The 72,089-nt window shown below is 43.2% G+C and overlaps 3 protein-coding genes across 3 annotated transcripts; 2 read left to right on the top strand and 1 right to left on the bottom strand.

Moving 5' to 3' along the window:
* Positions 1–35,607: 35,607 nt before the first annotated feature.
* klhl21 (kelch-like family member 21) lies at positions 35,608–51,353 on the bottom strand. Its single transcript, XM_079575259.1, has 5 exons — positions 51,227–51,353; positions 41,320–42,381; positions 39,961–40,366; positions 38,294–38,366; positions 35,608–35,932 (listed from the first exon to the last, which is right to left on the bottom strand). The coding sequence occupies exons 2-5, from the start codon at positions 42,365–42,367 to the stop codon at positions 35,609–35,611; spliced, it is 1,851 nt and encodes a 616-aa protein (XP_079431385.1). The 5' UTR covers positions 42,368–42,381; positions 51,227–51,353; the 3' UTR covers position 35,608.
* Positions 51,354–55,512: 4,159 nt separating this feature from the next.
* On the top strand, positions 55,513–56,677 carry LOC306977221 (post-GPI attachment to proteins factor 4-like; the record flags this gene model as incomplete). The annotated part of the gene is given in 2 exon segments (XM_079575431.1): positions 55,513–56,652; positions 56,654–56,677. Coding segments are annotated over 2 exon segments (1,164 nt in total).
* A 7,173-nt stretch (positions 56,678–63,850) lies between these two features.
* Positions 63,851–65,026, top strand: LOC306976951 (post-GPI attachment to proteins factor 4-like; the record flags this gene model as incomplete). The annotated part of the gene is made up of 1 exon (XM_079575089.1): positions 63,851–65,026. One exon carries the CDS (start codon positions 63,851–63,853, stop codon positions 65,024–65,026), a length of 1,176 nt encoding a protein of 391 aa, XP_079431215.1.
* Between the last annotated feature and the right edge of the window lie 7,063 nt (positions 65,027–72,089).

The following is a 72,089-nucleotide window of genomic DNA, read 5'->3' as shown; positions in this document are numbered from 1 at the left end:
GCGCGGCCAGTGGGGGCGTGCAGTGTCCAGTCTGCAACAAGACCTTCAAGAGCAAGTACTACCTCAAAGTCCACAACAGGTGCTTTTGAAATCTATTTCACTCTAGTTTTTAATGTTGAAAGTGTGAGTGAATGGGAAGCTGCAGCCTCAGAGGCGTAAGAGGCCCTTCAAACCCCACATTTGGTAGTCTACCGTAAATGCTCTAATATAGTCCGGGGCCTTTATTTACTCCAGGGCATCAGGACCAGACCTTTATTGGAACCAGGCCACAGTTAGAGACAGGCCTTTATTTCTATTTGAGCAAAACGGACGACCAGGAAAATGAAGAAAAACGAGATTTGTGTCCATTTGCACCTAAAATATTAGGTTCATTTATTAATGAACATTTCAAACCCTCTCCCAGCGGCTGGAACATTGACGCCTTTTATTTTGTCGGGACAACAGGAAGTGTTTCGTTGCTGTTAGCGGAGCTTTGACATCAGTGTCACTGCAGGTTTCTGTTTCGTTTTTACCGTGGACCGGATTATTTGTTGTTATCTTGTGTAAAAGGCGAGTTTAGACGGAGCGTTTGTGTTTGTGATCGATCATGAGACTGACCCGAGAGAAGACGAGACGCTCGCGCTGATGGGAGGAGTTATTTTGAGGCGTGGGACTGACCTGCACACGGAGCAGCTGGACGTGCTTTGAAGACGCGATGGAGACTTTATTAAAACCCTGGAGGGTCACACACCCCTGTCGGAGACCCGGCCTCTGTCGGAGACCCGGCCTCTGTCGGAGACCCGGCCCCTGTTAGACCCGGCCCCTGTCGGAGACCCGGCCCCTGTTAGACCCGGCCCCTGTCGGAGACCCGGCCCCTGTCGGAGACCCGGCCTCTGTCGGAGACCCGGCCCCTGTTAGACCCGGCCCCTGTTTAGACCCGGCCCCTGTCAGAGACCCGGCCTCTGTCGGAGACCCGGCCCCTGTCGGAGACCCGGCCCCTGTCGGAGACCCGGCCCCTGTCGGAGACCCGGCCCCTGTCGGAGACCCGGCCCCTGTCGGAGACCCGGCCTCTGTCGGAGACCCGGCCCCTGTTAGACCCGGCCCCTGTTTAGACCCGGCCCCTGTCAGAGACCCGGCCTCTGTCGGAGACCCGGCCCCTGTCGGAGACCCGGCCTCTGTCGGAGACCCGGCCCCTGTTAGACCCGGCCTCTGTCGGAGACCCGGCCCCTGTCGGAGACCCGGCCTCTGTCGGAGACCCGGCCCCTGTTAGACCCGGCCCCTGTCGGAGACCCGGCCCCTGTTAGACCCGGCCCCTGTCGGAGACCCGGCCCCTGTTAGACCCGGCCCCTGTTAGACCCGGCCCCTGTCGGAGACCCGGCCTCTGTCGGAGACCCGGCCCCTGTCGGAGACCCGGCCCCTGTTAGACCCGGCCCCTGTCGGAGACCCGGCCCCTGTCGGAGACCCGGCCCCTGTCGGAGACCCGGCCCCTGTCGGAGACCCGGCCCCTGTTAGACCCGGCCCCTGTTAGACCCGGCCCCTGTCATAGACCCGGCCTCTGTCGGAGACCCGGCCCCTGTTAGACCCGGCCCCTGTCGGAGACCCGGCCCCTGTTAGACCCGGCCCCTGTCGGAGACCCGGCCCCTGTCGGAGACCCGGCCCCTGTTAGACCCGGCCCCTGTCATAGACCCGGCCCCTGTCGGAGACCCGGCCCCTGTTAGACCCGGCCTCTGTTAGACCCGGCCCCTGTCGGAGACCCGGCCCCTGTCGGAGACCCGGCCCCTGTTAGACCCGGCCTCTGTCGGAGACCCGGCCCCTGTCGGAGACCCGGCCCCTGTCGGAGACCCGGCCCCTGTCGGAGACCCGGCCCCTGTCGGAGACCCGGCCCCTGTTAGACCCGGCCCCTGTTAGACCCGGCCCCTGTCGGAGACCCGGCCCCTGTTAGACCCGGCCCCTGTCATAGACCCGGCCTCTGTCGGAGACCCGGCCCCTGTCGGAGACCCGGCCTCTGTCGGAGACCCGGCCTCTAAAGGAATACAGGCCAGTATTAAAGAATTTACGGTAATCTCCTCCACTGAAAAGCATTAGGGTTTGGAACCTCACGATGCGATACACGTCACATGGCTCATGATGACGATCTCAAAATTGGTGGAGTTCACGGTGTAGAATGTGATGATGTCATAATGTCAGGTGGAGGGCGGGGCCAATACAACTCTATGGGAGAGATGCAGTTTTTGTAAGAAATCTCCAAAACGAACAATGACAAATGTCTTTCCTCATCAGTGTCTGATCGTGATCGGATTCACAAACCTGTGATGTTACTTTTATGTCTGAAAGTCTTTTCTATTGGACAACATCACGCTCATGTTTTCACCACAGAACATACTTGTACATGAGTTCACATGTGCCGACAGAGGAGATCATGAACTTTGTGACAGTTTTTGTTTCATGTGGATTCCTCCAGTAATGACTGAAATATGAGCCGAAAAACAAAGACATAATTAAATACATGCGTTTCATCAGTTACTGCAGTTTCCATAGTTACCGTCAGCTGCTCCACCTCCGTTTGAAACTATAGGCTCTGAACGCTGCCTATACTACGACATGCTGCCATATTCAATATATTGCACATAAGAACCTAAAAAAAGTGTATTTTTACATCACTCCAGCTCCATTTCACACAAGGACTCACAGTCCCGTCTCCAAAAGGATTACATCAACTACAAGTGTTTGTTGGTTTATGACACAAACAATAATCTGTGGAGCTCATGAGTCCCAAACACTTCGAGTCAAGTGATGGAAAAAAACAGCACATTTTATGCATCGATTTTTCGGAAAATAAAAATATTCTGAGTTTAAAAGCACGACGCTCTGTGGAAACTACCAACCAGTGTTAATGTTGACATATTTTAATTTAGTCTTAGTCTTTTGACAAAAATGTAATTCGATTTTAGTCTAGTTTTAGTCGACTAAATTTAAGACTAATTGAGTGGACTTTGCATTGATAATATTGATTCTAATCATATTTAATGTTGTTCCTCTGCTTCATGTTTCTGCTCCACATGAACAAAGCTCAGAGCTGATCCTTTAAACATGATCTGAGGCTCTTTCAGACGCTCAATACAAGTTTGGATGATTTTAGTCTCTCCTTTTCATTTTTATTTAGTCTGATTTTAGTCGACTCAAACATCTGGACATTTTAGTCACAGTTTTAGTCTCATGAGGAACTTTTCATTTAGTTTTAGTCCAATTTTAGTCACAAAAATATCACTTTGACTAAAATTAAGACTAAATATTTAAGTCGACGAAATTAACACTGGTTCCAACGATCGGGGGATATTTTACGAAAGAAGAAAGAAAATACTAAGTGCTTGAAAACACAGCAAATTATTTTATTACTTTTCAGTTAAAAACATTTTGGAAAAATCTTCAATTTAACATTGCGTGTTTTATGTTCATATAATAACTGAAGTGGTGATAAATGGATGTTGTGTTTGTCTGTCAGGCGACACACGGGGGAGAAGCCTTTTGTCTGTGGGAAATGTGGGAAAAGATACTTCAGAAAAGAGAATCTCCTGGAGCACGAAGCTAAAAACTGTGCCGTCACTCCACAGGTGAGGAAGACTCTCAGCTGTAAAACTGTTTCATGTGTCACAATTATCAAGATTATGAATTAAAAAAAAGTGATATCAAGTTAAATGATGAAGTGATTGATGGACATGACTGCTGTGAGTCACATGACAGGCGTATTCAATCAAACATTAATGTGTTTTGTTGATAAAATCTTATCTATGGAACTTATTCTAAAGTAAACTCGTAAAGTAAATGAGTGTATTTTCTTCCCGTGTGTCTTGTTGACAGACTCACACCTGCCCCACATGTTCTGAGACGTTTCCTCGGAAGTCGCAGCTGACCACACACATGGTCACTCACACCGGAGACATGCCCAACAAGGTAAAGCTACCAAACACAAGCACCAGAGCCCTGAAGATACATTATTCTAACATTTACTCTCTTTTGTTTCGTTTTGCAGTGTCCGGTCTGTTCAGAGCAGTTCATGCTGAAGAAACACCTGACGCACCACCTGACCAAGCTCCACGGTTTCCCTAAGCCACACCCCGTAAGTGTGACTAACTCACGTTACCAGAGGTGGAAAGAGGAGCCAATATATTCACTTAAAGGGGCTAGATGCAAGTCAGCCATTTATACTCACTACTGCCACCTCAGGTCATACGTGTAACTGCACCTTATGAGGACCCACAGGTGTGACCATAGACTGTAGATATAAATGGACGTCTCCTCCTCACTCCCCGTTTACCAGAATGACCACGGTCGAGGGGGAAATCATGGAGGATTTACAGACTCCTCCTCCCCAGCTCTGATGAAGCATGTTCCTAAAAAGGACATAAGGGCGGGATCTTCACCGTAGACTCCGCCCTTGTGTGACGTGTAGCTCGCGCTGCTCCAATGCTAACAGTCCGACCCTCATTAAGGACCAGGTTTCTAAAATTCTTCTCACGAAAACCAGCCTGGTTTCTTAAACTGTGACTCAGCGTTACCTCAGGAGGAAGATCAGCCGAGTCTAGTGTTGAACAAACAGAAACCAGGCGTTAAAGTTGTTTTTAAGGTGTCTAAACTCCAATGCTTTTTAATGGGGGCCTAGTGGCGATATGGAGGTACTACAGCAATGGCGGCCTCCAGGGTCGTGGGCATAAAACAGAGCAGCCAGCGCCCAGTGGGTGTAACGCATAATCTAAATCCTCTGGAAAGTTCCTAATAGAACATTAATGTTGAATTGAACCAGAGAAGTCCCAGAGTGACGTCCACGTAACACTGGAGAAGTCATGTGACCACAAGGGAATAACATCACACCCCATAACATCACACCCCATAACATCACACCCCATAACATCACACCCCATAACATCACACCCCATAACATCACACCCCATAACATCACACCCCATAACATCACACCCCATAACATCACACCCCATAACACCACACCCCATAACACCACACCCCATAACATCACACCCCATAACATCACACCCCATAACATCACACCCCATAACATCACACCCCATAACATCACACCCCATAACATCACACCCCATAACATCACACCCCATAACATCACACCCCATAACATCACCCCCCATAACATCACCCCCCATAACATCACACCCCATAACATCACCCCCCATAACATCACACCCCATAACATCACCCCCCATAACATCACCCCCCATAACATCACACCCCATAACACCACACCCCATAACATCACCCCCCATAACATCACACCCCATAACATCACACCCCATAACATCACACCCCATAACATCACACCCCATAACATCACACCCCATAACATCACCCCCATAACATCACCCCCCATAACATCACACCCCATAACATCACCCCCCATAACATCACACCCCATAACATCACTATCATCATAACATCACACCCCATAACATCACACCCCATAACATCACACCCCCATAACATCACCCCCCATAACATCACACCCCATAACATCACCCCCCATAACATCACCCCCCATAACATCACACCCCATAACATCACACCCCATAACATCACCCCCCATAACATCACACCCCATAACATCACTATCATCATAACATCACACCCCATAACATCACCCCCCATAACATCACACCCCATAACATCACTATCATCATAACATCACACCCCATAACATCACCCCCCATAACATCACCCCCCATAACATCACACCCCATAACATCACCCCCCATAACATCACACCCCATAACATCACACCCCATAACATCACACCCCATAACATCACACCCCATAACACCACACCCCATAACATCACACCCCATAACATCACACCCCATAACATCACACCCCATAACACCACACCCCATAACATCACACCCCATAACATCACACCCCATAACATCACACCCCATAACATCACACCCCATAACATCACACCCCATAACATCACACCCCATAACACCACACCCCATAACATCACACCCCATAACATCACACCCCATAACATCACACCCCATAACATCACACCCCATAACATCACACCCCATAACACCACACCCCATAACATCACACCCCATAACATCACACCCCATAACATCACACCCCATAACACCACACCCCATAACATCACACCCCATAACATCACACCCCATAACATCACCCCCCATAACATCACACCCCATAACATCACACCCCATAACATCACACCCATAACATCACTATCATCATAACATCACACCCCATAACATCACACCCCATAACATCACACCCCATAACATCACACCCCATAACATCACACCCCATAACACCACACCCCATAACATCACACCCCATAACATCACACCCCATAACATCACACCCCATAACATCACCCCCCATAACATCACACCCCATAACATCACCCCCCATAACACCACACCCCATAACATCACACCCATAACATCACACCCCATAACATCACACTCCATAACATCACACCCCATAACATCACACCCCATAACATCACACCCCATAACATCACACCCCATAACATCGCTATCATCATAACATCACACCCCATAACATCGCTATCATCATAACATCACACCCCATAACACCACACCCCATAACATCACACCCCATAACATCACACCCCATAACATCACACCCCATAACATCACACCCCATAACATCACACCCCATAACATCACACCCCATAACATCACCCCCCATAACATCACACCCCATAACATCACCCCCCATAACATCACCCCCCATAACATCACACCCCATAACATCACCCCCCATAACATCACCCCCCATAACATCACCCCATAACATCACCCCCATAACATCACCCCCATAACATCACACCCCATAACATCACCCCCCATAACATCACACCCCATAACATCACACCCCATAACATCACACCCCATAACATCACACCCCATAACATCACACCCCCATAACATCACACCCCATAACATCACACCCCATAACATCACACCCATAACATCACACCCCATAACATCACCCCCCATAACATCACACCCCATAACATCACCCCCCATAACATCACACCCCATAACATCACACCCCATAACATCACACCCCATAACATCACACCCCATAACATCACACCCCATAACATCACACCCCATAACATCACACCCCATAACATCACACCCATAACATCACACCCCATAACATCACCCCCCATAACATCACACCCCATAACATCACCCCCCATAACATCACACCCCATAACATCACACCCCATAACATCACACCCCATAACATCACACCCCATAACATCACACCCCATAACATCACACCCCATAACACCACACCCCATAACATCACACCCCATAACATCACACCCCATAACATCACACCCCATAACATCACACCCCATAACATCACACCCCATAACACCACACCCCATAACATCACACCCCATAACATCACACCCCATAACATCACACCCCATAACATCACACCCATAACATCACACCCCATAACATCACACCCCATAACATCACCCCCCATAACATCACCCCCATAACATCACCCCCCATAACATCACACCCCATAACATCACACCCCATAACATCACACCCCATAACATCACACCCCATAACATCACCCCCCATAACATCACCCCCCATAACATCACTATCATCATAACATCACCCCCCATAACATCACACCCCATAACATCACACCCCATAACATCACACCCCATAACATCACACCCCATAACATCACACCCCATAACATCACACCCCATAACACCACACCCCATAACATCACTATCATCATAACATCACACCCCATAACATCACACCCAATAACATCACACCCCATAACATCACACCCCATAACATCACTATCATCATAACATCACACCCCATAACATCACACCCCATAACATCACACCCCATAACATCACTATCATCATAACATCACACCCCATAACATCACACCCCATAACATCACACCCCATAACATCACACCCCATAACACCACACCCAATAACATCACACCCCATAACACCGCACCCCATAACATCACACCCCATAACATCACACCCCATAACACCACACCCCATAACATCACACCCCATAACACCACACCCCATAACATCACACCCCATAACACCACACCCCATAACATCACACCCCATAACATCACACCCCATAACATCACACCCCATAACACCACACCCCATAACATCACACCCCATAACACCACACCCCATAACACCACACCCCATAACATCACACCCCATAACATCACACCCCATAACATCACACCCCATAACATCACACCCCATAACATCACACCCCATAACATCACCCCCCATAACATCACACCCCATAACATCACACCCCATAACATCACTATCATCATAACATCACACCCCATAACATCACACCCCATAACATCACACCCCATAACATCACTATCATCATAACATCACACCCCATAACATCACACCCCATAACATCACACCCCATAACATCACACCCCATAACATCACCCCCCATAACATCACACCCCATAACATCACACCCCATAACACCACACCCCATAACACCACACCCATAACACCACACCCCATAACATCACACCCCATAACACCACACCCCATAACATCACACCCCATAACATCACACCCCATAACATCACACCCCATAACACCACACCCCATAACATCACACCCCATAACATCACACCCCATAACATCACACCCAATAACATCACACCCCATAACATCACACCCCATAACATCACACCCCATAACATCACACCCATAACATCACACCCCATAACATCACACCCCATAACATCATCCAAAATGGTGGTTTGCCAAACGAGCTAAAAGTGAGAAAGTCTGTTCAACCCATGTAACGATGGTCATCATTAAATAACATGGTGTTGTGCCTTTAAGAACACATTAATTATAGTCTCAAACACTGTCATTTCACTGGAGTAGAAGTAAAAAGTCGTGATCTTTATCCAAGGAACATGTTGTACTTGAAGTAGTTGCAAATACCACTCGAGTAATGAGGAATTACTCAATGAAAGATTCAGAATGATGTTTTAATGTTGGCGCAGTATGTCGTCCTGGAGCTGTGGAGGCAATTTAATGTTTTAAATCTTTAATGTTTTAAATACCTGCCATGTAGAGCATAAATTCCAGAGTATGTCAAAAAACAAAGTAAGTCTCTAGCCCATTCCTGCGCGGAGTTATGAATTTTTAAAGAATAACCAGAATGCTCATTCTAGCCACTAGAGGGCATTACATTAAAAAAAAAAGGATAGAGTTCCACACGTGTCCAGCAGAGGGCACTGACATAATAAGAGCACCAAGTGAATGAATAATGACACTGTACTTTCAGGAGCTTGTGACACAGGCTTGTAAAGTGCAATACAAGTGTGAGCCGTTGTCATTAATGAAGCTACAGTCAAGTTGGGGCTTTGACCAAATCACAGCTTATTATTATTTATTTATTGGAAACATTTCTCTATTATATGTGGCCCGCGAGCCAACATGAGTTTGACACCCCTGTTTTAAATAAATAATTATAGGTCAATGATTGACCAAAAATAATGTTCACACACAGGGCATTGCTTCCCTTGTGCTGTAACAGATCCATCATTGTATAAAAAGAGTCAGAGGCACCAGCTGCTGCCGACGTTCACCAAAACATCAGCCGACATTTCACCAAAACATCAGCCGACATTTCACCAAAACATCAGCCGACATTTCACCAAAACATCAGCCCGATGTTGAGTAAAGCAGCGATCGCTCATATACGTTATTTACAACAGAATTCACCATCAAATCAGATTAAAGAAATGATTTAAGGTTTTTTGTTTAGATTAACTCAGGTATGTTGTAAAACAATGTTACTCAAATACAAGTAAAAAAGTACTGTGTTAAAACTACTCTAAATACAGCTACTTCAGGATGTTTCTCTAATGCATGTACTTCAACCATCCATATGGGCTTTACACAGGAGAGGAACTATAAAGCTACATGAACTGATTACATGTGTTTGTATCTTTACATTTTCTGATTACATTAGTTTGTATCTTTACATTAGTTTGTATCTTACATTTTCTGGTTACATGTGTTTGTATCTTTACATGTGTTTGTATCTTACATTTTCTCTGATTACATGTGTTTGTATCTTACATTTTCTCTGATTACATGTGTTTGTATCTTACATTTGCTGGTTACATTAGTTTGTATCTTTACATTTTCTCTGGTTACATTAGTTTGTATCTTTACATTTTTTCTGATTACATTAGTTTGTGTCTTTACATTTTCTGATTACATTAGTTTGTATCTTTACATTTTCTGATTACATTAGTTTGTATCTTTACATTTTCTCTGGTTACATTAGTTTGTATCTTTACATTTTCTGATTACATTAGTTTGTATCTTTACATTTTCTGGTTACATTTGTTTGTATCTTTACATTTTCTCTGATTACATTAGTTTGTATCTTTACATTTTCTCTGATTACATTAGTTTGTATCTTTACATTTTCTCTGATTACATTTGTTTGTATCTTTACATGTTTTGTTTGTATCTTACATTTTCTGGTTACATTAGTTTGTATCTTTACATTTTTTGTTTGTATCTTACATTAGTTTGTATCTTTACATTTTTTGTTTGTATCTTACATTTGTTTGTATCTTTACATGTTTTGTTTGTATCTTACATTTGTTTGTATCTTTACATGTTTTGTTTGTATCTTACATTTGTTTGTATCTTTACATTTTTTGTTTGTATCTTTACATCTGCAGTGCCCCGAGTGCGATAAATCCTTCATGACGAGGTCTGAGCTTCGCATCCACGACTCGTCCAAACACAAAGGGGAGAAGCCGTTCGTGTGCGAGGAGTGCGGCCACCGGGCGTCCAGCAGGAACGGCCTGAAGATGCACATCAGAGCCCTGCACAGGTACCAGAACCTCACAGGTACCAGGACTCCACAGGTACCAGAGCTTCACAGGTACCAGAACTCACAGGTACCAGAACTCACAGGTACCAGAACTCACAGGTACCAGAGCTTCACAGGTACCAGAGCTTCACAGGTACCAGAGCTCCACAGGTACCAGAGCTTCACAGGTACCAGAGCTTCACAGGTACCAGAGCTCCACAGGTACCAGAGCTTCACAGGTACCAGGACTCCACAGGTACCAGAACTTCAGAGGTACCAGAGCTGCACAGGTATCAGAGCTCCACAGGTACCAGAGCTTCACAGGTATCAGAGCTTCACAGGTACCAGAGCTCCACAGGTACCAGAGCTTCACAGGTACCAGAGCTTCACAGGTACCAGAACCTCACAGGTACCAGAGCTCCACAGGTACCAGAACCTCACAGGTACCAGAGCTCCACAGGTACCAGAACTCACAGGTACCAGAGCTCCACAGGTACCAGAGCTTCACAGGTACCAGGACTCCACAGGTACCAGAACTTCAGAGGTACCAGAGCTGCACAGGTATCAGAGCTCCACAGGTACCAGAGCTTCACAGGTATCAGAGCTTCACAGGTACCAGAGCTCCACAGGTACCAGAGCTCCACAGGTACCAGAGCTTCACAAGTACCAGAGCTTCACAGGTACCAGAGCTTCACAGGTACCAGAGCTTCACAGGTACCAGAACCTCACAGGTACCAGAGCTCCACAGGTACCAGAACCTCACAGGTACCAGAGCTTCACATGTACCAGAGCTTCACAGGTACCAGAGCTCCACAGGTACCAGAACTTCACAGGTACTAGAGCTCCACAGGTACCAGAGCTTCACAGGTACCAGAGCTCCACAGGTACCAGAGCTCCACAGGTAACAGAGCTCCACAGGTACCAGAACTCACAGGTACCAGAGCTCCACAGGTACCAGAGCTTCACAGGTACCAGAACCTCACAGGTACCAGAGCTCCACAGGTACCAGAACTCACAGGTACCAGAGCTTCACAGGTACCAGAGCTTCACAGGTACCAGAGCTTCACAAGTACCAGAACCTCACAGGTACCAGAGCTCCACAGGTACCAGAACTCACAGGTACCAGAGCTTCACAGGTACCAGAGCTCCACAGGTACCAGAGCTCCACAGGTAACAGAGCTCCACAGGTACCAGAACTCACAGGTACCAGAGCTCCACAGGTACCAGAGCTTCACAGGTACCAGAGCTCCACAGGTACCAGAGCTCCACAGGTAACAGAGCTCCACAGGTACCAGAACTCACAGGTACCAGAGCTCCACAGGTACCAGAGCTTCACAGGTACCAGGACTTCACAGGTACTAGAGCTCCACAGGTACTAGAGCTTCACAGGTACCAGAACCTCACAGGTACCAGAGCTCCACAGGTACCAGAGCTTCACAGGTACCAGAACCTCACAGGTACCAGAGCTTCACAGGTACTAGAGCTTCACAGGTACCAGAGCTTCACAGGTACCAGAGCTTCACAGGTACCAGAGCTTCACAGGTACCAGAGCTTCACAGGTACCAGAGCTCCACAGGTACCAGAGCTTCACAGGTACCAGAGCTTCACAGGTACTAGAGCTTCACAGGTACCAGAGCTCCACAGGTACCAGAGCTTCACAGGTACTAGAGCTTCACAGGTACCAGAGCTTCACAGGTACCAGAGCTTCACAGGTACCAGAGCTTCACAGGTACCAGAGCTTCACAGGTACCAGAGCTCCACAGGTACCAGAGCTTCACAGGTACTAGAGCTCCACAGGTACCAGAACCTCACAGGTACCAGAGCTCCACAGGTACCAGAGCTTCACAGGTACCAGAGCTCACAGGTACCAGAGCTTCACAGGTACCAGAGCTTCACAGGTACCAGAGCTCCACAGGTACCAGAGCTTCACAGGTACCAGAGCTTCACAGGTACCAGAGCTCCACAGGTACCAGAGCTCCACAGGTACCAGAGCTCCACAGGTACCAGAACCTCACAGGTAACAGAGCTTCACAGGTACCAGAGCTTCACAGGTACCAGAGCTCCACAGGTACCAGAGCTCCACAGGTACCAGAACCTCACAGGTACCAGAGCTTCACAGGTACCAGAGCTTCACAGGTACCAGAGCTCCACAGGTACCAGAACTTCACAGGTACCAGAGCTCCACAGGTACCAGAGCTTCACAGGTACCAGAGCTCCACAGGTACCAGAGCTCCACAGGTACCAGAGCTCCACAGGTACCAGAGCTCCACAGGTACCAGAACTTCACAGGTACCAGAACTCCACAGGTACCAGAGCTTCACAGGTACCAGAGCTTCACAGGTACCAGAACCTCACAGGTACCAGAGCTTCACAGGTACCAGAACCTCACAGGTACCAGAGCTTCACAGGTACCAGAACCTCACAGGTACCAGAGCTTCACAGGTACCAGGACTTCACAGGTACCAGAGCTTCACAGGTACCAGAGCTTCACAGGTACCAGAACCTCACAGGTACCAGAACCTCACAGGTACCAGAGCTTCACAGGTACCAGAACCTCACAGGTACCAGAACCTCACAGGTACCAGAGCTTCACAGGTACCAGAACCTCACAGGTACCAGAACCTCACAGGTACCAGAGCTCCACAGGTACCAGAGCTTCACAGGTACCAGAGCTTCACAGGTACCAGAGCTTCACAGGTACCAGAGCTTCACAGGTACCAGAACCTCACAGGTACCAGAGCTCCACAGGTACCAGAGCTTCACAGGTACCAGAGCTTCACAGGTACCAGAGCTTCACAGGTACCAGAGCTTCACAGGTACCAGAACTCACAGGTACCAGAACCTCACAGGTACCAGAGCTTCACAGGTACCAGAGCTTCACAGGTACCAGAGCTTCACAGGTACCAGAGCTTCACAGGTACCAGAGCTTTACAGGTACCAGAGCTTCACAGGTACTAGAGCTTCACAGGTACCAGAGCTCCACAGGTACCAGAGCTTCACAGGTACCAGAACCTCACAGGTACCAGAGCTTCACAGGTACCAGAGCTTCACAGGTACTAGAGCTTCACAGGTACCAGAGCTCCACAGGTACCAGAGCTTCACAGGTACCAGAACCTCACAGGTACCAGAGCTTCACAGGTACCAGAGCTCCACAGGTACCAGAGCTCCACAGGTACCAGAGCTCCACAGGTACCAGAGCTTCACAGGTACCAGAGCTTCACAGGTACCAGAGCTTCACAGGTACCAGAGCTTCACAGGTACCAGAGCCCCACAGGTACCAGAGCCCCACAGGTACCAGAGCTTCACAGGTACCAGAGCTTCACAGGTACCAGAGCTTCACAGGTACCAGAGCTTCACAGGTACCAGAGCTTCACAGGTACCAGAGCTTCACAGGTACCAGAGCTCCACAGGTACCAGAACCTCACAGGTACCAGAGCTTCACAGGTACCAGAACCTCACAGGTACTAGAACTTCACAGGTACCAGAGCTCCACAGGTACTAGAACTTCACAGGTACCAGAACTTCACAGGTACCAGAGCTTCACAGGTACCAGAACTTCACAGGTACCAGAGCTCCACAGGTACCAGAGCTTCACAGGTACCAGAGCTCCACAGGTACCAGAGCTTCACAGGTACCAGAGCCCTGCACAGGTAGCAGCTGGTGGGACTCACTAACCCGAAAGGGCAAAGATTGCACGGTATGGCTAAGCTAGTTCCTCTGACCTGTAGTTGTGAGCGCTAGTACTTCCTGTCTGTGTTCTTTTCCTATAAAGATGAGCTCGGACCCCGGATAATAATCACATTTTCTAAAGATTACGTGGAGGGCGAGTTGGTGAGTTTCTGGTAGATGATCATTTACTGTGTGTTCAAATCTTAATGTAGGATGTAACGAGCTCAGAGGAGACGCCTGTGATCATAAAGGACTGATAGTTTGTCTTGAAGCTAAAGGCTAACATGCTATAAAAAAAAATGGAATAAAAATATATAGCGCTAAAAAAATTAAAGTATTAATTTATATTTGAGGCACTATTTCAAATTGTATAATGCATGAAATTAATGTTAGCCTTTAGCTTCAAGACAAACTCACTGATCCTTATGAACACGGAAACATTTACTCTGTACAGAAACTCTTTAACCTGCGGTAAGTGATCGTCTACCAGGAACTCACCGTCCACCACAGAAACACCATGATTCGAACGGGTCTAAGCTAATCTTAAAGGAAATGAATGCTAACAGGAAGTACTAGCGCCCACACCTTCAGCTCAGAGGAACTAGCATAGCCACATAGTCTCATGTAAAGCGCTTTGTGAGCATGTCTGTGAAAGGCGCTGTATAAACAAAGATCCTCTTCTTCTTCTTCTAACCGCCCTATAATTAGTTATAAGATATAAACTAGGGCCCGACCGATACATTGGGCCGATATTTGGGTATTTTGCATTATCGGCCGATAAAAAGACCATATTCTAAGTGATGGACTTCCTTGGCCTCAGGAGAAACATCGCCGTGAAAATCTGTCACAGAAACATGAGCGGTGCAGATCGGCCTTCGCAAAACCCACATCAGTCGATTTCTTTTAGTTATATTTGTATATTCTGTGTTCCTAAGATTGAACCCTGCACTATAATAATAAAGGTTTAATTATAGGCTATTAAAATGACGTCAAATATCGGCCTTATATATCGGCCTTATATATGGGCCTTATATATGGGCCTTATATATCGGCTCTCGTCCCTTCATGTCAGCGGGCCGGGCCTCATGTGAACATAATAACTCTTGTTTTCCTGTTTCCTCAGACATGACAAGCCGTTCGTCTGCTCTGAATGTGGCCACGCCTTCACGCAGAAGAACAACCTGACCATGCACATGCTGGTGCACTCCGGAGAGAGGCCCTTCCAGTGCCACCTGTGCGGCAAGACCTTCCGCACGCAAGGTCAGGACTCGTGCACCACAGGTTCATGTTCGCAGAGTCAAACCAGAGCGTCTGCTTTCTGTTCTGTGACGCAGGGACTCTGGACAAACACAACCGCACTCACACGGGGGAGCGGCCCTTCAGCTGCCACTCCTGTCAGCAGCGTTTCACCGAGAAGGGAGCCATGCTGCGCCACGTGGAGAGCAAGCACCAGGAGGGGCGGCCGCACACCTGCAACATCTGCGGGAAGACCTTCAAAGGCAGGTCACATCAGCTCCATCCAGTACACGAATACACAACTATCTATCTGTTCAATACACAAATACACAACTATCTATCTGTTCAATACAACTTCTATCTATTCAATACACAAATACACAACTTCTGTCTATTCAATACACAACTATCTATTCAATACACAACTATCTATTCAATACACAACTATCTATTCAATACACAACTATCTATTCAATAGGCTGCGTTCACGTGACATCACAACATTCTAAAGAGCCATAGTTTAACATTGAGGTGGATCAACTGACGGTAACTATGGTAACTGCAGTAACTGATAAAATGCATATTTTATGTCTTTGTTTTTTGGCTCATATCTCAGTCGTGACTGGAGGAATCCACATGAAACAAAAACTGTCACAAAGTTCATCGTCTCCTCTGTCGGCTCATATGAACTAATGTACAATTATTTTCTCTGAAAAGCATCAAAAAGTGATGACAATATGACAAAACATGACTGTGATCTTGTCCAATAGAAATGACTTTCAGACATAAAAATAATATCACAGTTTGAGAATCCGATCACGATCAAAAACTGAAGAGGAAAGACATTTGTCAATTTTCGTTTTGGAGATTTCTTCCAAAAACTGCATTTCTCCCATAGAGCTGTATTGGCCCCGCCCTCCACCTGACCTTATGACATCATCACATTCTACATCGTGAACGCCGCCTATTGGTGGGTTGCAGGTTCTAGAATATGATGATGTCATCGGACCCAACGGGGGGCAGGAGCCACTTTTTCCTATTAACAGCATTACACTTTCACAAGTCGTAGCTGAAAAGAAAATGTCTGAATTCGAAAAATGATCATTAATATCAGTCACTGGGTCCATGATCTCTCTGTACAAGACCAAAAATGTCCTCAAAAACCAAATAATTTTTCCTCTATATAACAGTATAGGCCTTTAGAACGCTGTGATGTCACCTGCAACCCAGCAATACACAACTATCTATCCAATACACAACTTCTATTCAATACAACTTCTGTCTATTCAATACAACTTCTATGCTTTGAATGAAGTCCTGAAGCGGAGAAAAGTACTACAGGTCAAATATAATGTGCTTTAATGCCATTTTCATGTCCAATATTTCTTAGCCTGATAAACCACACCCACCGGTAGACAAGTTGTTGATTGGCGGCTAAGGCCGAACCAATCACGACCGTCCCAGAGAAATGAGAAGGTTACGTCACTCGCTGCACCTCTGTGTTTTTAGTTCAATTAACGTTAACATCAGCCAAAACTAATCATGGATGAAGTAGTGAAGGATTTTGCCTCACGTTCTGCGTGTGAGTTTATATTCACTTCATATTTGTTTAATTGGACACAGCTGTCGTCACGTCCGCTTGGCTTGTTGCACGGTGTGGCTATGCTAGCTCCTCTGACCTGAAGGTGTGAGCGCCTGGACTTCCTGTCTGTTTTCTTTTCCTGGAATAATAATCATATTTTCTAAAGATTATGTTGTGGGCGGTGAGTTCCCGGTAGACGATCATTTACTGTGTTCAAATCATGAAGTTCAGATCAGAGACGCCTGTGATCATGAAGGATCGAGAGTTTGTCTTGAAGCTAAAGGCTAACATGCTATAAAAATATATATAAAGGCACTATTTCAAGTTGTGTAAAGCATTAACCGCTTAACTCCCACCTGAACCGAGCACGTTTTCTCGACGAAAACAATGATGGAAAAGTGGCAAAAATGTCACAAAAATGTCACAAGAAATTGACAAAAAATTGACCAAAAAATTACAAAAATGTGACAAAATGTGACAAAAATGTGATAAAAAATTGACAAAAAAAAGAAAAAAAAAATGTGACCAAAAAATGACAAAAATGAAAAATAAATGTGATGACGTGAGGAAAAAAGATCCTCTCGGTTCAGGCGGGATTTAAGAGGTTAAATTAGCCTTTAGCTTCAAGACAAACTCACTGATCATTATAAACATAAACGTCTCCTCTATGGAAATATTTCTACCAGGAACTCACTGGTCTGAGCTCATCTTAATGGAAATGAACACGAACAGGAAGTACTAGCGCCCACAGCTTCACCTCAGAGGAACTAGCGTAGCCACATTGTGCAACAAGCCAATCGCTAATTGGTTTATTTCACTGACAATCTGTGCGCGTTAGACCCGCCCCTTCAAACTGCTCCAATTGCTCCGTGACCAGACTGACTCCCTGCATGGAATGGACAGGGAAGAGCATGGCAGAGCCAGGCAACAGTTACACGTATACACAGTATACACGTATGACCTGAGGTGGCAGAGCCAGGCAACATATTTCTAATGCCATCCATCCATCTTCTTCCACTTGTCCGGTCATGGGGGCAGCCGTGGGAGCTGCCCAAATCACACTGCACCAGCCCCCATGGCGCCCCCTGCAGGTGGGGGGTCCACGGGAGGACGGCCTCACGAACCAACACAACGAGCAACAAGTGTCGAGTAACAAGGATGAAAATGCAACAAAGCGACAAAGAAGTGATGAAAAAGCAGTGAGACAATAAGAGACAAAAGAAACAGCAAAAGACTGATAAAAACATACCAGAAAAGCAATAATAGCACAGTTTAAAAGCGACGAAAACACGACAGAAAAAAAAGCAATGGAAAAAGTGATGGAAAAGCTACAAAAGAGCGACAAAAAATAAAACAAAAACGCAACAAAAATGTAATAAAAATGTGAAAATGACTCAGTGCAACCCACGAGTTGAGAAACATTGTTTAAAGCCGGGGATTCCCAAAACTTTCCCCAAAATCACTCAACAAACATCTGGAGACCCTTCTAAACATTTTAAATCTGGTTTAAAGCAGCACTAAGTAACGTGTTTACCTTATTAAATCCTCCCCGTCCTCCCTGTGGAGGTGATACAAGTGTTTATGGGATGATTGGAGGGTCTTTCATCGCCCCCTGGTGTCTCTGGCCAGGAAACCACAATTGCAACTTGACTGCCACCGGACCAGAGCCACCAATACACACTAATGGAATCACGAAGAAGAAGATAACAGGCTAAGCTAACTGCGCCACTTAAACAGTTTTTACAGCCAAGTTGTTGGACGTACAATATCCCAGTGTAGGATTTACTCTCACAGACAATTAATAACTTACAAAAATCGTAACTTGCTACGACACCTGCAGTTGCGCTCATGGCCTCTAGGGGCAGGAGTTACTTAGTACTGCTTTTAATGATGTTAGTTTGGATATTGTATTTTGATATTTTTGATATTTGGCTTAATTTCATTGAAATCTGCTGTTTCCAATTAAAAAATACACCAAATTGTGGCCACACCCCCTTTGCTCCGCCCAATCCCGTCAGACCTGGAAGCTCAGCAGGGAGGGGCCTGGGCGGGGCTTGGATGGGAGACCGTTTGGTAACACCAGGAAGCCTAGTGAATGTAGTGAGTGAGTGGTTGGGGTCGGAGGGGCCGATGTCAGTCTACCCCAGGGCGGCTGTGGCTACAATAGTAACTTACCACCACCGGGTATGAAGTGAATGAATAATGCAATGTTGTTGTTTTTTTTTGTTTAGTTTGTTTATTTGAGCAACAGATGCATACAGGTATAGTATACATAACATACAGAATTATTCACAACATAAGAGGTTCGTGCTGCTCAAAGGGAGGAGGAAGAAGTTAGTTATAACTGATAAGCCCCTCCCCCTCCTTTCAGACTTACACAACTTAAACTACTGCTCACGGCACAATATTTTTAATGTATAATTAGGCTTTAACCATGAGATCTATGCGGCAATTCCAGACTGAGGAATTGCCTTAGTAGCGAATTAAATCAACAAACGGCTCCTCTTAGCAAATCCCAACAGTAAAGTAATAGTTCATAACATTCTTGTGTTGCTCTTGCATAAGGTTGAAGCTGCACATTCTGGACATCACATAATGAACCCGGATTCATAACAAACTTCTCATTATCAAGGATCAAAATAACAAAGACAATTCATAGTTCAGGAACAGAAGATTCATTACAGGAGTTTTGCAGACTTTTCCAGTATTTGCTTTCTGTACATTATTTTAAATTGTACTACAGTTGAACACATTTTTAAATCCTCTTCTAATGAGTTCCAGAGGTCGACTCCACTTCCTGTAACAGACAGACTTTTTTGAGTTGTGCGGGTTAGTAGAATGTAAAGCGTCTTTGAGTGTCCAGAAAAGCGCGATATAAAACCAATGCATTATTATTATTATTAAATTCAATGTCAGCAATGTAAAAAATATTGTCTCGAAATCATCTTGCGACGCCCACAGTGTTTCATGAGTCTGTGCAGAAAAACAAGTCAAGCAATGACATTCAAGGCCACAATTGAATGACTTTTAATGCCCCACAGAAACCCCGGTGTCATCTTCAATCCAACAAGTGTTTCTGGATCAAACTACTCAATGTGTGGCCATGTGTTTGTTTATGTGTAATCATTTCTTGTCTTTTTTTGTCGACAAAATGACACAGATTAGGGTCTCTACCTCATCGCACTTTGACCCCATCACTAACTCTGTGTGCTCGGCTGCTTTTGAACAGTTTGAATCCGTTTCTCTCTCTGAGCTGTCTGAAGCTGTTAAACGGTGAAGACCCTCCGATTGCCCAACAGATGCTGTACCCTCATCGCTTCTAAAAAAGTGTATTTTGTGACATTGGGCCTTTTTGAATATTATGAATGCCTCTATGTCCTCTGGCTGTGTTCCTGGGACCTTCAAATGTGCCGTAGTCCAGCCACTCTTAAAAAAGCCCTCCCTTGATCCCAATGTTCTCGCCAATTAAAGGCCCATCTCTACGTTGCCTTTTTAGTCTAAGGTTTTTGAGAAATTGGTTTATGTCCAACTGCAGGCTCATTTGCACTCTAATGGTATTTTAGAACAATTTCAATCAGGTTTTAAATCCTCGCATAGCACGGAGACTGCACTTCTGAGAGTTTTTAATGATTTACTTTTAACTGTTGATTCCGTCGATTGTTCTTCTGCAGTTCTAGTGCTTTTAGATAGAACAGAAACCTTTTAATGCTGCCCTTAAAACACATCTGTTTGCGTTCGATTCAAGCTGAGCTGTATTATGACTCTATTGTGTGTGTTTGTCTTGCTGTTTTGTACTGTCATTTTATGTTGTGTACCTGTATGTGAAGCACTTTGGGCACCGAGTGTTGTTGTAAACGTGCTATACAAATAAAGCTGACATTTAATTTGAATTAGATTGGCCTGTTGATATAATGAGCGACAGTGTTGGATTGATTGTCATTTTTTGTCACATTTTTGTCACATTTTTTGTCACATTTTTGTCATTTTTTTGTCATTTTTTGTCACATTTTTGTCATTTTTTGTCATTTTTTTGTCATTTTTTGTCACATTTTTGTCACTTTTTTGTCATTTTTTTGTCATTTTTTGTCACATTTTTGTCATTTTTTGTCATTTTTTGTCATTTTTTTGTCATTTTTTGTCATTTTTTTGTCACATTTTTGTCACATTTTTTGTCATTTTTTTGTCACATTTTTGTCACTTTTTTGTCATTTTTTTGTAATTTTTTGTCACATTTTTTGTCATTTTTTGTCACATTTTTGTCATTTTTTGTCATTTTTTGTCATTTTTTGTCATTTTTTTGTCACATTTTTTGTCATTTTTTGTCACATTTTTGTCACATTTTTGTCATTTTTTTGTCACATTTTTTGTCATTTTTTGTCATTTTTTGTCATTTTTTGTCATTTTTTGTCATTTTTTTGTCATTTTTTTGTCACATTTTTGTCACATTTTTTGTCATTTTTTGTCATTTTTTTGTCATTTTTTTGTCACATTTTTGTCACATTTTTGTCATTTTTTGTCATTTTTTTGTCATTTTTTGTCATTTTTTTGTCATTTTTTTGTGCGCCTGTAGAAAAGATCTCCTCACACAATATACTTTATGAACTTGAATGGACATCACACAGTATAAACAGTATAAATAGTATAAATAGTATAAATAGTATAAATAGTATAAATAGTATAAATAGTATAAATGATATTCTCTGCTATGATTTGTCCAGTAATACTGATGATGTTCCTTCTGTCCACAGCTCGTGAGCAGCTCCGAGTGCACATGAACCGACACAAGGGCGAGAGGAAGTTCGAATGCAAAGACTGCGGCTACAAGTTCACACGTCAAGTACGTCTATAACGATAAATACGTCTCCATAACGATAAATATAACACGTACAGATCATTCTCACCCCGTGTCCTCCCCCAGGCCCATCTGCGCCGCCACGCCACGGTCCACAAGCGCACGGAGAACTACCACCCCAAGCAGCGCCGCTTCAGGAACGTCATCGTGGACGACCTGGACCACACCTCCGCCATCATGTCCTCCGTCCAGATCGTCCAGGCCCTGCTCAAGAAGAAGAAGACCTCCAAGAAGAAGAAGAGGAAGAAGAAGCCCAAGTCCAAAACCCTCATCACGACGGAGGAGGAGGAGGACACGGGGGACGGCTTCAGCCACTGGATCCCCGGGGGAGGAGGAGGAAGTGAGGAGCAGACGGAGAGGAAGACGCCGGTGCGAAAGGGGAAGAAGAGCCTGAAGAAGACGGAGGAACTGCAGCACGAGCCGGAGGAGACAGATTTAGGACAAGAACCGATGGAGACTGAGCTACAGGAAGGATCTGTGGAGACGAGTTCATCTCAAGGGCCAGTGGAGACAGAGGAGAGCCCTGACCTTTACCAGAGCACGGTGGACATGTCACAGATAGCGGACGATATGACGGTGAAACATGAATAACATTTAAAAGTACCAGGAAGTAAATCTGTGGAGCAGATCTTTGGACTCTCGACAACAACCCCATGGTGAGTGCGAGATGGTCTGCTCCGGAGGGACAGTCTGCTGTGACAACGTGAGATATCATGACACAAATGAAGGTTAGGGCCAAGGAAGTGGTTCACCTCTTAACTCCCGCCTGGACCCAGAGGAGCTTTTTCCTCACGGCATCACTTTTTTTTTCCAACATTTTTTGTTGGGCGTTCAACTCATTTTTGTCATTTTTTTATCACATTTTGTCATTTTTTCGTCAATTTTTTCATCACATTTTTTGTCACATTTTTGTCACATTTTTGTCATTTTTTCGTCCATTTTTTCATCACATTTTTGTCACATTTTGTCACATTTTTGTCATTTTTTTGTCACATTTTTGTCATTTTTTTGTCACATTTTTGTCATTTTTTTGTCACATTTTTGTCATTTTTTCGTCCATTTTTTCATCACATTTTTTGTCACATTTTTGTCACATTTTTGTCATTTTTTGTCACATTTTTGTCACATTTTTGTCATTTTTTGTCACATTTTTGTCACATTTTTGTCACATTTTTGTCATTTTTTTGTCACATTTTGTCACATTTTTGTCATTTTTTTGTCATTTTTTTGACATATTTTCATCAATTTTTTTGTCATTTATTTATCAATTTTTTGTGACATTTTTGTCACATTTCCATCATTGTTTTCGTCTCAGTTTTGTTGCTATTTTCTCACCTTTTTTCCAGAAGCTTTTGGATTGGGGTAAAGCCAAACTGGAGAAACTGTGCTCGGTTCAGGTGGGAGTTAAGGGGTTAACTTTAAGGATTAGGATTATTTGTATTTTTAGACAAACCAACTCATAGATCTGTACAAACTCACAGCAGACGTCCCTCCGGAGCAGACGATCCAGCACTGACTTTACCCCATTTGTGAACCAGCAGCTCGTTGTTCACATATGTTTACATTTCTCTGATTTATGAATTACTCGTCATGGTTTTATTCCAGTATCGTTCCTCCTCCTGCTGTTTCAATGATCGAGCTACAGCAACACGTCATGTGACAGAACTCAAATAAAACCTGCATCAGCTCACATGTTCTTGCTCTGTGTGAGTTGTATGAGAAGGTCACGAGCTCAGTAGTAAAATCCCTTTCCAAATATACACGATTGTAGCTTTTTCAAACATTTCAAATATCAAGAATCTAAAGCAGGGGTGCCCAAAGTAAATAGTTCTGTTGGCCCGCCAGAGAGTGACCTACTTTTGCATTGAGTGTGGTTAATACCAACCCTCTTCCATTCATTCTCCATGGTAAATATGGATGCAGTACACTTTTTGACCACCAGCGTCAAATTGGGGGCGCTGTTTCACTCCTTTCACAAAGTTAAGCAAACACTGTTGTGGTGTCTTGGTATTTATAAATTACAGAGCTTTGTAGCAGCAACTTTCACAGTTTAACAACTTTTATTGCAAAGGTTGTTACATCAACAACAGCATATGTTAAAAAGTGACTTATAAAAGAATTGATGCTGAACTGACACTTTCAAAATAATCTAATGTGGCGTTTTCTTTGAACGGATGAGGTAAAGTTACTGTAGGAGCTGTAGATGCAGGTGTTTGTTTGTTTTGCACTAAACTGCTACAATTGTTGATTTTGTTCTTCTAAAATGAGGCTTTTGCCAGAGTTACCATTTGTTTTATATAGCATGTTATTTGCATAGATAGAATCCAATGCAAATGGGGAGACGGGGAGAACATGCAAACTCCACAGAAAGGCCCAGTCCTGGTGGGAATCGAAAACATTAAAAGTAAATAAAATAAAGTAGCTTTATAATTTACAGTTATGTGTTTTTCTTGCTTGACGTCGCCGTGTTTGTCCCGCGACTCAGAGGCACTTCTTCATTTAGGCCTCGGAGACAAAACGTTTGGGCCCCCCTGATCTAAAGGCCGGATAGAGGCGGATCAGCTCTGATGTAACTTCTGATCACAGTGTGAATAATTTAAGGTAAGGGCCAAATACTTGGAAAATACAGCTTTGCTTTTTAAACTTTTCGGTTTAGAAAGTTTAGGATGAATCTTTAATTAAACATGTGTTTTCTATCCCCACAGAGCTGATTATGGAATGAGAATCTAATCTGTGTCGTGGCACTTTCTACAAGACACAGGTCACACCTTTAACTGTTTCATATTGATTAGGGCCGGGACTGTTTTTGATGAATTTTTCTCCATTTTTTCATCACATTTTTGTCACATTTTTGTCATTTTTTTGTCACATTTTTGTCATTTTTTGTCACATTTTTGTCACATTTTTGTCACATTTTTTTGTCATTTTTTTGTCATTTTTTGTCACATTTTTGTCACATTTTTGTCACATTTTTTGTCATTTTTTTGTCATTTTTTTGTCATTTTTTGTCACATTTTTGTCACATTTTTGTCACATTTTTTGTCATTTTTTTGTCACATTTTTTGTCATTTTTTTGTCACATTTTTGTCATTTTTTGTCACATTTTTGTCACATTTTTGTCATTTTTTTGTCACATTTTTGTCATTTTTTGTCACATTTTTGTCATTTTTTGTCACATTTTTGTCATTTTTTTGTCACATTTTTGTCATTTTTTTGTCACATTTTTGTCATTTTTTTGTCACATTTTTGTCACATTTTTGTCGTTTTTTTAATCCATTTTTGTCATTTTTTTGTCACATTTTTGTCACATTTTTGTCACATTTTTGTCATTTTTTTGTCACATTTTTGTCACATTTTTGTCACATTTTTGTCATTTTTTTGTCACATTTTTGTCATTTTTTGTCACATTTTTGTCATTTTTTGTCACATTTTTGTCATTTTTTTGTCACATTTTTGTCATTTTTTTGTCACATTTTTGTCATTTTTTTGTCACATTTTTGTCACATTTTTGTCGTTTTTTTAATCCATTTTTGTCATTTTTTTGTCACATTTTTGTCACATTTTTGTCACATTTTTGTCATTTTTTTGTCACATTTTTGTCACATTTTTGTCACATTTTTGTCACATTTTTGTCATTTTTTTGTCACATTTTTGTCACATTTTTGTCATTTTTTTGTCACATTTTTGTCACATTTTTGTCACATTTTTGTCATTTTTTGTCACATTTTTGTCATTTTTTGTCACATTTTTGTCACATTTTTGTCATTTTTTTGTCACATTTTTGTCATTTTTTGTCACATTTTTGTCATTTTTTTGTCACATTTTTGTCATTTTTTTGTCACATTTTTGTCATTTTTTTGTCACATTTTTGTCATGAATTCCAACTAATTAAGGACATAAGGTTTAATGTGATAAAATATGAATCAGAGCTGGGAGTGGCGGAGTGCGTGGAGAACAGTGAGAGAGTAAAAAAAAAGGTGAAAGACTTCTGTGGAGCGGAGGGAGCTGTGCAGGAGGAAGAGGAAGGAGGAGCTGACCAGTGCAGGACACCACGCTCTGAAATCATAATAATAATAATAATGCATAAGTCTTATATAGCGCTTTTCGGGGGAAGACGCTTTACAGATGGGACGAACAAACGGAGATGGCAGAGCTGCTGTAGCTGAAACAAGTGGGTTTTCATGTGTAGATTGTAGTATCATCGTATAACTGCACAAGGACATGTAAAGCACTTCACTTAGGGACAAACACAGTATAAAGCAAACAAGTATTTTACTGTCAAACTTAAATACTCACACAGTTAAGCCCAAACTTACTTAAAAAGATCCTTCTACAAAACCAAGCAGCTGCTGTGCTGTCTCTGAAGTGCTTGAAATGATCACACAGTTCTCACATTTAAGTAAAAATGTAGGAAAATACAAAGAAGCATCAAAAATATACCTCTCCGTTTCCGGGTCGTGGGGGCTGTTGGAGTTTCCCAGATCACACTGCACCAGCCCCTATGGCGCCCCCTGCAGGTGGTGGGTCCACAGAAGGACGGCCTCATGGTTCTCAGGCCTGTTGGTCTCTCATGAGGAGCTTCTGACCCGCTCTCTGTCTGACCCGTCACCTACAGCAGTGGTTCTCAACCTTTTGGAGCCGCGACCCCCATTACAACAGTTCATTAGGATCGTGACCCCCACCTGGGTCAGACCGTGGGAAAAACAGGGACATTAACCTCTTAACTCCCACCTGAACCCAGAGGATGTTTTACCTCACGTCATCACATTTTTACCATCATTTTTTTGTTGGGGATTCAACTCATTTTTGTAACTTTTTTGTAATTTTTCGTCACATTTTTGTCAATGTTTTCTCACTTTTTGTCACATTTCCATCCTTGTTTTCGTCTCAGTTTTCTTACTATTTTCACACCTTTTTTTCCAGAAGCTTTTGGATTGGGGTAAAGCCAAACTGGAGAAACTGTGCTCGGTTCAGGCGGGAGTTAAGGGGTTAACCTTTATAATTCTAAAAAAACAAAGACAAAACAATGGCTGAAATAAAATGAATCAAATTTAGAACCAATAATGGCACCCTGGTATAACAGCAACACCATCATAATAATATTAAAATACACATTTTTATCTGTTTGCTTTGGCGACCCCCAGGTTGAGAACCCCTGACCTATAGGACCTGTTTGCCCTGAGACCCTACAGGAGCACCAGACCCCCCGACCACAGAGCTCCAGGATCCTTCAGGGGCTCAAACCCTCCACCATGTTAAGCTCCAGGAGGGTCAGGCTCCACTCGTATAAAAGTTTAGATATTGTAGTGAGTATTTGTCAACAAAAACTTAAACTGCGACATAAGAAAACTTCAAATAAACACTTCAATGTTTTTCAATTTTTTTTTCAATTTTTTTTTTTTTTTTTTTTAATTTTTGGATTTTTGTCACTTTTTTGCTGGATTTTTGTCTTTTTTTTAATGGATTTTTGTCATTTTTTGATGGATTTTTGTCTTTTTTTATGTTTTTTTTGTCATTTTTTTTATGGATTTTTGTCTTTTTTTATGTTTTTTTTGTCATTTTTTTTATGGATTTTTGTCTTTTTTTGATGGATTTTTTTAAAGGCAACAAATAAACTCTTCAGACGCGCCCTGGGTTTTTGGTTTATGCAGCGTTCAGAAGAGAGCAATGTCCGAACAAACTTAAAGGTTCAAACAGAGGGTTTATTTTCCAGATTTGGAGGCAAACAGCGAGACTTCATGTAAGGCCGACTCGCTGCCTCTCCGACGTGACCCCCCCAGGTGCGTGTTGGACAATGTGCGCTACTCCCCTATATCCCCTAGGGGCGCAATAAAAGACTAACCAAGAAAAATAAAACAAAAAGTAAGCAAATTAGACTAGGGCTGTGCAATTAATCGAAATTCGATTACGATTTCGATTACAACAATAAACGATTACAAAATTAGCATAATCGCAAAAAATCGATTAAATTTTTTTTTGTTCAAATGGTTTTTTTTTCACATTTTTTTTTTTCACATTTTTTTTTTTAAATTTTTAATTTTGGGATTTTTGTCACTTTTTTGCTGGATTTTTGTCCTTTTTTTGTTGGATTTTTGTCTTTTTTTTGATGGATTTTTGTCACTTTTTTGCTGGATTTTTGTCACTTTTTTGATGGATTTTTGTCTTTTTTTGTTGGATTTTTGTCACTTTTTTGCTGGATTTTTGTCATTTTTTGCTGGATTTTTGTCATTTTTTGATGGATTTTTGTCACTTTTTTTGATGGATTTTTGTCACTTTTTTGCTGGATTTTTGTCACTTTTTTGATGGATTTTTGTCACTTTTTTTGATGGATTTTTGTCACTTTTTGCTGGATTTTTGTCACTTTTTTTGATGGATTTTTGTCTTTTTTCTGCTGGATTTTTGTCACTTTTTTGCTGGATTTTTGTCTTTTTTCTGCTGGATTTTTGTCTTTTTTTGATGGATTTTTGTCTTTTTTCTGCTGGATTTTTGTCTTTTTTTGATGGATTTTTGTCTTTTTTTTGCTGGATTTTTGTCTTTTTTTGATGGATTTTTGTCTTTTTTTGATGGATTTTTGTCTTTTTTTGATGGATTTTTGTCTTTTTTCTGCTGGATTTTTGTCTTTTTTTTGCTGGATTTTTGTCTTTTTTTTGCTGGATTTTTGTCTTTTTTTGATGGATTTTTGTCACTTTTTTGATGGATTTTTTTAAAGGCAACAAATAATCGTTTGAATAATCGTGATTTCAATTATGACAAAAATAATCGTGATTATTATTTTTTCAATAATCGAGCAGCCCTAAATTAGACTTAACTCAGCGTATTGAAGACCACATAACAAAAAAGAAAACATACTCATGTGCGACTAATAAACAAAAAGTGACATTTTAGCTTTAAATCAAAAAACTGACAAAGAGCTCCTACAGATATGATTAACTCTGTCCCGCTGTGGGTCTGCACTTCCTGCACCTCCACAGTCAGGACGTGTCACAAACTGAACACGACACGTTTTACAGTTTTACAAAACATAGCTTTATTTGTAAATGCAACAATATATAGTCTTTCCTTACAAAACGAGTCACTGCGTGTGGTTCATATTTGCTAATACTGCAGATCACAGTAGCTCCACAGTCACACAAACAAACCTGCAGACGAAGAGCCCGCCCACGGTTTCCCCCCCCCCTCATGTAAACTATTATAGTGTTTTCACAAAGAGCTGCATGAACAAAAACCACAGAACCAAACGGACCAGAAACAACAAGCAACACGTTCAAAGGGCCGACAGCGTCACCAGTTTGTCCACACACCCTTTAACAACAACTGAGATAGACTGAGCACTTCCAGTTTTAAAATAAAACCCACTTCACAAACAAACAAACAAACATCTTAAGACGACACGGCAAAAATAAATCTATAAATAAAAATATGTGTATAAAATAACTGCTATAAAAATACCTTCATGCACTGAGCCGCGGTTACAAAGAGGTGAAGCACAGATCAAACGTGGTGAATCCATCTGGAAAAGGTCTTGGCACATCTGGTAAACGTCTGTCCTTCAGGAACCCGGCGAGGCTGAACCAGGACAGCGCCTCGTGTGAGAGAGGAGGAATGTAAACAGATCACTGCCCCGGTTACTCGGAGCTCCAGGTGAGGACGACGTCGGGGGCTCGGTCACATCTCAGTTACTCAGAGCTCCAGGTGAGGACGACGGGGGCGCGGTCACATCTCAGTTACTCAGAGCTCCAGGTGAGGACGACGTCGGGGTCGGTCACATCTCAGTTACCCAGAGCTCCAGGTGAGGACGACGTCGGGGGCTCGGTCACATCTCAGTTACTCAGAGCTCCAGGTGAGGACGACGTCGGGGGCTCGGTCACATCTCAGTTACTCGGAGCTCCAGGTGAGGACGACATCGGGGGCTCGGTCACATCTCAGTTACTTAGAGCTCCAGGTGAGGACGACGACGGGGGCGCGGTCACATCTCAGTTACTCAGAGCTCCAGGTGAGGACGACGACGGGGGCACGGTCACATCTCAGTTACTCAGAGCTCCAGGTGAGGACGACGTCGGGGGCGCGGTCACATCTCAGTTACTCAGAGCTCCAGGTGAGGACGACGTCGGGGGCGCGGTCACATCTCAGTTACTCAGAGCTCCAGGTGAGGACGACGGGGGCGCGGTCACATCTCAGTTACTCAGAGCTCCAGGTGAGGACGACGTCAGGGGCTCGGTCACATCTCAGTTACTCAGAGCTCCAGGTGAGGACGACGACGGGGGCTCGGTCACATCTCAGTTACTCAGAGCTCCAGGTGAGGACGACGACGGGGGCGCGGTCACATCTCAGTTACTCAGAGCTCCAGGTGAGGACGACGGGGGCGCGGTCACATCTCAGTTACTCAGAGCTCCAGGTGAGGACGACGTCGGGGGCGCGGTCACATCTCAGTTACTCAGAGCTCCAGGTGAGGACGACGGGGGCGCGGTCACATCTCAGTTACTCAGAGCTCCAGGTGAGGACGACGGGGGCGCGGTCACATCTCAGTTACTCAGAGCTCCAGGTGAGGACGACGTCGGGGGCGCGGTCACATCTCAGTTACTCAGAGCTCCAGGTGAGGACGACGTCAGGGGCTCGGTCACATCTCAGTTACTCAGAGCTCCAGGTGAGGACGACGGGGGCGCGGTCACATCTCAGTTACTCAGAGCTCCAGGTGAGGACGACGTCGGGGCTCGGTCACATCTCAGTTACTCAGAGCTCCAGGTGAGGACGACGACGGGGCTCGGTCACATCTCAGTTACTCAGAGCTCCAGGTGAGGACGACGACGGGGGCTCGGTCACATCTCAGTTACTCAGAGCTCCAGGTGAGGACGACGGGGGCTCGGTCACATCTCAGTTACTCAGAGCTCCAGGTGAGGACGACGGGGGCTCGGTCACATCTCAGTTACTCGGAGCTCCAGGTGAGGACGACGGGGCGCGGTCACATCTCCGCTTTACGGCGCTCGTAAACAGAATCAGCTCCAGCTAAAGTGAGGAAGCTCAGGTTCAGGCTTCAGTCTCACGGAGGCGTTTCCACACTGGGAAAGGTCTTCCTTTTTAGGCGCTGCGGAGCTCGGGTTGGCACAGCTGATGCGTTACATCATTTCTGACGTGTAACAGTATTTACTCTGGGGCCTGGGCTGCATTAGGAACAAAAAGGAAGTTACAAACTTGAGATCAACACAGCACAGTCAGCCTTGTTACTTCTGAACTGTCTGGTGTCTGAAAGTTTAACTAGTGGAGTTTTGTCCCAAAGTTCAGATAATCTAACATTGCTCAGTCGCCGTTTCCCTTTCTTGCTTCATATTTCTTGAACAGTAAAGAACTGGTAGGGATTTGTTTCTGGGCACTTCTTTTCTTCTTTTCCAAATCGAGAACTTTTTAACATTTATTAGTCGACAAACAAGAACCTGCCTCTTTTCCTTAAAGCAGAACTAAGTAAATCCTGCCCCTGGAGGCCATAAGAGAGTAAAGAGTAAAGAGTAAAGTAAAGTGAGAGTAAATCCTACACTGACAGAAAAGACAAAGGGACAGAGGGATATTGTACAACACAATGGAGATACTTTTTTTCACCCAAACCTGGCTGTAAATACTGTGTAAGTGGCGCTAGCCCGCAGTTAGCTTTGCCCGTTAGCCTGCTAGCTTCTTCTTCGTGATTCTATCAGTTTGTATTGCAGGGTTGCAGGTGACATCACAGCGTTCTAAAGGCCTGTACTCTTACATAGAGGAAACATTATTTTGTTTTTGAGGAGAATATTGTTCTTGTACAGAGGGATCACGGACCCAGTGACTGATGTTAATGATCATTTTTCAAATTCATACATTTTCTTTTTAGCTACGACTTGTAATGGGAAAAACTGGCTCCTCCCCCCGTGCTGGGTCCGGTGACATCATCATATCATAGAACCTGCAGCCCAGGGGGAGATGAAAGACCCCCCCATTAACACCTGTATTACCCCCAGAAGGACTAGTATTAAGGTAAAAGTTACTTAGCACTGCTTCCATTTCTGCGACTTTATAAACCTGACTTTGCTAAAATGTTATTATAGTTTATAAGTTTGTGCGTCAATATTGGTCCAATCAACACGTAATAAAACGTGAGATTTAAGTCCTGGGAAAACGTGTTGAATATTTGACTGTTTGTTTTTTATTGCTACTGTATTCACCTTATTCCGCCCACTTTTGCCACTTTTCACGTTGTCTCGGCTCCTCGTTGTCCAGACACTTCCGGTCGAGCATGAAGCCCGTTCATTTTAACGGAGAACGAGGGAAAATATTCTCAAATCTGATGTTTAGTCGATTGATTTGTGTAAAACGTTCATTTGCAGCGACATGTCGACACTGCAGCGTTTCTCTGTCGGTCTGAAAACGGCTTTGTTTTCCTGTAGGGACTGATTTTATGTGGATTCTCCAGCCCCGTGTCAACACATAGGAGAAAAGGGGCGGGACCAATTCATGGCGACGCCCACGCGAGGCTCCGGAATAAGCTGAATAGCACTTCACTGTTTGTCCTCCTCACACTGAAACATTTAGAGATGGATTCACACGCGGATCAAATCCAGAGGCCAGTGTTCGTCCCGTCCCTGACTGGGCTGATGAGCAGAACAAGTGAAGCTCCTTCACGCTCAGAGGCTTCATCGAGGTGGGAGGTCTCAGAGTCAGGGACGCTGCTGTTACTTTTCTCTCTACAGGGATCAAAGTTCCATCCTCTGAAAAGCATCGTGTTCGTAAAGGCTGGACCTGGACCTGGGAAAGCAGCTAAAGCTCCCAGGCCACATTACAGAAACCAAACTACGACTGGACCTGGTGATGTTTTAGACAAGTCTCCCTTGGGAGGAGAACATGGAGGAGAACACGAGAGAAAGCTGAACTGGAGGAGCAGTGTCGGAGCAAAGGGCGGCGAGCACAGTGTGATCCAGTGGAAGTCGTTTGCCGAGGGTTTGCCGGACGCTCCATGAGTAAAGCTTGGACTCGGGACGACTGGAGCAGCTAAGAAGAAAGCGACACACTCCATCACAGAAGCAGCGGAGAAGCCACCAGGCTTTGGTTAAAGAAGGCAGGCCCGGGGATGGGTGCTGGTGGGATGCAGTCCGGGGATCACTCCGGGATGGGTCACCTGGGTGAGGGGTGGGGTGCTTCTAAAAAATGAAAGTTTCAGGTCCGTGTTCTCCAACCCTCCGTTACATGATGATAGATGAGCTTTACAAACAGTTTTAGCTGAAAATATTGATATTTAGGACTTGCTCAACTATTGAACTTTTTCCCTCTGGAAAGTCACGTAGCGCCGACCCCGAGGTTCTTTTATTACTTTCAATGAAATCCAAACCAGCTCAGCTACACGTGGTTTAGGCCAGTGGTTCTCAACCCTTTGGAGCCGCGACCCCCGTTAGAACAGTTAAAGGGGTTCGGGGGATTCGGGCCCCCCGCCCGGGTCACACCGGGAGAAATCGGAACATTATCCAACATCATTCTTAAAAATCAAAGAAAAAAACAACTGGCCCGACCCCCAGGTTGAGAACCACTGGTCTCGGCCAACTTTAAGAATCTGTTAAAGCTGTACTAAGTAACTCTTCCCCCTAGAGGCCATAAGCGCAACTGCAGGTGTCGTAGCAAGTTACGATATTTTAATTTATTAATTGTCTTGGAGAGTAAATCCTACACTGACAGGAAAGGTGAAGGGACAGAGTTACTGTGCATCCAATTACACAATGGAGATCATTTTTTTTCACTCAAACTTGGCTGTAAATACTGTTTAAAGTGACGTTAGCCCACAGTTAGCTTTGCCCGTTAGCCTGTTAGCCTCTTCTTCGTGATTCCATTAGTGTGTATTGCTTTCTCCGGTCCGGTGGCAGCCAAGTTGCAAACATGGTTTTCTGTCCAGAGACACCAGGGGGCGATGAAAGACCCTCCAATCATCCCATAAACACTTGTATGACCCCCACAGGGACGACGGGGAGGATTTATTAAGGTAAACACGTTACTTAGTGCTGCTTTAACAAAAGTTTTCTCCTTAATGTGTGCAGAGTTACAGACTAATACAGCGCTAATACTGTGGCACTTCCCATCAGGTCATTGATAAAAATAGTTTCAAAAAAATGCATTGTTTTGTATTTTGAACAATTAATCGCATTGAGCAAGTTCTAAATACTCTTTAAATTTGCTAATATTTTGGCGACTGAATCTTTATATGGCCATCATCACGTGCTGGGTTGGAGGAAAGAAGATTTAAATGTTTGTTTTTTTACATAGTGTGAGGAAGCACCCAGGGAGGGGGTCTGATGTTGAAAGACCCGAAACCCCCCATGACCCCGGGAACATCACTGATGATGCATCCCCTGTTTAAACCTCTCTGTCTGTAATAATAATAATGTATTCAATCAAAATGAATTAAGTAATACATTTTAACGGCGCTCATGTCCACAGTGTGATGAGCAACACCTGCGGGAGAGACGAGGACTCTGGAGCAGCTCATGTGGGTCAGTGTGCGGTGCTGTAGAAGCCACAAAGTGATTAAAGTGATTGGATGCTAATTATGGATTACTCAGCTTAGTAGGCAGCTCGCTAGTTGTGTGTACATTAGAGCTGAAACAACTAATCGATTAATCGACAAGTAATCGATGACTAAAATAGTTGTCAACTATTTCATTAATCGATTAATCGTTTTCTAGCAAACACAGACTAAAGTAGAGCAAAAAAGACATGACAATTATGTATTTTGGATGAAAACCTACTTTGTTTTTAAAGTGAGGGTCTGCAGTGTTTTGTACATCGTAAATTTCATAAATATCTGTCTTTGTCTCGTCCAATCAAAGCAGAATTAGCACAAAGAGCTTCCTACAAACGGTTACTTTAAGTTTACTCCATCAACATGTCCTCAAGCGGCGCCACTTTAGCTTTATGTGATAAAAAAAAATTGAAAAAATACAAAGTCCATGCACCTTTCACAGCCAAGCAATTAATCGATTAATCGTAAAAATAATCGGTCAATTAATCGATTACCAAAATAATCGTTAGATGCAGCCCTAGTGTACATCATTTTGTGACTCATCACCGACTCCCTGATGCTGAAAACTGTCTATTATCAAATCAGATCCTCATTATGAGCTGATAAAAAGCCAAACTGCGACCTGACACAAGGGGCTCGAAATGAATAAATAAACGTAGACATGTCGGATGGTGTGAAAGTCATTGAGCCATGAACACGGGCTCTACAAACCACCTGAGCGCCGCCTGTGCCGGGGTCAGGGGTCAGGGGTCAGGGGTCAGGGGGTTTCAGGGGGTCAGGGGTCAGTGCGCCGCGTCCACGTCCTGGTTCACATTGTTCAGGTGGTTCTGCAGCACTTGTTGCCGGTGGTGACGGTGCAGCTGGATGGCGTTGGAGTCGGGCACCTCCGCGGGCTCGAAGGCGCTCGACACCAGAGGCATGAACTGTCTGAAGATGCTGACGCTGCCGTGCCAGAAGGTGCGCTGGGGCAGCCGTCCCGCCACCGCCCAGCAGCGCGTCCGGGGGTCGTAGGCCTCCACCACGTCGGACAGCTCGAACGTGTTGTCATAGCCCCCGGAGACGTACAGTTTACCCCCCAGCACGGCCACGCTGCCCCCCACGTGCACCTGAAACACACACACGGGTCTGACCGGTTTGTAAGGCTGAGGAAAATATAACAACACAATAAATACTTTCTATAGATGCCACAGGAATGATCTGATTTAGCTCCGTATGGCAGCTTTCATTCACCCCTCTGGGATTCAGAACGTCTCTGGGATTCAGAACGTCTCTGGGATTCAGAACGTCTCTGGGATTCAGAATGTCTCTGGGATTCAGAACGTCTCTGGGATTCAGAACGTCTCTGGGATTCAGAACGTCTCTGGGATTCAGAACGTCTGGGATTCAGAACGTCTCTGGGATTCAGAATGTCTCTGGGATTCAGAACGTCTGGGATTCAGAATGTCTCTGGGATTCAGAACGTCTCTGGGATTCAGAACGTCTGGGATTCAGAACGTCTGGGATTCAGAATGTCTCTGGGATTCAGAACGTCTCTGGGATTCAGAACGTCTGGGATTCAGAACGTCTCTGGGATTCAGAATGTCTCTGGGATTCAGAACGTCTCTGGGATTCAGAACGTCTGGGATTCAGAATGTCTCTGGGATTCAGAACGTCTCTGGGATTCAGAATGTCTCTGGGATTCAGAATGTCTCTGGGATTCAGAACGTCTCTGGGATTCAGAATGTCTCTGGGATTCAGAATGTCTCTGGGATTCAGAACGTCTCTGGGATTCAGAATGTCTCTGGGATTCAGAACGTCTCTGGGATTCAGAATGTCTCTGGGATTCAGAATGTCTCTGGGATTCAGAACGTCTCTGGGATGGGGGTGAACAAACATTAGGAACAGAGGCTTTTTTTCTGGGTGGAAACAGCAAACTCAATCTCTGAAAGTATAACAGTCTTCAGTGATCGTGCTAACAACTCTGGAGTTAGGGCTGCTCGATTATTGAAAAAATAATAATCACGATTATTTTTGTCATAATTGAAATCACGATTATTGAAACGATTATTTGTTGCCTTTAAAAAAAATCCAGCGAAAAAGTGACAAAAATCCAGCGAAAAAGTGACAAAAATCCATCAAAAAAGTGACAAAAATCCAGCGAAAAAGTGACAAAAATCCAGCAAAAAAGTGACAAAAATCCAGCAAAAAAAGACAAAAATCCATCAAAAAAGTGACAAAAATCCATCAAAAAGTGACAAAAATCCATCAAAAAAGTGACAAAAATCCAGCGAAAAAGTGACAAAAATCCATCAAAAAAAGACAAAAATCCAGCAAAAAAGTGACAAAAATCCATTAAAAAAAAGACAAAAATCCATAAAAAAAAAGACAAAAATCCATCAAAAAAGTGACAAAAATCCATCAAAAAAGTGACAAAAATCCATCAAAAAAAGACAAAAATCCAGCAAAAAAGTGACAAAAATCCATCAAAAAAAGACAAAAATCCAGCAAAAAAGTGACAAAAATCCATCAAAAAAAGACAAAAATCCATCAAAAAAGTGACAAAAATCCATTAAAAAAAAGACAAAAATCCATCAAAAAAAAGACAAAAATCCATCAAAAAAGTGACAAAAATCCATTAAAAAAAAGACAAAAATCCAGCAAAAAAGTGACAAAAATCCAGCAAAAAAGTGACAAAAATCCATCAAAAAAGTGACAAAAATCCATCAAAATAGTGACAAAAATCCATCAAAAAAAAGACAAAAATCCAGCAAAAAAGTGACAAAAATCCATTAAAAAAGTTACAAAAATCCATTAAAAAAAGACAAAAATCCAGCAAAAAAGTGACAAAAATCCCAAAATTGAAAAAAAAAAAAATGTGGAAAAAAAAATTGAAAAAAAAAAAAATTGAAAAAAAAATGGAACAAAAAAAATTATAGTCGATTTTTTGCGATTATGCTAATTTTGTAGTCGTTTACTGTTGTAATTGAAATCGTAATCGAATTTCGATTAATTGCACAGCCCTACTCTGGAGTCGTCTCTATTTGCTCTTCAGTTACTTTTGTACATTTCTTGACGTTTGCTTTATCCGTTATTCCCCATGAACAGTGCAGTCGTACAGTGTTAACTTTGACAACATATTTTAATTTAGTTTTAGTCTTTTTCCTCTGCTTCATGTTTCTGCTCCACATGAACAAAGCTCAGAGCTGATCCTTTAAACATGATCTGAGGCTCTTTCAGACGCTCAATACAAGTTTGGATGATTTTAGTCTCTCCTTTTCATTTTTATTTAGTCTGATTTTAGTCGACTCAAATATCTGGACATTTTAGTCATAGTTTTAGTCTCATGAGGAACTTTTCATTTAGTTTTAGTCCAATTTTAGTCACAAAAATATCACTTTGACTAAAATTAAGACTAAATATTTTAGTCGACGACATTAACACTGGGGTCAATGAGATGATCTGCTCAGATGTGCATAAACAAGTCTCACCTGGGTCATTGGGCTGATCGTGTCCCATTCGTTCTTCAGAGGGTTATAAACATCCACCTCGGCCGAGTCATCCCTGCAAATAGAAACAGCTGAAAAACAACATAGATCCACTGGAGCCGCTCTGGCAGGACAGTAAAGCTACGTTTATGAGCTGAGACATTGTTAAAACAGCCTCTGGCCAACACTGGCTGGAAGGGCATCTGGCCACTGGGCCTGAGTTTGCCTGGATGATCATCTGTAGCCGAAACAGAGCTGAGATCCAGAGGCTGCGGTCTTTCTCTCCAGATAAACTGTATAAGTCACAGTCGGCTACAGTCAGCAGTCTGAGGGGCAGAGTGCACAGCTGCATGAACGTGCACGGAGCCAGAGCTGTGGCTTCAGCTCACGGGACACTGTTGGTGATTCTGGATGAACCAGGCCAGGCTTAAGGCGGTGCAGCGGTTAGCACTCGTGGTTCACAGCTGGACGGTCCTGGGTTCGATCCCTGACTGGAGGGGGCCTTTCTGTGGGGCATGTTCTCCCCGTGCCTGCGGAGGTTAGAGTACTCTGGTTTCCACAGACGGGTAGCCGTCAGTCTGCCCCAGGCAGCTGTGGCCACAATAGGAGCTGACCAACAGAGAGTATGAAGTGAATAATGGCTACAGGCGTGTAAAGCACAAAACAAGTGTTTTATTCCTCACTGTCAAAACTAAAAAACCATGAGCTGTTAGCGCCACAGGAAGCTGTAGACTGCAACTGTCCAACCTTAGAGACACAGGTGAATTCTCTGAAGAGAATATAATATTATCTAAGTCATTGCAGCCAGTGATTGTTTTTGTTTGTAGCTGTTGAAATTACACTTCATATTCACTTGTGATAAAGCTTGCAGCCCTGTCAGGAACACTGGCTCGTGTCCCTCCGTACATGTACCAGCTGACCTCAGCTGCTCCTCTCACCTGACGAAGTAAATGAGGCCGTTCAGAGTGACGGTTTTGGGCGTGAAGGACCAGGAACACTGGCTCGTGTCCCTCCGTACATGTACCAGCTGACCTCAGCTGCTCCTCTCACCTGACGAAGTAAATGAGGCCGTTCAGAGTGACGGTTTTGGGCGTGAAGGACCAGGAACACTGGCTCGTGTCCCTCCGTACATGTACCAGCTGACCTCAGCTGCTCCTCTCACCTGACGAAGTAGATGAGGCCGTTCAGAGTGACAGTTTTGGGCGTGAAGGACCAGGAACACTGGCTCGTGTCCCTCTCATGTCCCTCTCGTGTCCCTCTCTAACAGCCCCTCCGTACATGTAACTTCTCTCACCTGACGAAGTAAATGAGGCCGTTCAGAGTGACGGTTTTGGGCGTGAAGGACCAGGGCGGGAGCTCGTGTCCCTCTCGTGTCCCTCTCTAACAGCCCGTACATGTCACAGTTTCCCTCAGCTGCTCCTCTCACCTGACAAAGTAGATGAGGCCGTTCAGAGTGACTGTTTTGGGCGTGAAGGACCAGGAACACTCGCTCGTGTCCCTCTCTAACAGCCCGTACATGTACCAGCTGACCTCAGCTGCTCCTCTCACCTGACGAAGTAAATGAGGCCGTTCAGAGTGACTGTTTTGGGCGTGAAGGACCAGGAACACTCGCTCGTGTCCCTCTCTAACAGCCCGTACATGTACCAGCTAACCTCAGCTGCTTCTCTCACCTGACGAAGTAAATGAGGCCGTTCAGAGTGACGGTTTTGGGCGTGAAGGACCAGGGCGGGAGCTCTCCACAGTTCACCAGAGCCCAGCGGTTGGTCTCCGGGTCGTAGCTCTGAACAGACATGGTGTCCTCTCCCGCCAGGCAGCCGATGGCGTACAGGCGCCCCCTGCAGGTGGTGGTGGTGCAGTTGTCCATGGGGTGCAGCATGGGGGGCAGAGCCTCCCAGCAGTCCAGCGCGTTGTCGTAGCGCTCGGTGCTGTCGGAGGCCACCACGTACAGCTGGCCCTTCAGGACACACGAGCTGTGGTACTCCCGCACCTTCAGCATCGGAGAGACCTCCGTCCACTCGTTCACACTGGACCTGTATCGCCACACGCCGTCGTAGAGCCGCGAGCCGTCAGAGCCGCCTGTGAGACATACATGAACATGAACTATTCATCAGAACAGTGTTACAGTGCTGTTTATGCGTTATTACACTCTTTACAATCGCTTTGTTTAAACTTAAAACAACTAAATAGTTCAGCTTCTACAGGAACAACTTGGATTAGTGTAGAATCGTTAGCAGCAAAGCATTATGTGAACCATCAATGCATCATGAAGATCATAAAGACACTGATTGAAAACACTAAGATGACCGGCCACAAATACTAATTACATTTGTTATATATCATGTAAAACATATATTTATCTGTAGATTATAGTGGAATACGCATCACTGAGAAGTCGCTAAAGCTGCAATATAAATATCTACAGTTCGTTGGGAAAGACTTGCAGCTGAAAATGCTCCCAAGTACAGAGCAAAACTAGCATAATCTTAACGTTAGAATATCACATACGATTGTGGCTCTGAATCAAAGCCAGTAAGTCGACATTACACAACAGTTCTGCTGCTGTAACTCTGTCACTGGACGATGAGATGGCATTGCTAAATTTATACCAGTCTGTCAGTGTCCTGCTCAGACCGGGATTCCTCAGATGTGAGTAAACATCAGACTTTCTTTAAGGTGAAGCTGGTCCTCTTTAGAGAGAAGTCTTAATGTTGGGATTCTAAGAACAGGCTGGGGGTCCTGGCAGAACGCCTTGTTCCATCTCAGTTTGTTCACACATTTAGACTTAAGCCACAGAGATACCAATTTATTTATAAGCACAGTCTGGCTGCCATTTTATCAGGTCCAGAGTATGAATAGAAAGAAACCAAATGCAACTGCAGGACATTTGGTGATGGGTCTGGACAGGAAGCTCACAGAAGCATTTCACAGCTAACAGAACAACCATAATGAATACATGCGCTACATGCGCTACATGCGCTACATGCGATACATGCGATACATGCGAGTGTGAATGTGAATGTGAAAGGCACCTGTGACGTAGATGTCATTCCCCAGGGCAGTGATGCTGTATCCTCCTCCCAGGTGGTCAGGGAACTCGGCGAGGTACCTCCACTGTCCGCTCTGAGGGTTATAACAGTCCACCGTCACCAGCTCGTCACAGTCCTGGTCACAGCCGCCGATCACCACCAGGATCTCCGCCAGGCCCGTGGAGGGGCGGGGCCTCATGCGGTTGCAGGACCGGTCGTGTCGATCGTACTCGCACGACTGGAAGCTGCGAGCCTCATTGACCAGCCGCAGACAGGTGGGGGACAGGTACACCAGCGGGTCACTCTCCACATGAGCCAAGAGGAAGAACCTGCGCACGAAGGGCAGCCTGACCTGCTGGAGCAGCTCCGGCCAATAGTGCAGCCTCCTCTGGAGGTCCGCCTTCACCCAGTGCACTCCGATCTGATACACCGTCTCCTCTTTGTCCACACACAGCTCATCGTCTGTCACAAACTCCAGCAGACGCTTCCACGACAGCCGCTCGAAGTCTGTGCCTTTGGCCAGGTCCATGATGTTCTTCAGCACAAAGCGCCGCGCGCTGGCGGCCAGCTCTCGGCAGGCGTAGGCCTCGGCAAAGTCCTGTATCTCCAGACAGTTGGACACGTCCAGCCTCTGCTCCAGGAAGGCACAGCAGGCCTCTTTGACCGAGGGGAACTGGAAGAGGTCAGCGGTCTTCAAGAGAAGATCCACATTGTCCTGAGTGACAGTGACGCGTCCTGTGTAACAGAAGTCCACCAGCAGCCCCAGCAGCTCCGCAGAGACCTCATGAAGCACTACCCGGTCCATCACACTCTCCTTCAGTGTTCCAGTGAACATGGCCCTGAAGTACGTGCTGGCCGCGGCCAGGACTGTGCGGTGGCAGTGGAACTCACGGCCCTCGGCACAAAGAGTCACGTCAAAGAACTTCCTCTCAGCGCGGAGCTCGTGGATCCCACGCAGCAGGTTAAAGGCATGAGACGTGTCAAAGAACGGCAGCGTGGACGTCTGCGTCTGCAGCACCGGCTTCTCCATCTCCTCTGTGGGAAGACTCATCAGGAACGCTCGCTCTGAAACAGAGAGAACAAGACATGAAGCTACACAAGTCTGAAGGTTCATACAGCAGGTCAACAAAGCTACACAAGTCTGAAGGTTCATACAGCAGGTCAACAAAGCTACACAAGTCTGAAGGTTCACACAGCAGGTCAACAAAGCTACACAAGTCTGAAGGTTCATACAGCAGGTCAACAAAGCTACACAAGTCTGTACCTAAAGGACAGAAGGTTCATACAGCAGGTCAACAAAGTCACACAAGTCTATTCCCTAAAGGACAGAAGGTTCATACAGCAGGTCAACAAAGTCACACAAGTCTAAACCTAAAGGACAGAAGGTTCATACAGCAGGTCAACAAAGTCTCTTCTTTTCTAACCCTCGACTACGATCCACCTCTAAGACACGCTTTACTGAAACATTTCATCAGAATCCTACCTGTTTGGCCTGTTACAGAAGCAGAACACTCTAGAATATCCGAGTTCCGAGCGGCTCTGGCCCTGCTGCTCACAGCCTGAAGAAACAGTGTGTGCCTGTGCTGAGGGGCTATAAATATCCCCAGTGTCCGTTTCCAGAGGGAGGGGGTTTGGAGAGCACCTACATGAGTTAGGGCCAGACCACCCCTTCTCCCGCCCCCCCTGGTATGTCTCTGTCAGACTAAACCTCCATTACTGATCAGACCTACGCACCGTTTCCTGTTGTAGTGAGTCACCTGCAGACTAAAAGAGTCTTACTAAGAAATGATATGTCATAAACTCAGACTTCTTTTGGATATGATGCAGATTATTCCCAGGCTGATGCTATTACTGAACTTAAACCTCCCTAAAAATGCCCTGACATGAGAAGTATTGGACTAGGAGTGTGAGGATAGTGTTGGCCTTACACTTCACCCACATTTACTCACTGTTCTGTAAAGCCAATTAAAATAGAAATGACATGATAAATAAGGAACCCCCTGACATTTTGGTAATGATTTCTCCCGGGTCACGGCTAGTGCCATAACAAGGGCACATTAAGGCAGACTGTTTGTGACCGGAGAATAACAGAGCATCACACAGAAGCCCTGGATAATACTCAAAGCCGTAACTCCTTAAAATACACAGGTGTCTGCTTTCAGAGGTGACGTGGCCCCGGCTTCTGACGGACATTCCACACCGAGGTTCAACAAACCCACAGCCTCACACTGTACCTCTGTGTGATCCGAGGTTCAACAAACCCACAGCCTCATACTGTACCTCCGTGTGATCCGAGGTTCAACAAACCCACAGCCTCACACTGTACCTCTGTGTGATCCGACTCTCCTCAAGGGCACAGAGCAGTTTCAAAACACAGGAATCAACACGACTCGTCTTTCTGTGAGGGATCAGTATTTACATTCCTCTTCATGGACATTCGCAGTTACATTTCAGAGCGTTTTCAGCCTCATCGTGCCCTTGTCTGGGGAGAGATCACAGGTCGACTGATATCGGGGACTTTTCAGTATCAGATATCGGCTGATCTAATGCCAGCTTTGATTTTGTATCAGTAGTTGCATCTGAGAGTCCCCACTTCTTCTTTTCTTTCTTTATTTTTTCAGTGCTCACGACCACACCCATGGTATGGAGCACAAGTTCACAAAAACAAAACAGAACAAAGTAATAACAGATATCATTTTAACAGAAGAAGAACCTTTTTCAAAAAGGTACCAAATTTACTAATCACATTTTGACTTTGATTTTGCATAAGTGAAATAAGTTTAAACATTGAAGGGTGTCTTACATAAAATGTTGGCAAATATTTTTCTCTATTGATGACAACTTCCGCATTTGAACATTCAAACAGTAAATGAAACTCATCACCGACAACATTATCATTACAGAGATTACAATAACGAAATTTTCTGTCAATGCCTTTATATCGGCCACTGCTTTTGCCAGTCGATTGTTTCCGGTTCTTAAATTACAAATGGCGTGACTGTGGGAGACATTCTCACACAAAAGATACTTTTCTAATTCAAATACAGTTTTAAATTCCACATAAACATCACAGGACGACATAGTGCCACATTCTCCTCTCCATCTCTGTATAAACTGGTCCTTTTGGGTTCGTTCCACATTGGTGATTTTCTGGGATCTCCAAACATAGGAGAGACCGCAGTCATTGAGGATCTGTTTCACAATGATTGGTTAAATCGTTTCATGATTGGTTAAATCGTCACCAGGACTGGGCACTGGTAAAGTGTTTTATTCGGTACTTTAACGATATTTTGTTTTTGATGCCGATACCTGAACAATACTTTTTCCAATACTTATGCTAAATTGTTTGTCATACAGAACCATGAAACAAATGAATCATATTAATATTTTCCTTTTCCTTCCATTTAATTTCTTTTAAGTCCTTGGTACTTACAGTGGTAATTATAGATACTTATGGTGGTACTTACAGTGGTAAATACTAGTAATAATAGTGGTACTTCTAGGTACATATTGTGGTACTTAAAGGATACTATAGTGAGAATTACAAGGTATGTACTTCTAGAAACAGTGGTAACTCTTAGTAATGAAGGTTCTTGTTTTCCCTAATGTTGTTTTATGTTGTTTTATAGTCACACAATCCTAGAAATGACTTCTGTTTGTAGAAGTACCACATTTACTACTTATGAATTGCTGCTGTAGTATCTTTGAATTACCAATAAGTACCAAAGTAAATAGAAGTACAACCTTCACTAGTAAGAGTTACCCCTGTTTCTCTTAGTAATGAGCGATACAGGGGTAACTCTGTGACTCACTAACCCTAACCCCAATTACTAGTAATTACCACTGTAAGTACCACAATAAGTACCACTGTCATTACTAGTAATTACCACTGTAAGTACCACAATAAGTACCACTGTCATTACTAGTAAGTACCACTGTAAGTACCATGGACTTACCGGCCCGTAATGTAAAGTGTTACCAAATAAAGTTCCTTTAATGAGAAAAGGGCAGAAAAAAAAAAAAAAATCCCCAATTTTATCCACATTTTTTAACCAATTTTGCCACGTTTTTTCTCCCATTTTTTCATTTTCCCACTGAATTTTTCACAATTTCCCCCAAAGAAATTTCACAATTTTTTTTTCAAAATTTCCCTCTTCTTACAAAAAAAATCTTCCTAATTCTTTCCACTTATTTCAAATTCTTTTCAACTTGTGTTTTCAATCCCTAAACTTTTGATCTTTTTATATTACAATACACTCTTTATGCTCTTAGAGGTGAACACTGAATCACAATATGTTAAGGATCTCTCCAAGAATAACACAATCTGACTTTTATCACCGTATTGCCCTGATCTGATCTGTCTGTGGAACAAACCAGTCTCAAAACACCACCGCTCAGAACTATTGAGAAACCTCCAGTGTTTACCAGTGACTCCCAGAATAGACAGAAATGCCCAGTGGCAAAACAAGCACCGAGCCCACAGAGCGGCTGGAGAGGAACTGCAGGGAAACCGAACAATCTGACAGCAATAAAAGAGGGTGAGAGACGGGTACAGACTAGCCCAGTGTGAGAGCCCAGAGAGCTACAATTCATCTCCCCCTGGTGTCTCTGGCCAGAAAACCACACTTGCAACTTGAATGCCACCGGGTCGGAGCCACCGATACACACTAATAGAATCACGAAGAAGAAGGTAGCAGGCTAACGGGCAAAGCTAACTGCAGGCTAACGTCACTTTAAACAGTATTTACAGCAAAGTTTGAGTGAAAAAAAAATATTTCCGTTGTGTAACTGGATGTACAATATCCCTCTTTCCCTTTGCCCTTTCTGTCAGCGTAGGATTTACTCTCACGGACATTTAATAACTTAAAAAATCACAACTTGCTACGACACCTGCAGTTGCGCTTATGGCCTCTAGGGGCGAGACTTACTTAGTACTGCTTTAAAGGAACAGGCCACCGTTTTTCCACACTGAGATATGTTCTTACCTGAGCTGTGACGAGTTCTTTAGGACCTGTCTGATCTTCAGTCACGTAAACACAGCGCAGACGGCGTTAGCATTTAGCCTCTCCCTCTCTCCTCTATAGCTCCAACACAGGTCAAGATAGAAGCTACCAAGCTCTTCCACGTTTTCCCTATTTAAATATGGTTACGTGAAGTGTTCCACTACAAAGTATAATTACACACAATTAAACAATGTGGATTTTCTAAGCGGATAAAAGGGGGAACTATATTGTAAGGCGTAATAATACCAGGAGTAGTTTGGCATCCGCACAGTAAAGTGAAGATTACTGCGCGGATTTCAAACTTGTGTTTTTTGTCATTTTTTGTAAAATTTTTAGTCATTTTTTTAGTCATTTTTTTAGTCATTTTTCTTTTTTTTTTTTTTTTAATTTTTTTGGTGTTTTTTTGTCATTTTTTTGTCATTTTTGTGTCATTTTTTTGGTCATTTTTTTGTCATTTTTTGTGGGTTTTTTTGTCATTTTTTTGTCATTTTTGTGTTTTTTTTGGTCATTTTTTGTGTTTTTTTGTCATTTTTTTGTCATTTTTGTGTTTTTTTTTGTCATTTTTTTTGTCATTTTTGTGTTTTTTTGTCATTTTTTTTGTAGTTTGGCATCCACACAGTAAAGTGAAGATTACTGCGCGGATTTCAAACTTGTGTTTTTTGTCATTTTTTGTAAAATTTTTAGTCATTTTTTTAGTCATTTTTTTGTCATTTTTTTGTCATTTTTTTGTCATTTTTTTGTCATTTTTTTGTCATTTTTTTGTCATTTTTTTTGTAGTTTGGCATCCGCACAGTAAAGTGAAGATTACTGCGCGCATTTCGAACTCGTCACTGCTAAGGTAAGAACATATCTCAGTATGTAAAAACACTGGCCTGTTCCTTTAACATTGCATTATTCCTTCAGTCACCAGACTGGCGGCGGGAGACGACCCCGGGACAGCATGACAGAAGCATGACTGTTAATCTGTGCCAATGGCCCTGCAACACTACATGTGTTTCCTCCTGTCCGAGGACAAAAAAACAACATGCAAAGTTCAGAGCTGGATCCAAACCGAGCTTCCTACGTTCCTCTCCCTGTAGGAACAGAGTCTGATCTTTCTTTGCTTTCACAGATCAGAGACTGAGCGTTTGTCTTGGGTCAGGCATGGTTCTCATGAGAAACAGGAATATGAGGATTTTTGATGGATTTGGGGAACAGGCATAAACATGACGTGCTATTCTTTCATTTCAGATATTTGCTGAATCCTCCAAAACTTTCGCTGGATGAAAAGGTCAGATTTCAAAGTGCTGGGGAAAGTTGTAGCCACTGTAAATGAAGGCTTTTTATAGAAAATCTAATCAGAATTTTGATGCGGGACTGTTTGTGACCATTCTCTACCATTTCCTGGATTCTTTGCCTCAAAAATCAATAGGAAATAAAACACTTATACGGTAAGATAGGGCTGCTCGATTATTGAAAAAATAATAATCACGATTATTTTTGTCATAATTGAAATCACGATTATTCAAACGATTATTTGTTGCCTTTAAAAAAATCCATCAAAAAAAAGACAAAAATCCAGCAAAAAAGTGACAAAAATCCAGCAAAAAATGACAAAAATCCATCAAAAAAGTGACAAAAATCCATCAAAAAAAAGACAATCCATAAAAAAAAAAGAGACAAAAATCCATCAAAAAAAAGACAAAAATCCATCAAAAAAGTGACAAAAATCCATCAAAAAAGTGACAAAAATCCATCAAAAAAAAAGACAAAAATCCATCAAAAAAGTGACAAAAATCCATCAAAAAAGTGACAAAAATCCATCAAAAAAGTGACAAAAATCCATCAAAAAAAGACAAAAATCCATCAAAAAAGTGACAAAAATCCATCAAAAAAAGACAAAAATCCATCAAAAAAAGACAAAAATCCATCAAAAAAGTGACAAAAATCCATCAAAAAAGTGACAAAAATCCATCAAAAAAGTGACAAAAATCCAAAAATTAAAAATTGAAAATAAAAACAAAAAAAATGTGGAAAAAAAAATAAAAATAAAAAATAAAATCGATTTTTTGCGATTATGCTAATTTTGTAATCGTTTACTGTTGTAATCGAAATCGTAATCGAATTTCGATTAATTGCACAGCCCTAAGGTAAGATAATCTATGGTATGCCAGTTTGTTGTCTACTGTCTAAACTAACCTCAGTATAAAGTGGGTCATGGAGCAGTAATCACAAACAGAAGAAGGTCCCATAATCACCAGCAACAGAACATGTAGAACAGTAACACGGACAGACGAGGACCCATAATGAGCAGCAGAACATGTAGAACAGTAACACGGACAGACGAGGACCGGGCAGCACCTGCTCGGCCCTCGGCTCAGGCAGCTGCTCGGCTCCTGGCCCTGGACAGACATAAGCCTGTCCTGGAGCCTGGCCATAAAAAGGCACAGCCATTCCAGCCGCCAGGAGAGGAACACGGGGCGAGATAAGGACGAAGGCCAAGCTGCAAAGGAAGGACATTTGAATAATGCTCGGGTAATAAATGTTCTGCAAAACTGACTTATTGAACTTGTATCTGATGTGAAGGATGTTTCCTCATGATCAACACATACATACCTGCTGTTGTTGTGTTTAATATGCGCATAAAATACTTCCATAAAAAGAAGCTTAACAATTCCTTAGTTGATAATGACACTAATGTCCATACGAGATGCAAACAAACAAGAGTCTGGGTCATGGTTTGACATTAGCATATTGGTCTAATATTGTTTTGTTTTTCATTTATGTTTTAATTGCTAAAATGAGGAAGATCTTTGGAATGACCAAGATGAGGAGCTTAAAGGAACAGGCCACCGTTTTTCCATACTGAGATATGTTCTTACCTGAGCTGTGACGAGTTCTTTAGTAGCAGTAATCTTCACTTTACTGCGCAGATGCCAAACTACTCCTGGTAAAACGGTGGGAAAACGTGGAAGAGCTTGGTAGCTTCTATCTTGACCTGTTTTGGAGCTATAGAGGAGAGAGGGAGAGGCTAAATGCTAACGCCGTCTGCGCTGTGTTTACGTGACTGAAGATCAGACAGGTCCTAAAGAACTCGTCACAGCTCAGGTAAGAACATGTCTCAGTGTGGAAAAACGCTGGCCTGTTCCTTTAAGCTCCTCATCTTGGTCATTCCAAAGATCTTCCCCCTTCAGTCAGGAACAGACTCTTTAAGGAGCTGCGGACATGTTGTTTTAAAGGATTGTATCTTTCATCTCTATTGCTGAACATCTTCTGAATATTAGAAGGAAGCTGATTATGTTTGACTTTATACATAGTATCTGTAGAGTTTTGAATTTGATCAAATCCTCAACCTTTTATGCACGTGACTTTAGAGATATATAGATATATGTTTTACTTTACCTATGATCCAAAACTGTACTTGTCATTCACTTGATCACTTCATTATTTATGGTGATTTGTATATTATGCCCATGAATGTTCTTTTCTCCAAACACGACTAGTTCAGTTTTCTTTGAGTTCAACATCTTTACTGAGCTCATATCATCTCAGAGTTCAATATCCTCCACTCTCTACAAACAGAATCAATGTCAGCTGTTGTTTTCAGCCTGTTTTAAACCGATGTGCTCGTGCTGTGCCAGTGGAAAAGGACTCCAGGCACTTTGTGTTCGCAGAAGGACCTGGAAAAGGGATCGGACAGTCTGAAAGTTTGATTTAACCAAGGCCGTGGGAACCCAGGGTGCTGAGGGCGCCGCAGCACCCCCCCCTGGTGGATAGTTTGTGAACTGCAGGCAATATCAACCCCTTAACTCCCACCTGCACCGAGCACATTTTCTCCAGCTTTACCCCAATCCAAAAGCTTCTGGAAAAAAGGAGTGAAAATAGCGACAAAACTGAGACGAAAACAAGGATGAAAATGTGAAAAAAAGTGAGAAAACATTGACGAAAAATGTATAAGAATTTGACAATAAAATGAAAATAATTTGATGGAAAAAGTGACAAAAAATTTAGAAAAAATGACAAAAATTGACAAACATTTGACAAAAAAGTGAGAAATATTTGACCAAAAAATGACAAAAAATTTACAAAAAAGTGAGAAAAATTTGACGAAAAATTGCAAAAAAGTCACAAAAATGTAACAAAAATGAGTCGACTGCCCGACAAAAAAAGTGATGAATAAAAATGTGACGTCAGGAAAAAGATCCATTTAGTTTTGTAGGTCTTTTAAATGAGGCGTTACACTGGCCTACAGGATTTGGGTAAAGCTGAACTGGAGAAAATGCTCTCGGTTCAGGCGGGAGTAAAGAGGTTAATAAACAGGATTTATGCACAGAAAAGGTATTTCGGGGGTACATTGTGTCCCTCAGCGCCCCCTAACTAAAACATCTTCCCACGGCCCTGGATTTAACCACATGAAACAGTTACATATAAATCTACTACACTGTTAGTTACTGTGTATTGGCATAAATGGAGCCACAGTGAAGTCAAGCAAACAAACTGGTACATTGTGGAGCTAATATGTATATGGTTTCCCTCCTATGTGGTGCTATTTGTATGATCTACTGCCCAATAACAACAAACATCGGCATAAACAGGCTATTAATGTAGCATCATCTACCACGAAGCCAGAGCCTGTGGAGTTTACAATGGACCTGAACATCTGTGAGCCAGCTGACTTCCATAACACAATCCACACGTCCACTCAGTCTGCGCCGTCTTCACGCATGGTGTCGCTTAGATTAGCAGGCTTTTACTTCAAATTTAGGCTATTTAGAAGCTAACACAGCCTAGCCAAAAGTCAAACAACCGCCCGCTCTCGAACACACGACATATTTGGTTAGCTTTGGTCAGTCAGCTGCTGCGCTCAGGGAGAGAGAGGGGGGAAAACGACCTTCAAACCTTTCTAACGCACTTACTCAAACTCTTACCGGAAATCCGATGTTACTCTTCTCAACTGCGATGTATTCACGCGGTGACACACACGGAAACAGCGTCAAAAACCATGAAATGGAAGTTTAAAAGCTTGGAGATGCCTGGCCTGCTCTGTCTGCGCCATGCTCCGTCTGCTCCTGGACTGGACTGTCGTAAACAGACCGTAAACAGGAGCGACTGCAGTGGCGGGAAACGGTACTGCCGCAAACTGCCCACATTCAATAATAATACATCTGTGGTAGTATTATACATGTTATATAGCTGATAATAATAATAATAATAATAATAATAATAATAATAATAATAATAATAATAATAATAAAAAAGCAACCCATCTCGTCATAGAAGGGGGCGTGGCTTCGCCGAGGGGCACAATAGAATCTTTAGAGAAACACAATTTTTCCCTCTTTTTAGCCATTTTCTGGTGGAATATGAACTTGTTTATCACATGCAAATAAAGTCAAGTCTAAATCGGGCCCATATGGATATTTTCTCACAGCAGATTGTTCAGTAGAAGTGAAAAAACGACAGTTGTAACTTGCGCTAGCTAACCGTTAGCATTAGCCCGATGCTAACATGTAGCATCAAGTTAGCATTCTCCGTTATTTATGTATTTATGGGCTATTGCTGGGTTGCAGGTGACATCACAGCGTTCTAAAGGCTAATACTATTGTATGGAGGAAAAAATATTTTGTTTTTGAGGAATTTTTTGGTCTTATACAGAGAGATCATGGACCCAGTGAATGATATTAATGATCATTTTTGTAATTCATATATTTTCTTTTGAGCTATGACTTGTGAAAGTGTAATGCTGTTAATAGGAAAAATTGGCCCCTGCCCCCCGCTGGGCCCGATGACATCATCACATTCTAGAACCTGCAACCCACCAATTGAACCACTTTGCTCCACCCCATGTCTATGCATCATTATTTAGTAGAAACTATATTCATAATTCAGCATTTGTTCAGTAGTTTTTGAATAATTAGAGAAAATATAAATTTTTTCAAAATTGTTTTCCCCCTTAACTGTTTTCAAAAATGACCATATATGGCCGATTCCAGAGATGCCGTCTGTATCTATGGCTAGCTTTCTACCAAAAAGCGGGCGGTTAGTTGTCAGTTAGCCTAAATTTACCCAAGTGATGAAACTGTTTATTATAGCACTGATATCATTCAGTACGTTTTACTTCTACGCTTACTAGAGTAAAACATTTTTTACTTGTGTCAATGTGAGTACATTTTAAAGTAAACTTCAAGTCGACCTAAAAATAGATGTAGTAATAGAGTTCAGGAAATTCCAGTTACCATGGAGATCTGCTATCTTTGCAGCTGTTAGCATACAGTACATCTCCATAGACTAACATTAGCTAAAAACAGTATAAAAAGTGCTGGTAAAAACATCTGTGGTGTCCAAGTGTTTTAATGTGAACAATATCTCCAGCATTTTAACTTGTGACTGAGGGTACGCACAAAGACCAGACAGGTACGCATCAATTCGTCAAAGCCCAGGTAAATGACAGCTATGGCTAGCTTTCTACCAAAAAAGCGGGCGGTTAGTTGTCAGTTAGCCTAAATTTACCCAAGTGATGAAACTGTTTGTTATAGTGCTGATATCATTCAGTACGTTTTACTTCTACGCTTACTTGAGTAAAACATGTTTTACTTGTGTCAATGTGAGTACATTTTAAAGCAACAAAAACTTCAAGTCGACCTAAAAATCGCTGTAGTAATAGAGTTCGGGAAATTCTGCTGTTACCATGGAGATCCGCCATCTTTGCAGCTGTTAGCATACAGTACATCTCCATAGACTAACATTAGCAAAACAGTATAAAAAGTGCTGGTAAAAACATCTAACTCACTGTGGAGTCCAAGTGTTTTAATGTGAACAATAACTCCAGTATTTTAACTTTTAGAATCTCAATTAGTTTACAATTGCTGCTAATCCCACAATTTACCCCCCTTTGGAATATACAGGGAGAGGCCAAATGCTAACAACATCTTTGGTCGTTTTGCGTGACTGAGGGAACGCACAAAGACCAGACACGTCAATCAACTCGTCTAAGCCCAGGTAAGAACATATCTCAGTATAGAAAAACGGTGGCCTGTTGTTTTAAAGCAGTTATATCATTCAGTACTTCTTACTTGAGTAATATTGGAAGGAAGTATCTTTATTCTAGTTACTTTCACAAAAGCTTTGACTCGACCTAAAATACACGTAGTTTGTGTTTCATGCTAATTTTTCTCCGGAAATATCTTTTCAATTTAAAAAAGAATCAGTATTTTCTGGAAAATATTTGGATTTTCACGTGAACAACTTTTGTTTTTCATAATTTATGTCACAACTGAAACATTAATCAGACTTTTACACTCACAGCACTCAAGAACGTTTTACTTTTTGAATATTTTTGCCTCAATCTAATCCCCATGGGGCAGTACCAGACTGTCACCTGCTGTGGAAATCAAGGAGGAGGTGTTTAATAAATGACAGAAATGAAAAGAATGAGGAACAGCTAGTTGTTTGTGACTGACTGCGACAGGACGGAGCAGAAAACCAAAGGGAGACGGCGGATTTTTTTGTTCATTTCTAACTTTTGGAAACTTGTCGTCTGGATTGAACTTTCAGGGTAAAGTATTGTAGTTCCTTTACTATTGAACTAATACTTAATACAAATCGTACCTAATTTATTGTGATATCTATGATGTCCTGACTGAAGCTGCTCCGGGCCTAGCTACCCACAGAGGGCAACCAAGTGGTTATTAGCCCCAGGGCAAGTTAATGACAGGACCTGGTTCTTTTGTATCACGCGAGAACAGTTATTTGGATAAAGCCAAAGCAGACACTGGAGATAGAAGTCGTCTCAAAGATAAGGCTTTTATTGCCATTGTTCCAGTTACAAAGCAGTAGAACCAGCTGGTGACTTCAGAGAAAGAGAAGAAGTGAAGTCCAGACCTGACCGTCGCCTTTTATCCTAGTCTTGCACTTCTCTACGCAGAGAGGGTGAGGCCTATATGTGTTTGTATATTATCTGTACTTCTCGTTATGTTCAGAATGATTATGGTGTGGACCATTGTCTATCAGCTGATCTCAGTGGGTCTTCTTGCTCTGTAGCGTGTGAGCAAAGCATGAGTCAGAGGTTTGTTCAGATTTTGTTATAATCCTTACATCAACATTGGCATTTTCAGGCTGGTTATTGCAGAAAAGCTCCCACAGCCAGGGCCCTGTTAGTCATCATCTGCAAAGCAAACTCAAGGAGCAACAGGAGGGTTCAACTAATGCTACAGCTGCTGTTGCCACTGCACTTGTCACGTGACGTCATGCAATAGATTAGGCATTGAGGGAGTCAAGTCCAACTGGTTTGATTACATAGAAAACACTGGGTACTATAAGCAGTACAAAAACTGAAGAAGGGCTAAAGCGTTAAAACAGGACTAAGATGATAAAAGAGAGATGAGGACTTCAGCTTTGGATTTGAGGATCAGTTTTTACACACGGGTAACAAAGAATTTCTTTAACCTGCTTTTTAGCTTGTTTTTTTCCATCCATTGTTTTGCTCACTTTTGTTTGGGGAAGAGAGCAGCAGCAAGATTGTATGCTGGCAACTTGAACTATAGCTCGGAATGTCCTTTTCTCATATGCACAAAACTGAAGAACTTTAAGAACCTCTGAGCCTTTAGACACGCCCCCTCCACACGCTGTCTGTGGCATCAGTGGGGAGGGGGTTCTGCTGAGGAGCAGTGGTCGGTTACTCGGCTGGTGACCAAAGCTCGGAGGCGTCTCCAGGAGGTGGGGGCGTTCCTAGGAGGACTCAGGCAAACCTATCCCTAAAATGGCCGCCATCAGAGTTTTTACAGATTACTCAGAAATACGTGAATGTGCCAAGGCAACACTTCAGCCATGTTTTTAATGAGGGAGTGACAGAATAACAGGATGGAAAGCTGGAAAAAGTCAATTTTGCAGAATACCCCCCCTTTAATTTGAACATTTTTAAACTCCACATAGTCTCTTTAAGTAATGTTCTATGGGATCCCGTTCCAGGCACTGGTGAAGGATATCTGTCCCTGGTGGAGTCAGAGTTCCTTGGTCTGGGAAGAGGTTTGTTTGTGTCAAAAATCCAGCGCAGAAGGTGAAGCTGATCAAACTGACAACATATAAGAAACGTGTATAAAGTGACATCGGCTCAGGAAGTACATTTCTATTTAATTTCTGTGTTCAGCTGTACCTCTCTGTAATCCACATCTGTCTCTGCTCTTTGCTTCCAGTCTGATGTGTGACCAATGCCTGGATGGCTCCCTGGCTGGCCCAGTATGTCTGCTGTCGCATGTGTCGCGCTCTCCTTCTGTGTTTCGTCACCTTTGGCGTCCTGCTGCCCCTCTGCTGCCACCGTCTGGTCTACTCCTACTACTACATCAAACCGCTGTTCCTTGACTCCATGAGCGAGTCAGCGCTCAGAGAAAGCCTCGCCCGCGGGCAGGACGCGCTGCACTTCTGGAAAGCCAAAGAAATCTCTGATCTTTCCAGACTTTCCACAGAGCCGGACCTGTTGGTGACGATCATCACGGTGAGGCGCCGCAGAGCTGTGGACTTTCACTACCTTCTACAGGTGACGCAGCGGCTGAACCACCTGCTGTCCGGCTGTGAGGGGAAGCTACGATGCGCCGATGTGCTAATCTGCGACGTGGAGCACGGAGGGCGAGGAAACGAAGACGCTTCGTTACTCCAGAAGCATTTTAAAGTCGTCCGCCGGAGTGTGAAGGAACGTGATGCAAACATAAACTCCGTGAACGTGTTCGAAAGGGAAAAGCGCGATTACGTGTTTTGTTTACGCAAAGGCCTGGAGCTAACGCACGCTAAAAACGTGGTGGTTCTGGAGGACGACGCTTTGCCCAGATCTGACTTCTTTGATGTTGTTTTTAACCTCCTTTCACACACGTTTGTTCAGAAAACTCTGTACGTGAAGTTGTATCATCCGGAGCGACTGCAGCGCTACTGGAACCCGGAGCCGTACCGGATTCTGGAATGGATCGGTCTCGGGTCGGTGCTGGCGACAGTGCTGCTCCTCGTCGTGCCTTATCGTAAATGTCTCTCCGTCTCTCTCTCTCGTACGAATCTGCTCTTCTTTACGTTGTATTTCATGGCGGTCGTGGAGCTTTTCGGGCGTCACTATCTTCTGGAGCTGCGGCGTTTCTCTCCGCAGCTTTACCAGCTTTCTCCAGTGACCGAGTGCTGCACGCCCGCCATGCTGTTCCCGGGGAACTCGTCTCTCCGCGTGGCCAACTATCTCCACGCTTTGTTCTGCTACGCGGGAAACGCCAAAGACACGGCTCTGTACCAAACGCTGCGGACGCTTTCAGGGGAACGTGCGCACAGTTTAGAGCCCAACCTCGTCAGCCACATCGGGGCGTTCTCCTCCATCAGAGGCAGCTGATGTGATCCCAAAGCTGCTGTGATCGGGAGGGAATGGAAGTGCCTGAAGTTAAAGGCACACTGTGTAACATTTGGGATTGATGCAACACAAAACATGCTCCTAATGCCCAGCGGGACTCAGGAGGTAACTTGAAGAATTCAAGATCAGGACCAAACCCACTTACAGCGGGAAACCAGATGTTTACATACACTTTATAGAAAGACACTTTTTTTTTAATCACTGTCTGACATGAAACCAGAATTGACTTTTACTTTTTAGGTCAATTACAATTTTAGAAATAATTTCTATTTGCTAAATGGCAGAAGAATAAGAGATAGAATTTTCTACATGGTTTTATATTACTTTTTACAAAACCAAAAGTTGACATATATTTCATTAATATTTGGTAGCATTGCCTTTAAACTTGGGACAAATGTTTTGGATTTCCCTCCACAAGCTTCTCACAATAGTTGGCAGGAAGTTTTGTCTGTTCCTCAAACAGAGCTGGTGTAACTGAGACACATTTCTAGGCCACATGTGCCTTTGCAGCTCTTTGGGTCACGTCCGTTTGGAAAACCCATCTGTGCCCACACTTTACCTTTGTGGCTGATGTCTTGAGATGTTATTCAAATATTTACACATAGTGTTCTTTCTACATGATGTCATCTACCAGTCCCTCCCGCAACGAAACAACCCCACAGCATGATGCTGCCACCCCCGTACTTCAAAGTTGGGATGCTACTTGTGTTCTCAGGCTTTTCCCTCAAAATGTAACGATGGTCATTATGGCCAAAAATATGCATATATATTTATATATTTTCCATCAGACCACAGGATTTGTCTCCAGAAATTAAAGTCTTTATCCTTATTTTATTTGCAAACTCCAAACTGGCTTTTTTCTGTTTCTTTTGGAGTAAGGGCTTCTTCCTGGCAGAGGACTCTCTACAGTACAGTAGAGGACCGACATGGGCACAGTTTCACTCTGGATAAAAAAAAACAATTCGAAAAAATACATTTTACTGGCTCTCTTTTTATAAATATTTGAATGAATTACCTGCAATGCTCCTTAAACACAACCCCGACATCAAGTGAAGCTGTGGAAACACAATTTCACATTTGCTCATGATCAAGAGACCAATGAAGCGGAGTTTGTTTATGAAAAGGCTAAAGTCTTCAAAGCTATTTAAAACAACACATTAGTGAAATTCTATAGCATACAGTACAGTAAATGTAAAGGACCAATTTATAACAAGGCCCTGCAATGTTTTTTAACATTTACAAACTACTCCCAGTGTACAGAACTTCCCACTGTCAACTACAACTCAGGGAGACAAACTGTGGCTCACTTTGAACACGCTTGGTTTGCAAATTAAGTTTTAGTGGATAAAACAAGTTAGAGATGGATATGTACCGATGAACGCACATGGATTTGCATTATCCTAAGGCCAGACGCTCAGGAAGTGTTGCTCATCCGACGTCAACATTCCCTCTGCGAAAGAAACAAAGGCATCGCTCACTCTTTAGTTCAAACTGTCTTCAATATTCAGCCATCATTGTCATTCATCTCACAACTGAAACAGTACTCAGACTTTTACACTCACAGTACTCAAGGACTTTTTACTGTTACTTGAGTATTTATTTTTTCACTACTTTTTACTAACTAGTTTAAATGATTTAAAAGTAACATTGCTCTTACCTGAGTAAATCTAAATCAGTTTTGCTCTACCCACCTCTGATAAAGGTGAGGCACACTGGGGCTGCTGTGCCCGAGACACAAACTCAGTATTTTCTTTATTTTGTTTATTATTACATTTTTTACTTTTAAATCTTTTTACTGCAATCGAATCTCTACGGAGGAGCAGCACCAGACCAGTGTTAATGTCGTCGACTAAAATATTTAGTCTTAATTTGAGTCAAAGTGATATTTTTTCCGACTAAAACTAAATTAAAAGTTTCTCATGAGACTAAAACTGTGACTAAAATGTCCAGATATTTGAGTCGACTAAAATCAGACTAAATAAAACTGAAAAGGAGAGACTAAAATCATCCAAACTTGTATTGAGCGTCTGAAAGAGCCTCAGATCATGTTTAAAGGATCAGCTCTGAGCTTTGTTCAGGGGCTGGGACTGAAAAACTGGACTCTGACCAGCCAGGCCCAAATTTGCATAAATACGTACTTCTAAAAATACATATTAACCTCTTGCCCCCCACCTGCATTTTCTCCAGGTCGGCTTTACCCAAATCGAAAAGCTTCTCGACTCATTTGAAAGCTAAGACCTCGCGTTTTTGTCACTTTTTTGTTGTGTTTTTGTCATGTTTTTTGTTTTTCATTGCTTTGCTGTTGGGTTTTCATCTCTTTTTTGTCATTTATTTGTTGCTTTTCTGGCACATTTTTGTTCCGTTTTTCATCCTTGTTTCGTCGGTGTTTTGATGCTTTTCTTTTAAGCGCTTAGATTTGGATAAAGCTTGGTTAAATCGGGGGGTGAGAGAAAAGTGAGAGGCCAGACCAGTGGCCCCTCTGTGCTCTTCCAGCCCCTGCCTTTATACATGTGGAGCAGCTCCATTAAGTCGAGGGCCTTGATTAAACATGATTACAATGAATATTATAAATATAAGTCGACTAAATTTGTCTTAAATTTAGTCGACTAAAACTTTTTTGGACTAAATCTCGACTAAAATTAAATTACATTATAGTAAAAGACTAAGACTAAAGGAAGATATGTTGTTAAAATGAACACTGTACCAGACTGTCACCTTTTGAACAACTCAAGGAGTGTTTGATTTATGACCAAAGAATGAGGAACAACTAGTTTGAGTCTGAAAAGGACAGACCGGAGCAGAAACCACAGACACACGGCTGAACCCCAACGGCTCAAGACTTGTCTTTTGGATTAAACTTACAGGGTAAAGTATTGCTGTTCTTTTTTACTATTTAACTAATACTTAAACTGTAGTGTATTACTAATCCCACCAGCCCTTATGTTTTGTGATATAGTTTCCAGACTAAAAGCCACTCCGGGCTGAGCTACACAGGGCAGTTTGCCAAGGCAGGTTAACCGCAGACTTGAGGAGAAACACCTGCAGGTTCAGGGAAAGTGTCCAGTCCCATCAGCACTTGTCACATCATGCTTTAGATCTGGCATTGAGACAAGGCTGAGTATTTGAAGTCCAACTGGTTTGATTAGAGGATAACGGATACTTTAAGCAGTCCTACAAACTACTGCAGGACTGAAACAGGGTTAAAGCAGGACTAAGATGATAAAGGAGAGATGAGGATTTATTTAAGCTTTGGATTTGAGGGTCAGACCTGAAGGGAGTGAGTTCATCGTTTGGAATTTCTCCCATTTCTGCCTAAATTGGTCATAAAATGTGGTCTGATCTGTACTAAAATCATAACAATAAGTATTCAGTGTCTGCTTAAACTGATTCCACCCAAACATTTACATTTGATCATATATTTATTGGACAAAACATGTAAACATTGACAGAGGAGGGAGGAATAAGTGAGTGAACCCAAGAGTCAGATTCATCCTGATCGTCGTGAGCGTCTAATCTGCAAAAGAGGATCAGCCATTCAATACAAGGGTCACTCACTTATTCCACGTTGTTGTGAATGTCTCAGGTTTTTTCAGCAAAATATCTTGATCAACTTGTGAGTTCATTTTTCGATAGCAGGTTAAATACAACTTTAAAACTAAGGTGGAGGTCCAAGTTGTAAAAGAACTAAAACTATCAAATCAGACATGGGTACTTAGATGGGCAGCATTTGATACAGAATTTAAGCCAAATCAAATAGATTCACGATTTAAACACTTGGTACAGAATGGGATTACAGCTTATTGTGGGATATTGGACAAGAAGGCTGTCCCAAGTTTTCAAATATGTCAGAGGAAATATAACTTGGAATCAAACGATTTCTTCAGATATCTACAATTAAGGCAGTATTTATCATCAAAATTGCAAAAAATAGATACCCCAAAACTAAACGAAATAATTAATTTAATTTAATTACACAAACTTACTCCAAAGGAAGTAAATCGACTATATCCAAACTATACAAAAATCTGATTAACAGTAGAGGGTACTCAACAGATTATATTAAAAAAAGATGGGAGAAAGAAATGAAGTTCGACATAACTAATGATCAATGGGATAATATTTGTGAAACCGTTTACTCTACGTCGAGTTCAGCTTCCTGGCGTGAATTTTGCTGGAAAAACATGATACGTTTCTTTGTGACCCCTAAGCAACAAATGGGTATTAACTCACGTAGTTCATCATGCTGGAGGGGCTGTGGAGAGGAGGAAGCACATCACACTCACATTCTTTGGTCTTGCACAAAATTAAGACTTTTTTGGACTGAAGTTGGTCAAAAAATAGAAGAAATTGTAGCTTTTAGGATTCCTCAAACAATGTTAGTATTATACTTTGGAGATCTTCCGATGGACTTGACAACCAAGGATAAATATTTAATACAAATTTTAATTGTCACAGCGAAAAAGGCAATTACAAGGAAATGGCTTCACGTTGCTTCACCAACGGTCGAAGACTGGCTGCAGGTGGTTGAGGAGACCCACCACATGGAAAGCTTGACTTTTATGCTGAGGCTAAAGGCTAAACTTTATTTCTCGAGGTGGGACAAATGGACAAAATATTTTCAAAATGTTTAATATGCAAATTGTACCCCTGTTGAATCTGTAAACAAAGAATATTCAATGTAGATTTCTGCCGAGTGTAAGAGTTGTGTTCTCTGTTCTTTTTTATTTGGAAAACTTCTTTAAAAATAAAGTAATAAAAAAAAATAAAAAATAAATAAAACTAAGGTGGAGGAAACCGGGCTGCCTTCAGCCTCTGATCCTCTGAAACGGTGCAGCACTTCCTGGGTTTGTCCCTGTCTCAGAGCGTGGTGTCCTGCACTGGTCAGCTCCTCCTCCTCCTTCCTCGTCCTCCTGCGCAGCTCCCTCCGCTCCACAGCAGTCTTTCACCATCTTCTGGGAATCATCTGTTTTATCCTCCAGGGAACGTCCATTAGCCAGAACAACAGCAGGCATGTGTGGCTGAGCTGTGAGTCTCGCCCAGATACCTCCTCGTTTCTCCCTCTTGTGACGCCTCCTCTGTGCTGCAGGTGTGGGGGCTCTCGGTGCCTCTTCAGTGTCTCAGAAGAAGAAATGTGTAAGTCTCACATGGGTTTAGCTCATAAGCTGCTGTTTGTTTACTCCAGGACCAAAGACATACAAAAGTAAAACGAGGTGGAACCACAAATGCAGCTGTACCAAGAGAGGGGGAGGTTGCTGCCTGTTTGCCCGTCTCCGTGAGGAAAAGTACTGCCTGTGTGTGAAAGTGAGAGCGGTGGGTCTGTCTGTCCGTCCATCTCTCGCCTGACTGGACATTGGACCACTAAGCCCCGCCCTGTGGTGTTCAGCTCGCGTGTGATTGGCTCCGTGTCCGATAATGGCGTTTTGTGCACAGGACGAGGAACAACAAACAACATGAGACGTTCCCTCGGAATCACAGAACTATAATACAGTCAAACAGACAGAAAGTTACTATGGAGATCCGCCATCTTTGCAGCTGTTAGCATACCTTTTCCATAGACTAGCATTAGCTTAAAACAGTATAAAAAACTGGAGAAAAAAGATGTGTAAAAACCCTGTTAGCTGCAGAGTCACTCACTGGTGTCCAAGCCTTTTAATGTGAACAATGACTCTAGTATTAAACCTTTTAAATCTCCATTAGTTTATTATTGCTGCTAATCCCATGATGCTTAGTGGTTTGACATTACATTCCCCAACTCTATATGTGAGCTGTGCGGGTGGAGCGGCCTGCAGGTGCCTTCAAACAGCAGCAGATCAGTGTAAGTAGTGCTGAGTGTCTGAGTGTGGAGACGGCGAAGCTACAAGTATGTTAGAAATGTTAGAGATTGTCTAAAAACATGGTGTGATGTTTTCTGGCAGATGAAAACAAACGAGCAAAGCCCTGCCCCCTACTGGTGAGGAACAGGTAGCTCTCAGTCTGAGGAAACGGCTCTTCCAAAGGTGAGACTGTCCTTATCAGAAGTTCAAATTCAGAGGCACATTTTGACAGAGGTGGGGAGAGTCGCCAATGTGCTCAACAACTGAGAACAACTGCAACAAAAATACTCAATAAGAAGTAAAAAAGTAGTGAATAGTACAGTATATGTTATGTAACAAGTCTCGTGTGCTCATCATGCATATTGTAGACACAGTGTAGCAGAGTTCGATGGCCTTTTTCTTGTTTAGAAAATCGTTTTAGTTTATACAGTGGGAATCGGATGTTTTTACAGTAATTACACTTTATAAAATGTTGCATTTTTTTTCTCACTGTCTGACATGAAACCATGATTAACTTTTTCTTTTTTAGGTCAATTAGAATTTTCAAAATTATTTCTATTTCTGTGTCTTTTCATAAAGTGGATGTAAACATGTGGTTCCCGCTGTATATCTTTCTTTATGCACCTCTGATCGCTCTTCAATGTAATAATCATATGAAATTCAATCATTAAACATGTTCTATAACACTCCAGACGACAGGAAGTGACTTCAGATTATCAAAATGTTCTGCTCCTTGTTTTTTGTTGGAAGAATTAGAATAACATGAGGCAGAGAAACAGGAGACATGACAAAAAAAATATCCCCAAAAATCCAAACAATGCAGAGAATAAATGTTTTTAAAAGTGAAAATATGAAATGTTGATGGAAATATAAAAATAATACATTATAATCGACTAAAAGGACCACGAGTCAAACATCACTAACTTCAGTGCAGGATGTTTCAAACATGAGCTGCCTGTGACTCCCTCAACTAAACACGACTCTGCTGTGTGTAATGGTACCTTTGGCAGGGCCGTAACAGTGAAGGGGCTCACTGGGCATTCGCTGACAGGCTTCAATTTGAAGGGGGCTCCAGAAAATCAATTCTTTAACACCAGCAAATGGACCACCTAAAAGTATTATGATCTATAATGCGCCAACTATTGAATGCTAAAAATGAACAGCCCCTCTGACAGATCCATTCACACACTATGGAACCCCTGCTGTGCTCAGCCCCCCACAGCATAAACTTGTTTTTGGCTGATACTTTTGTACGATTATGAGACACTTTAGCCTAGAAAAGGCTCTGGGCCGACCATGGTCTCACTCCAACAGCCCTGCTCTCTGTAATCCACATCTGTCTCTTGTTCTCTCCTTCCAGTGTGATGGGTCACCAGTGCCTCAATGGCGCCCTCCGCAGGTGCTCCGGGCGCATGTGTCGCACTCTCCTTCTGTGTTTCGTCACCTTCGGCGTCCTGCTGCCCCTCTGCTGCCACCGTCTGGTCTACTCCTACTACTACAACAAACCGCTGTTCCTTGACTCCATGAGCGAGTCAGCGCTCAGAGAAAGCCTCGCCCGCGGGCAGGACGCGCTGCACTTCTGGAAAGCCAAAGAAAACTCTGATCTTTCCAGACTTTCCACAGAGCCGGACCTGTTGGTGACGATCATCACGGTGAGGCGCCGCAGAGCTGTGGACTTTCACTACCTTCTACAGGTGACGCAGCGGCTGAACCACCTGCTGTCCGGCTGTGAGGGGAAGCTACGATGCGCCGATGTGCTAATCTGCGACGTGGAGCACGGAGGGCGAGGAAACGAAGACGCTTCGTTACTCCAGAAGCATTTTAAAGTCGTCCGCCGGAGTGTGAAGGAACGTGATGCAAACATAAACTCTGTGAACGTGTTCGAAAGGGAAAAGCGCGATTACGTGTTTTGTTTACGCAAAGGCCTGGAGCTAACGCACGCTAAAAACGTGGTGGTTCTGGAGGACGACGCTTTGCCGAGATCTGACTTCTTTGATGTTGTTTTTAACCTCCTTTCACACACGTTTGTTCAGAAAACTCTCTACGTGAAGTTGTATCATCCGGAGCGACTGCAGCGCTACTGGAACCCGGAGCCGTACCGGATTCTGGAATGGATCGGTCTCGGGTCGGTGCTGGCGACAGTGCTGCTCCTCGTCGTGCCTTATCGTAAATGTCTCTCCGTCTCTCTCTCTCGTACGAATCTGCTCTTCTTTACGTTGTATTTCATGGCGGTCGTGGAGCTTTTCGGGCGTCACTATCTTCTGGAGCTGCGGCGTTTCTCTCCGCAGCTTTACCAGCTTTCTCCAGTGACCGAGTGCTGCACACAAGCCATGCTGTTCCCGGGGAACTCGTCTCTCCGCGTGGCCAACCATCTCCACGCTTTGTTCTGCTACGCGGGAAACGCCAAAGACACGGCTCTGTACCAAACGCTGCGGACGCTTTCGGGGGAACGTGCGCTCAGTTTAGAGCCCAACCTCGTCAGCCACATCGGGGCGTTCTCCTCCATCAGAGGCAGCCCCGCCGTCCCAAAGCTGCTGTGATCGGAGACAATGGAAGAAGAGTGGGTGGGCGGGAACTGCTTTTAATCTGTAAAGCACTTTCTGTTACAACCTTGTATGAAAAACGCTTTATAAATAAAGTTTTGGTTGATTTGATTGTTTCCAGCAGGACTCATAAATGCTAGTTTTGCAGTAGTCATTTGAAGACTTGATGTGGATCAGGGCCTAACCCATTTAAATCTGCCTTTATTCAACATCATGGAGACGAGCTGGAAACGTCCCCGCTCTCGGTAAAGTTACAAGTCAGGTCTTAAGAGATGGATTTTTCAATAAAAATATCTATAATCAAATAAATACTTGTATTTTGTTCTACTTACTCTGTGAGTTAGTCTGCAGTGTGGCTTGAAGATAGACAGCTATGACTGACTGTTCATCCATCCAGCTACGAGTGCTTAACTCATGAGGCAACGCCAGGGCATTTTGACCCAGATCAAATAAAACAAGTTAACCCATGGGCAAACGAAAGACAGTTAAAATTTACAGGACGAGGACAAGTTACAAAAAAAAAAGAAAGCTTTCAGTTCATAGGTTCACAATCATCGATCCAAGTGACAGTTTGTAGAATCCATGTCCATGAGATTATCACAGCAGTTATAAAACACTGAAAAAGGGAGCTGGGCATCCGGACCCAGGTGAACGCTTGTGCCCCTCAGACGAGCCTTTCCTGGACCCCGAGCATCTGCCCAGCTGTGCAGAGGCGTCCGGACCAGGGCAAGCAGCAGCTTCACGCTCCAACACGACTTGTACAACAAAAACAACTCTTCCATGTCATGCCTGACCCGAGTGCTGCATGGTGGATGTGACGTCGAGAGAGGAGAGGGACTCCGGGACACTAAAACCCCATTCACTGCACATGCTTGGCTCGCAATGAAGTTTTAGCTGAGAAGAAAAACTCAGGAAGTCTCATCCAGTTACAATGGAAAGGCAAAGTCAACATTCCCCTGAGAGCAAACGAGAACGTGACTTGCTTCAGACCTCAAAAATCAGCCCTCATTGTCGTACAGTATTACCTGATGAGCCAGTGATTGTCAAACAGTTCTATTATTTAATTTACTTACATTGGGTGATTCCGAGACTTTGTGTTGTTTAAACGAGTCCGGTCATGATCCTGGACTTCACTTCTCACCATAGGAAGAGAAGTGAAGTCTTAATACTTAATACTTAATCCAGAAAGCAAACCAGTGCAACCATGAGGAAGACGTCTCCAAGAGACAAAATGTCCTACGCTCTAAACAGCCCAGATGTCGATTCAAAAGGTTCTGTTGGAGCCATCTCAGCCACGTTTGATCCTCCTGCCACTGTGTGGCGCTGTGTGTGTGTTTACATAATTACCTGCCCTATATAAGGGGCGAGGAAGGCAAATTCAGGTGTTGCAGTATGGAGGCATACATCTTTTTGACCGTGTCTAGTGTCTATGGAGTTGGAAATCTGTGTACTTGTTGATGGCTGTGAGGTTTGCCAAATAAACCTTTGAAAATACAGTATCAAACGACGATTTGTTTTGGAAGACACGCGTCCAAGACGCCTAATTACTGTAGCCAGACCTTTGCATAGGGCAAATCCTGGCCGCTACAGGTTCAAATCCAGTCTTTGCGCCTCCTGATTTAGTCCTGTTTGTCCTTGAAAGCCGTATCTTTTCCTAATTGTCTGTAAAGTGTTTCACTTGCAAGTCAGAGAAGAAAAAAAGAAGCGGGGAAAGTGGCCAGCCTTGCAAAAATGCATCGAGAATTCATAAAAACTCCCACATGGTGTTTAACATTCCGTGTTGCCTGTTCCTCCATCTGGTATTCTGGTGCAGTGAGTGTAACCTTTATAACGGAGATAATGAACATCCGCCGGGAAACCACTTTGTTCAATAGAAATCAGAATTCAGCGCGTGGTGCTCAGGACTACATGTGTCCAGAGCTTATCTGCCAGAGGTGAGAGGTGTGAGCTAAATATAAAATACAGACTAGAATAGCCACTGCAGAGTAAGATGGGTTTTCGGATTTCATCACAACACTGTGGCCTTGTCGTGTGAGCTCTAAACGCACCGACTCTCAGACAGGGGCGTGTTGAGCTTCTTCAAATGGTTTTAATAAGAGATTGTTTTCAAAATGGACTTTTTCCAGCTTTCCATCCTGTTATTCTGTCCCACCCTCATTAAAAACATGGCTGAAGTGTTGCCTTGGCACATTCACGTATTTCTGAGTAATCTGTAAAAACTCTGATGGCGGCCATTTTAGGGATAGGTTTGCCTGAGTCCTCCTAGGAACGCCCCCACCTCCTGGAGACGCCTCCGAGCTTTGGTCACCAGCCGAGTAACCAACCACTGCTCCTCAGCAGAACCCCCTCCCCACTGATGCCACAGACAGCGTGTGGAGGGGGCGTGTCTAAAGGCTCAGAGGTTCTTAAAGAGACAGAGGCCTATTTCAAGACATTCACTACAGCCATTTTGAGAGAGACATTTTATACAAGGCAGTTATTCTAATTTACTGCATTTACAGACCAACAGAAGGTTTGTCATCATTGTAGTGTGATATAGACTGGTGCTGTGGGACTGACAAAAGCAGAACACCCCCTCTTTAAAGCAGAACACTCCCTCTTTAAAGCAGAACACCCCCTCTTTAAAGCAGAACACCCCCTCTTTAAAGCAGAACACCCCCTCTTTAAAGCAGAACACCCCCTCTTTAAAGCAGAACACGCCCTCTTTAAAGCAGAACACCCCCTCTTTAAAGCAGAACACCCCCTCTTTAAAGCAGAACACCCCCTCTTTAAAGCAGAACACCCCCTCTTTAAGATTAAAGCAACAGTTCACCGTTTTTCCACACTGAGATATGTTCTTACCTGAGCTTAGACGAGTTGATCCGTACCTGTCTGGTCTTTGTGTCTGTGGAAGAGCTCGGTCGCTTCAAACTTCACCCCCGTTTGGAGCCATAGGAATATACTGAGTGAGGCCAAATGCTAACAACATCTTTGGCTGTTTTGCATGACTGAGGGCACACACAAAGACCAGACAGGTACACATCAACTCGTCTAAGCTCAGGTAAGAACATATCTCAGTGTGGAGAAACGCTGGCCTGTTCCTTTAAGTATCTGTTTTTTTCTGGTTTAAACAAAGTCTGCCCCAGTTTTGAATAGAATAGAAAAAACTTCTACCATGCACAATGATTGGCTCGCTCATACATTCTAATACATTTGCCCAGCCATGTACACAATAAAATCAGTTCATTATAAAATCAGTTCATTATAAAATCAGTTCATTATAAGTCAGTCACTGCAGACACAGCAGCAGCAGGTTCACTTCATTAAGGGAAAGGAAAACAGGAACAGACTGACTGAACGACATTAATACTTACAACGTATTCAGCTTTGACAAACTGCAACTATGTTTAAAGCAGTACTAAGTAACTCTTCCCCCTAGAGGCCATAAGCGCAACTGCAGGTGTCGTAGCAAGTTACGATTTTTTAACTTATTAAATGTCCTGAGAGTAAATCCTACGCTGACAGGAAAGACGAAGGGACAGAGGGATGTTGTTCATCCAATTATACAATGGAAATATTTTTTTCACTCAAACTTGGCTGTAAATACTGTTTTAAGTGGTGCTAGCAGTTAGCTTTGCCCGTTAGCCTGTTAGCTTCTTCTTTGTGATTCCATTAGTGTGTATTGGTGGCTCCGGTCCGGTGGCAGACAAGTTGCAAACATGGTTTTCTGGCCAGAGACACCGGGGGGGTGAAAGACCCTCCAACCATCCCATAGGCCCCCCCCCCAGAGGATTTATTAAGGTAAACACGTTAGTGCTGCTTTAAGACTCGCCCTTTAGGTCGGTAAGTAACTGATAAGTACCTCGCTTTAGTCTTCGTAGCTTCGCCCTCGTCACGTTTTTGGTTGTATTTTCATCACGTGTTCATTAACTTACTGTTCCAAACACATGCAATTCTAGATTAACCACAAAAACAAAACATGGCAGTTGAGCTATAAAAAAAAAAAAAAAAAACTTGCTTTAGTCTGTGTGTGCGTGTGCGTGTGTGTGTGTGTGTGTGTGTGCAGGGGCGTCGGACTGGGGGGGTAAAGGGTCCTGAGTACCCAGGGCCCAGAGCAGGGTAGGGGCCCCTCAAAAATGCCTCAAAAAAGTGTTCTGTATTGTACTTTCTAAGTTTCCTCATAATTGATACTATAAGAACTGAACAACCGGGCTGAAATACAATGGTTGCTACACAGAATTTTGCACAAACAATAATGATGGATCATATCTCAGGGCCCTGACACCCCTTTAAAAATGTGCCAAATGGTTCAGCCCACACCGGTGTTCAGCACCGTGCGCTTCAGCTCAGCAGTGACTTGATGAGGTGGATTCTGTGATGTAATGACACAGAGCTATGAGGAAAGACAGATATTAGTCTGGCCTCGCTCTAATGTGCTTTTATTTAACACTAGCCTGTTCTAGCGGCGCTGAGAGGAAACTTTCTGTCATAAATGAGACTTAAACATGACTCCTGCCTCTGCCTGCGCTGAGTCAGTAAAGTTTCTTTTTCCTCATGTTTATTATAATTGAGCCATCAGGCCAATACAGTGACAAAAGCCACAGGTCGCGCACGCCGTTTTCGACATACTAGTTATGCTAATTAGCCGCGCACATTTGGATTCAGGCATTATAAATGCACAGCTTTGGAGACGAGTCAACCTGGTTCTAGTGAAAGGTGGAGCTCGAGCCATTTAGCCAATTCCAACATAACTTTTTACAACAACAATTTACTGACAATACACTTAAAGGTATAGGCTTCAAATATGGTGAGACTAAATCAGACTGAAGCCCGTGAGTTTTGTGTTCAGGCCTGTGGCCACAGAGACATCATAGTATCATCATTTTTTTGGAAAAGAGCATTTTAATGCCTATTTTAAAGTCACACATGTGCACAAATATCCCATGTTCCTGGTGCAGTCGTCCTGTTTAATGTGATGCTAATAATCATTATGCTCTACCTAAAACTAGCCATTTCAACTGGTCCAATGAAAGTAGAATATTTATATTCTACTTTATATTTATATTGAACTGCACTGTCAAACCACTAAACCAGAGAACATAGAATATGAACTGTGAATTTCCAAGATAGTTTGTACCCAGGGCCCAGAATTTGGTGCTACGCCCCTGTGTGTGTGTGTGTGTGTGTGTGTGTGTGTGTGTGTGTGTGTGTGTGCACGTGTGTGGTGGGATTCTGTAACTTAACACAAACTCTGTTGAATTGAGCAAAACAGATTTCTCAGATTTTTGCCTCTGTTTTTCGGGTAACTGACCGCACTGCGACAGCACGGATGAGACAGGAATATAAATGTTGTTTACTGAGTGATTCAAAACATTTCTGGACACTGTAATAACTACATGCAGTGTTGTGACTTGGCCACTAGATGGAGACAGATCATGTCTTTAGCTCCACGTGCAGATGTTGGAATAACCTCATGTTGCTGCTCATCTGCCTGAATCATTAATCATGAGGAAAATCTAATCATTGCGGATTCAAGCCAGTAAAAGAGAATTAGTGACAAAGTTACTTTTATTTAGTTATTTTCAGAGGCATTTACTCAGTTACATGTACTGGAGGAACTATTTGAAGGAATTGTATTAGAGTAGTTATATCATACAGCACTTTTCACTTCTACTTGAATACAATTATAAAGAGGTATCTGTGCTCTTACTCAGTCACTGTGAATAAATATTTAAGTGGCAAAGTCTGCAAAATGTTTGTTTAGTTATAGTTTAGTTTATTTGAGCGATTCCAAGTTCCACGTTGTTATACACAAAAGGTAGAAACACAATAATGCCCCAAAAGGAGTCGGCTGAAGCAAACTATGCTTTTTTATGCCCCATCCAACTTATTTACACTTTACACTCATTATGGTATAAGTAAGATATAGATACAAAACCATAATCAAACATTGGAAATCAGTTTAATCAAAGTTTACAAGAATGCTGTCCAACAATACGTGGTTCTGTATATTCTTAAGCATCCAATAGTACCAGGTTATACCACCTCACACTGCCCCATATAGCACCAACATTACCGTATTTATATTTAATATACACGGACAGTACATGTGTATACAAACACATGGTTTTCCTCTTGTGTGTCTTGTATCTTTTGTCATTTGTGAGTACATGTCAGTGTGTCCTGATCTATGCATTAGGTTTGGTTTGCTGTTGCCAGAAGGGGGCGCCACAGCCTATTCTTCATTGTACATTTCGTGCAGTGCCTTTGGGCGTCCTGGTCTGTGCATTACATGAGCAGAAGTATTGTTGTATTACATTTATCTGAGGAGGAGTGTGGAACATGGCTGTAGATCGTCTGGTGGTTTTGGCTTTAGTAAAAATATTTCAAAGTATTGTTGCTCTTACTTGAGTAAATATTTGGGCTCCACCCACTTCTGGTTATTTCTGAATGATCATTAACATTTCACCTCTTTTCTTCTCAAGGTCCACAAACTTCACCTTCTTCTCCATCTGGGGTCCGGACAATGCACTCATTATTTACTGAATAATGAGTCATAATCTTCATGGGTCTGAGGATGGAAATGCTTTGGGGTCTGAAGGACCTGGACGTCCAGATCCTGGTCCATTTGAGGACGACGCGTCAGCGACGCATGAACCATCCTGTCGGGCCCAGAGTCAGGACTCAACATGGTGAGGCTCAGTTTTATGCAGCTAAAATCTGGAGCCACGTTCAAATACAGGAAACACACTTAAAGGGATGTTTCAGGATGTTTGACATAGGGCCTCATGTCCTCGTTATCCAGAGTGTGGCTGATATTTTTTTTTTTTGTAATTCATGCAGTTCTTCTGTTTGAAGAGTTTCGTGGCGCTAGGCTAGTGCATGTCTATGGTATCAGCTAGCCTGCATTAAAAACAGTGTGACCCGCTCCACAGAGCACCTGAGGCAAATCACTGATAACACCAGACTAACCATATACATGTCTGTGTCCATAGAATCATTTTAACCATTTTGCATTTAAAAGACCTTATATTTGAGCAGCATCAGCTTCGTGGTTGTATAAGCTACGCGGCGGCGGAGT

Source organism: Gobius niger, assembly GCF_951799975.1.
Source record: "Gobius niger genome assembly, chromosome: 17".
NCBI classification, from domain to species: domain Eukaryota; kingdom Metazoa; phylum Chordata; class Actinopteri; order Gobiiformes; family Gobiidae; genus Gobius; species Gobius niger.
Note: the sequence above shows the minus strand (reverse complement) of the source record. Positions and strands in the feature narration are given on the sequence as shown.

Bases quoted from the DNA above. Each gene is read 5' to 3' on its own strand.
- klhl21 (XM_079575259.1), bottom strand. From the start codon at position 42,367: ATGAGTCTTCCCACAGAGGAGATGGAGAAGCCGGTGCTGCAGACGCAG. The intron at 40,367-41,319 runs GTGCCTTTCACA...TATGTCTCACAG, and splicing joins GAATGACATCTACGTCACAG to GCGGCTCTGACGGCTCGCGG. The intron at 35,933-38,293 runs GTGAGACTTGTT...TGTGTGTTTCAG, and splicing joins CGATCAGCCCAATGACCCAG to GTGCACGTGGGGGGCAGCGT.